A 72089-nucleotide genomic window follows, 5' to 3' on the forward strand; every position below is an offset into this window, starting at 1 on the left:
ACCTCTTATGAACAGAGATGGTCAATCCGAGTCTACTCTTTGCTCAAACGAAATTAATTTATTTATGCTCTTACCAAATAATTCAGAAACATGAAAAAACAACCATGATACAGAATTAGGCAATTGCATTGCTATTTGAAAACTGTGTACATTTCATTTTAATTTGTCTTCTTTAATCGCTACTTTCCTCATCAGTAGACATTGGAACTGGAGTAGCAGCCGTATTGTCTTCCGCCAGAAAGCTCATTTATGATATAGTTATACAAGTACTCCTTATCCTGTGAAGTAGAAATAAGAAATTTAATTAACCGATGCTTTACGTATGTTACGTATAAATTTAATAACTTCTTGCATCCAAAAATGTTTGTAATTTATGTTAAGCTGGCACCCAAGAAGTTTTCAAACTTGTGGCAAGTTCTGTAAATTCGTTTACCTCGGCATAGTACGGCTCAATATCGTTTGATCGTGTCTTTGGGTAGATCTACATGTATAATGTTGATCAGGGATGATTTGGATGTTCAACAAATATAGGCTACTATTTTTGTCTTATCTTACCTTGACCTATAAGATAGGAACATTTTTGTTGCATTAAGGGTATTTAACACAGATATGACACGGACACGGAAGTGCATTAACACAGGCTGATAAATGTTTAACCAACTACTTTGGCCTTGAAAATAAAATCATTAATATTTTGCATGACATGCAAAGAATAGCGTTGTCATTGTACTCTGGTCACCTTGGCCGTGGAAGATATGAAAACGGGTAATATGCAACGTACGCCACAATTTGCTATACTTAAACAATTGGCTATGCATCGTGCTTGTCAGTCAATACACTAATTTCTATGTATTTATTATTATTGGCTGAATATATGCCCTTGTTTAAAATAAAGATTGATTACGTGTTTCGTACTAACCTGCGTTGTATAAATGCCCGCCGCACCCCACCTCGTTGTAATTTGATTGAAGCCAAATCTAATATGGTGACCTATCAATTTTCTTTTTGTTTAAGATTAGGTTGACATAACCAAATGTATGCGCAAAGAAACTCGATAAAATAACAGAAATACCAACTTAAGTTCGACAAAAATATATAAAAAAAAAAAAGAATACCCATTGGGTCTTCTAAGTATTCTGTTTTTACAAAATCAGTTTCTTTTGATTTCACTGAGAATGTTTCCACTAGAGATATTGTTTTCCGTTATGAAAATGCTTAGATATCAAATTTATGCTGGTTATTGTACTTTACTGAAATATATTTTAGGAGTATGAAAATTTTGAAAAATGTTAAAAATAGCATCATATCTAGGAGCAAAAAAAAATTTTGATCAATTTTTATCTAGGGGCAAATAAAATTGAAACAGTGCTGCATGGTGACCTAGTATGTTTATTTCATTTTTCGATACATCATAACATGATCTTGTAATACAGAACATTTCATCAAAATCTATTATAATTAGGAAACAATTACGAAACTGCAGCGAGCGTCTTTAAATCTATATGTATAGTCTTTTCTGTTGGTCTAGATGTAGTCATATATTCAATGATAAAAGGTCATATTGACTCCAAGGCGGAGCCAAAATACGTATTGACCTTCAGCTGTTACTACGAAAAATGACCAAAGGCTGCAGATATTTGTTTTTATTTTTTATACTTGTAAGTACAGCAGTTTAATAATAAAACAATTGTTGCCTTTTAGATTCGGTCGATATGTGGATTTATTATACCTCATATTGTTATACCTGGAACACATTCTTTTCCATTGAAACTTTTGACGTCCAACTTTTTCGTATTTGTTTCTTTTTTTTTTTTTTTTTTTTTTTTGAACCGTTTCTTTCAATTTGATTGGCTGACTGAATTTTTTTGCAAGTGTGTAAAACAAATTTATTCTGATAACTTTTGTGGTGCTCCCGATGTTGGACTACTTTTTCACATTTTATTTATACTGCCAGTACTTTAAAATGATTGACTTGAAAACAATGACTATAAAAAGTATTAGTAAAAGTAATATAAAAGTAATAAACATCATTTTGATTGTTTGTTTTACACACTTGTAAAACCCGAAACCTCGCACACATATCTACGACCGTTATCGGATATGTGTACTTCGGTTTCGTGTTTTACAAGTATGTAAAACAAAAGAAAAAAAAAGAAAAATGACATTCGTTCCTTTAGAACAGCAAAAGGAAAGGCGCGAAAGTTACGTCATCGCTGCTTAGTGATAACCGACCGCTGTTTTGGCAATACGAGTATAGGGCAACCACATACACCAAAAGTCGTAGTGGTAGGTTTAATCTGTATGGAAGTCTTACAACACAGGTTTTGTTTAATACAGGGGTGGTTTCTTAAGCAGGTTTGATTGTATATGGCCGAGCCATATGTTATTGTTTGGTTCATAAACACTTAATTTTGCTGGGCGAAAATCAAATTTTATTGAATGGCTTGCTGGTCACAAGTCAAAACTATAATAATCTCCAAATATGTATAACGAGTGTATAACATTGGTGCCGCAACAACCCGCACCGACGTGCTAAATGTGTCCCTTTTCCAAAGAGTTAGGTAGAAAAAATGAAGATAGAACAATATATATCTTTATAAATTTATTGCCAACTGCATTTAATTTCATCGTGGATATTGTGATATCAATTTGCATAAACATAGAGTTTTAGTAGTCATAGTTATGAAGGAATATTGTCTTTTTATTTCATAGTATGTTTCATTCTTACATAATATGCCTCAATAATTTCAGGTTCATTCAATAATGAATTTCAATTTTATTATATGACACATTTTATTTCTTTTGTGGTGCAGCCATAGTCTCGCCTATTGCTTGGGAAAATTGCCATCTTCTTGTACAAAGTTCTTGTACCTCGATCGCAGATTTCAGGACTCCTGGACAGTACCAGGCAGCTAATTATTGCCCGATTTGTAACCTTAGCTAATATCTGTTCTCTCCGTGCAAGGAGTCCGGCGTGCTGCCCTACACCACTCGGTCCTTACATCTACGAAGACCAGAACATAGCAACCGTGCTGGTAGATTCATCAAGCACGAGTGGCTCTGCTCTCTGATTGTCTTCTGTAAAATAAGAAATAAAGAAATATATGTACCACCGAATGCGTTTATCAAATAATATTTCATGTCATTCATGTTTTTGTTGATTCAATGAATTCTACATGTTAATCAAACATATGATATCTCAACAAATATTTATTATAAAATCTATGTTTTGTTCTAGTTTTCCTTATCAGATATTTTGGCTTCTTTCTATGGGAAGTGTCGGTCTAGTAGTTAAGATATCGGCTAGGCTACTCAACCCCGAGTTTGAGGACTGCACCCAGGAGACCGCACGATTCCTAATATGACACCAACACTGTTATTCCAAGAAAAGCTAACTGCGAGATATTCAACCTTTGAATGTAAAATACAATAAAGAGCAAAAAGAAAAAAAAAAAAAAAAAAAAAAAAAAAAAAAAACATGAAATCAGAGGCTAGAGGACGGGTTGATATCTCTTTTCTCTATGACATAAAGATTCTGAAATTTTCCTTGAAAACTCGCACCCTCTAACCCAAAATCCTAATGCTTCCTAAGTAATAATAATAATAATGATAATAGTTATACTACTACTACTACTACTACTACTACTACTAATAGTAATAATAATAATAAATATTATTATTATTACAATGATAATGATAACTTTATTCAAAGAAGGTAAAACATAAAGACATATCACAGCGTTAGAACAAATACAAATCTTTCAATGCGGCCTTCTGTGAAATAAGAAATCAACAGTTCAACACAAAACCACCGGATAAAAATTGATCATCTTATTACAATGAAAAAAGATGTAATTTACATAATAGACATTTAAAAGTAACATTCTCTCTAGATTAAACAAATTGGAAACCACTACAATTTCAAAGGACTATTTTTTCAATGGCTTAATCGAAGTAAAAATGAAACAAAAATTACATTATGAATCGAAACAAATGTTTACCTTTTTCGGGTGTGCATATAGACATTTCCCCTTTTTGGGTTGTAGGAAGAGATTCATCTACAGCAAGAGAATCCGTGATATCTGTATCGTTCCTTACAATCGCTAACAATTCTTCTGTCCAGAGGTGTTGATTTACTGGCGGACGAACTTTGTATTTCTCGGCTAATTTTGCTTGCTTCCACTCTTCACATTGAACGAGACGTTCGATATACCCCATCTTCCTAGGTTTAGAACAACAAAGGCCCATTTTAGCAAAATTACATCGACTGTTGTCTTATTGAAGTGCGGTTTCTAACGTTGTGCTAAGTGATAACGTCAATGTATACAAAAATTGCCGACGTCATCATGGAAGTCTACAAAAACCCACTAGAGCCGAATACAGCATCCCAGATCGGGTTACTGTTGTATAACACCGGCCAATATACTATATATTATAGGTCTAGACAAAATGACGGACTGAAGTCTTAAACGTCCTGCAACTTATTATCATTTTCATTTTTAAATTTTCAAGTGTTACAACTGACTTCTCTATATCTCGTAGCTTACTCATCTTTTATCAACATACTTATTTGATTTTTTGAAGAGATGTTAGAATGTTTTTAACAGCCGAATGGTGTCGACGACTTTCCGCCATTTTGTCTAGAGCTATGATTAATATTAATTTTATTGTATATTGGCCGATGTTATACACACGTAGTTTAAACAAGAAGCAAGTAGACCTAGACTGGCTCTAGACTTAGTATACAGTATAACTTTTTAAAGCCAATTAAGGACGAAACGCAACAATTTTAATGTCCAGAATACAAAACTACAGAGAATACACAATAATTGATTGTCCAAGCATCTTAGTTTCATAGCATTTTTTTTCGAGTAAAATGGGTTAAGTTTTCGTACACAGTAACCATGTTTGTAAACCTAGCCAAATCGTGGATCTATTGTTTCAGTAACAGCAGTAGTTTATATCAGAGTCTAAATCTGATAATGGTGTCACCCCGGTATAGAAGTACTTCCGGGTCGTTGTATCCTAGAAAGTAGTTCTTTGAAATTTTGAAGTTCCTAATTTAACGCTACCCCTACTTTGACATGTTATATTCCAAATGTATTTATTGATAATGTGTACATTTTTTGTCATTTCTAATGTCTTTAACAGTTGTTTTATGTGTGTTTTTCAGGATTACATTTCTGTGCGGAAGGATTAAAAAACTACACCAGGCTGGTGGCCATGACAGATCGAGGGTTCAACGCAATAAGGGCGTATCTACATATAATAACTATATGTAGATACGCCCTTATTGCGTTGAACCCTCGAGATGTCAGTGGGAAATTTAAACATGGACTAGATACTTTGATGTGTAGCAAAAAAGTTCATCGCTGATGGTGGTGTTTTTCTGTGATATATTGACTGGGATAGTATTACTCTTCAGAAATACAGAGCTGTCAATGCTTCAATTTTGTTGGGAAATTCACAATCCATGTCCAAAAGTGCTTGTTTTACTATACAGCAAAGAAGGAGAAATTGTACCGGGCCGACACCTAATATATTACACGGAAAATGTTTTTCAGTCAATTACACTAACAAACGAACAGAAACATTTATAAACAGATAGACAAAAAGAATCCCTGCTAGTCCCTTTTTCTAAGAGACTATGCCGAGTGCTCAATCACACTTATGTTTCGAATAAGGGAAGCTCTAAAAGTCTCAATATAATAGGGCTTATACAACATTAACCCGATCTTGGATGCTGTATTCGGCTCAAGAGGGGTTTTGTGGACTTCCATGATGACGTCGGCAATTTTTGTGTACATTGACGTTATCACTTAGCACAACGTTAGAAACCGCACTTCAATAAGACAACAGTCGATATTATTTTGCTAAAATGGGCTTTTGTTGTAGTAAACCTAGGAGGATGGGGTATATCGAACGTCTCGTTCAATATGAAGAGTGGAAGCAAGCAAAATTAGCTGAGAAATACAAAGTTCGTCCGCCAGTAAATCAACACCTCTGGACAGAAGAATTGTTAGAGATTGTAAGGAACAATACAGATATCATCGATTCTCTTGCTGGAGATGAATCTCTTCCTACGACCCCAAAAAAGGGAAATATCTATATGCACACCCGAAAAAGGCAAACATTTGTTTCGACTTACAATTATTATTATTATCATACCAGATGCAATTTTTGTTTCATTTTTACTTCGATTATGCCATTAAGAAAATAGTTCTTTGAAATTGTAGTGGTTTGCATTTAGTTTAATCTAGAGTGAATGTTGTGTGTAAATGTCTATTATGTAAATTCCATCTTTGTTCCCTGTAATAAGATGATCAATTTTTATCTGGTTTTGTGTTGAACTGTATTCTTATTTTACAGAAGGCCACATGGAAAGAATTGTAATTTGCTTTAGCACTGTTATATGTCTTCATGCTTTATGCCATATATAAGAATTAATTTGTTCATAATACATTATTTTTATTCATGTCTTTCAATTCATTGTATATATTAGGATAATTTTTTACAATATTATGTTAGAGGACCATATGTTAGACTGGCTATAGCCAAATATGTTATCCTCTTTAAATAAAGTTATCATTATTATTATTATTATTATTATTATTATTATTATTATACAGGTTGAATATCTCGAAATAAGCTTTCCTTGAAATATCAGTGTTGGTGTCATATTAGCCGGGAATCGTGCGATCTACTGGATGCAGTCCTCAACCTCGTGTTTAAGTAGTCTAGCCAATATCTTAACTACTAGACCGACAATATCTGATAAGGAAAGCTAGAACAAAACACAGATTGTTTAATAAATATTTGTTGAGATATGATATGTTTAATTGACATGTAGAATTCATCGAATCACCAAAAACATGAATGACATGTAATATTATTTGATAAAACGCATTCGGTGGTACATATATTTTTTTATTTCTTATTTTGCAGAAGACAATCAGAGAGCAGAACCACTCGTGCTTGATGAATCTACCAGCACGGTTGCTATGTTCTGGTCTTCGTAAATGTAAGAACCGAGTGGTGTAGGGCAGCACGCCGGACTCCGGGCACGGAGGGAACAGATATTAGCTAAGGCTACAAATCAGGCAATAATTAACTGCCTGGTACTGTCCAAGAGTCCTGAAATCTGCGATCGAGGTGTAAGGACTTTGTACAAGAAGATGGCAATTTTCCCCAGCAATAGGCGAGGCGATGGCTGCACCAAAAAAGAAATAAAATGTGTCCTATGATAAAATTAAAATTCATTATTGAATGAACTTGAAATTATTGAGGCATATTAAGTAAGAATGAAAACATACTATGAAATAAAAAGACAATATTCCTTCATAACTATGATATTTGATATCAGATTTATAAAACTCTATGATTATGCAAATTGAAATCACAAAATATAACTCCACGATGAAATTAAATGCAATTGGCAATACATTTATAAAGATATACATTGTATATTGTTTTATCTTCATTTTTTCTACGTAACTCTTTAAAAAGGGACACATTCAGCACATCAGTGCGGGTTGTTGCGGCAACAATGTTATACACTTATTATACATACTTGGAGATAATTGTAGTTTTGACTTGTGACCAACAAGCCATTCTATAAAAATTTGACTTTAGCCCAGCAAAATTAAGTGTTTATGGACCGAACAGTAGCATATGGATCGGCCATATATAGTCAAACCTGCTTAGGAAACTACCCCTGTATTAAACAAAAAACCTGTGTTGTAAGACTTTCATACCTGTGGATCAAATATTAACCTGTATTAAAAGACCATCTGTCGTATGAGACCACGTTTTTGTCTCCCTTAAGTGGTCTCTTTAAACAGGTTTGACTGTATGTAATAAAATTTCCTTACACCTAATGATCAAGGCAAGATATGTTTTTACCTGACTTTGATATCTTTATATAGACAGAAGCGCATGCAAGAAACTTAGAGCTAATCTTAACCGTTGAAAGTACCAGTTTGAGTAAGATTATGAGAAATATTAACATTTACTTTAAATTGTTCGACCTCTTTGAAGGTCTCTCGACGGTGATGGGCGCGAAAACACTCGTAGCTTTCCCTGCGACAGTGGCACTTTGTAGATGTAACATATTCTCAGGTTAATAAATCCTTATTTTAAGGAGTTCCGTTTGGACAATCGTAACTTTTTATTGAATCCTAATCCGCGATGTACGATGGTACGATGACGAAAACGCGATGTTGCAATGGCCAGATGATGAAACAACGATGGTGCGATGGTGAAAACGCAATGGCACGATGATGAAATCGCGATGATGCGATGGTACGATGGTAAAATGTGGATGTAATATCGCGTTTTCATCATCGTACCATCGCGTTTTACCATCGTACCATCGCGTTTTTACCATCATATCATCGTACCATCGCGTTTTCATCATCGTACCGTCGCCTTTCTACCATCATGCCATCTCGTTTTAATCATCGTACCATCGCATTATCACCATCGTACCATTGCGTTTTCACCATCGTACCATCGCGTTTTCACCATTAAATGTGTTATCGCGTTTTCACCATCGTACCATCGCGTTATCACCATCGTATCATCGCATTTTCACCATCGTACCATCGCCTTCCGGTGGTCATGCACTATGGTACAGTATATTTGTCAGTAAAATAAAGGCTTGATACAATCTCATTTTTACATTGCACTATGTAACTTCTACATCCAAACAAGAATAAGCTTGAGTTTGAATAATATCATGTGACTATTACACCAGCTTTTTATTTACTTTCATGCATAAAATACAAAGGATGTGGTCTTGAAGATTTTACATAGTTTTAATGAACTGAGCACTGAACATTTTGTAAAACATTTGCAAAACAGCAGGATCTAAATGGTAAATTTCTTCTCATAAAATACATTGAGATACATACATCTATTGTTGACAAACATACAAGTGCACGGAACTACTTATTTCTAACCGGAAGGCGGTGGTACGATGGTGAAAACGCGATGGTATCATGGTGAAAACGCGATGGTACCATGGTGATAAAGCGATGGCGCGATGGTGAAAACGCAATGGTACGATGGTGATAAAGCGATGGCGAGATGGTAAAAACGCGATGGTACAATGGTACGATGATGAAAATGCGATGGCACGATGGTGGAAACGCGATGGTACGATGATGAAAATGCGATATTACATCGACATTTCACCATCGTACCATCGCACCATCAAAGTTTTTTGACTCGTTTCTTACAGAGTCTATATGAACTGAGGTGGGTCTATTTAAAGTCAAAAAGGACCAACCAAATATTAAAATATATTTTTCAAAAAAATATTCATAATATCCGGAATAAATTAAACTTTAATTTGTGGGGTATCGAATTTTTGATTTCCAAACAGAACATTTTCTATTCAAGTTTTAAGTAATTTTTCCGATAGATCGATGTTACTAAAAGTTGGTAATGGCGATTTCGTCATCGTGCCATCTCGTTTTCACCATCGTACCATCGTTGTTTCATCATCGTGCCATCGCGCCATCGCATTTTCGTCATCGTATCATCGTGCATCGCGATTTAGTATTAAATAAAGTCACGATTGTCCAAACGGAACACCTTATTATTTGCCCGAGGTTGATATCACATTTTCTAGGTCAATACGTTCTTCTAAAATGCACTATTTGTTTACTAATGATCGAGAAGTCATACAATAAGTGTTTTATTACATGGCATCAGAAGGAAATTTCACAGGATTTTGTTGAAGTCTTGACTTGAGCCTAGAAAATGTGTGTTAAAAAAAGACCTGCTAGGTGATTTATAAATTTATATGCAACATTAATTTATGGGTATGAGTTCATTCTCGCAAACAATATTTTGATATGCATGCATCTTTATTCATTTAATCGATCTAATATTATAGTGGTTTCCTTTGTTAACTTGAAGTTAATGATTTTTTTTTCACATTTGCACGTGAAGTTCGTGTTGCATTTCAAATAATTACCGAATTCGTAGCATGTGTTTGTAAAATCAAATTTGTAAATCACTCTGATTCATTGGAGGATAAAAATATTCATTGCCCTGAAAATTAAGCATATTGCCTTGCTCTGACGGACAGTGAGTCTTACAACAATCGTGATTAAAGCATTTAAAGTCTACTGTGCAACATCTAAAAGTAATTTACATGCTTTAACATTACCATCTAAATTTAAAAGTTCGTTCCTTTTTTTCCGTAACATTTATTCCGTAACATGGGGCTGGTACAACATTAACCCGATCTGGGATGCTGTATTCGGCTCAAGAGGGTTTTTGTGGACTTCCTTGATGACGTCGGCAATTTTTGTGTACATTGACGTTATCACTTAGCACAACGTTAGAAACCGCACTTCGATAAGACAACAGTCGATATTATTTTGCTAAAATGGGCCTTTGTTGTAGTAAACCTAGGAAGATGGGGTATATCGAACGTCTCGTTCAATATGAAGAGTGGAAGCAAGCAAAATTAGCCGAGAAATACAAAGTTCGTCCGTCAGTAAATCAACACCTCTGGACAGAAGAATTGTTAGAGATTGTAAGGAACAATACAAATATCATGGATTCTCTTGCTGTAGATGAATCTCTTCCTACGACCCAAGAAGGGGAAATGTCTATATGCACACCCGAAAAGGGTAAACATTTGTTTCGATTTATAATGTAAATTTTGTTTCATTTTTACTTCGATTAAGCCATTTAAAAAATGTCCTTTGAATTGTAGTGGTTTCCATTTAGTTTAAAGAGTGAATGTTGTGTTTAAATGTCTATTATGTAAATTCAATTTTTGTTCATTGTAATATATATATATATAAGTTGATCAATTTTTATCTGGCTTTGTGTTGAACTGTTGTATTCTTATTTTACAGAAGGCCACATGGAAAGATTTGTAATTTGTTTTAACACGTTATATGTCTTTATGTGCTACCTTCTTTGAACAAAGTTATCATTATCATTGTAATAATAATAATAATAATAATAATAATAATAATAATTATTATTATTATTATTATTATTATTATTATTATTATTATTATTACTTAGTACAGCTTTGGGATTTTGGGTTAGAGGATGCGAGTTTTCAAGGACAATTTTAGAATCATTACGTCATAGAGCAGAGAGATACAAACCTGTCCTCTAGCCCATGATTTCATGTTGTTGTTGTTCTTTTTTTGTGCTCTATATTGTATTTTTGAATATGTATGTTATTTTCTAAAAAGTTGAATATCTTGAAATAAGCTTTACTTGGAATAGCAGTGTTGGTGTCATATTAGCTGGGAATCGTGCGGTCTCCTGGATGCAATCCTCAACATCAGGGTTGAGTAGCCTAGCCGATATCTTAACTACTAGACCGACGCTTCCCATAGAAAGAAGCCAAAATATCTGATAAGGAAAACTAGAAGAAAACACAAATTTTGTAATAGATATTTGTTGAGATATTATATGTTTAACTGGTATGTAGAATTCATCGAATCACCAAAAACATGAATGACATGAAATATTATTTGATAAACGCATTCGGTGGTACATATATTTTTTTATTTCTTATTTTGCAGAAGACAATCAGAAAGCAGAACCACTCGTGCTTGATGAATCTACCAGCACGGTTGCTATGTTCTGGTCTTCGTAGATGTAAGAACCGAGTGGTGTAGGGCAGCACGCCGGACTCCTGGCACGGAGGGAACAGATATTAGCCAAGGCTACAAATTGGGCAATAATTAACTGCCTGGTACTGTCCAGGAGTCCTGAAATCTGCGATGGAGGTGCAAGAACTTTGTACAAGAAGATGGCAAGTTTCCCAAGCAATGGGCGAGGCGATGACTGCACCACAAAAGAAATAAAATGTGCCGTATAATAAAATTGAAATTCATTATTGAATGAACCTGAAACTATATAATTGAGGCATATTATTTAAGAATGAAACATACTATAAAAAAAGACAATATTCCCTCATAACTATGATATTTGATATCATACTGATAAAACTCTATGCTTATGCAAATTGAAATCGCGATTATAAATTTCACGATGAAATTAAATGCAATTGGCAATAAGTTTATATATATATATATATATATATATATATATATATATATATATATATATATATATATATATATAGTTTTATTTTTATTATTTTTCTACGTAACTGTTGAGAAAAGGGACACATTTAGCACGTCAGCGCGGGTTGTTGCGGCAACAATGTTATACACTTATTATACATATTTGGAGATGATTATAGATTTGACATGTGACCAGTAAACCATTCAATACAAATTTGACTTTCGCCCAGCAAAATTAAGTGTTTATGAACCAAACAATAACATATAGATCGGCCATATACAGTCAAACCTGCTTAAAAAACCACCCCTGTATTAAACAAAAACCTGTGTTGTAAGACTTTCATACCTGTGGATCAAATATTAACCTGTATTAAAAGACCATCTGTCGTATGAGACAACGTTTTTGTCTCCCTTAAGTGGTCTCTTTAAACAGGTTTCACTGTATGTAATAAAATTTCCTTACACCTAATCATCAAGGCAAAACATGTTTTTACCAGACTTTAAACTCTTTTAGAATAATATCAATGGTGTTGTTTTCTCATAGAAGAAAAGGTAAGAAAAAAAAACACTTTGTCTTGGAAATGGTAGATCTAGATAAAAAGCTGAATTGAATTATAGAACAGAAGATAGACAGAAGTGCAAACAAGAAACTTAGAGCTAATTTTAACCGTTGAAAGTACCAGTATGGGTAAGATTATGAGAAATATTAGCATTTACATAAAAGTTTTCGACCTCTTCAAAGGTCTATCCAGACAGTGATGAGCGCGAAAACACTCGTAGCTTTCCCTGCGACAGTGGCACTTTGTAGATGTAACATATTACCAGGTCAATCAATCCATATATGCCCGAGGTTGATATCACATTTTCTAGATAAATACGTTCTTTCTAAAATGCACTAGTTGTTTACTAATTATCGTGAAGTCATACAATAAGTGTTTTATTACATGGCATCAGAAGGAAATTTCACAGGTTTTTGTTGAAGACTTGACTTTAATCTAGAAAATGTGTGTTAAATAAAGACCTGTTAAACAATTTATACATTTATATGCATCCTTAATGTATGACTAATAGTTCTTTCTTGCAACCTAAATTTTGATATGTATTTTTATTCATTAAATCGATCTAATATTATAGTGGTTTCTTTCGTTAACTTGAAGTTAATGATTTTTCACATTTGCACGTGAAGTTCGTGTTGCATTTCAAATAATTACCGGATTCATAGCAAGTGTTTGTAAAATCAAATGTAAATCACACTGACTTATCGAAAGGTAAAAATATCGAAAGGTAAAAATATTGGCCTGGAAAATGAAGCATATGGCCTTGCTCTGACGGACAATGAGTTCTTCAGCAATCCTGATTAAAGTGAATAAAGTCTACTGTGCTGTATGTAAAAGTAATTTACATGCTTTAACATTAGATGAGTACAATGTAAATTTAAGGTTTCGATGGAGGCCTTGAGAAACAAAAATCAAACAACACCAAATCATAGAAAGAAAGAGTTATTTGACATGAAAATTGAACAGCATGTAAAACATGTATATTACTTTACGAAACAAGTGTCAGTATACTGATATAAACATTGAATTCCGGAAAAGGGCTGCCTAAAGGGGCTGCACTTCCGGACAGTTAAACGCCTTTAAAAACTCACCATTTTCAAAGAACTGTTACACATGTTTGTTTTGATGCATTTGCAATAGCGTGCGAGTGGTGAAATTTCACGTAACAAGGTGGAACATAGTTTTCAGCAATTGTTTATCTTTTTTTCTTTACAAATGGCATTCATTTTCAAAGGGAGACGACTTTTTCTCAAAGATTACTTAAAATAATCGGAAAAAGTTGTTTCCCTTTGAAAATGAATGTCATTTGTACTTAAAATAATCGGGAACTGTTGTCTCCCTTTGAAAATGAATGTCATCTGTAAATAAATAAAGATAAACAATTGCTGAAAACTGTGTTCCACCTTGTTATGCGAAATTTCATCACTCGCACGCTATTGCAAATGCATCAAAACGAACATGTGTAACTGTTCATTGAAAATGGTGAGTTTTTAAAGGCGTTTAACTGTCCGGAAGTGCAGCCCCTTTAGGCAGCCCTTTTCTGGAATTCAATGTTTATATCAGTATACTGACACTTGTTTCGTAAAGTAATATACATGTTTTACATGCTGTTCAATTTTCATGTTAAACAACTCTTTCTTTCTATGATTTGGTGTTGTTTGATTTTTGTTTCTCATGGCCTCCATCGAAACCTTAAAAGTCCGTTCCTTTTTGTTCCGTAACATTATTTCGCCAAGAATAAAAATGCCCAATAAAACTACATCAAAATGTACATGTCCTAAAGCACTAAGAAAAACATAAGTAAAACATATATATAGAAACCAGTACAGACATGGAAAACAACGCGTGAATACTCTATGAGGCCATGTTTTATATAGAAACTTCATCCGCCCACGTTTGACAGGACCAATTTATAATATCACATTGTCGACTGTCAACACTTACGGTCGGTTCACTCAGATAAACTTGACGAACAAACTATTTCACAGGTACTCAGTTTTACAACAAGGTCAAGTCTTTATTAGATCCTTATCAAAAATATTGTATCACTTATCGTTGCACAATAAATTTAGATAGCTAGCTACAATGCATTTTATATTACGAGGTTAAGGCGGGACACAATTCATTTTGTTCTTTTCAAATTAATTGTCTAAGGTCAATTTCGCCAGTAAGTTGGGCCAAAATTCAGTTATAGCATTTCTTTTTTATTTAAGTTCAGAATGATTTAAAGATTTATATAAATATAATAACTCGTGATCTTAACAAAAACTGAATCTTAAGGAAGAATGCGAGTCATTCATTATAATTGAGCCGTGCCATGGGAAAACCAACATAGTGGCTTTGCGACCAGCATGGATCCAGACCAGCCTGCGCATCCGCGCAGTCTGGTCAGGATCCATGCTGTTCGCTAACAGTTTCTCTAATAGCAATAGGCTTTGAAAGCGAACAGCACGGATCCTGACCAGACTGCGCGGATGCGCAGGCTGGTCTGGATCCATGCTGGTCGCAAACCCACTATGTTAGTTTTCTCATGGCGCGGCTCATATTATAAGGTACGCACATGTCCTCTTTTGGTAAATCAGTGAACAGATTCGCGGAGATGAGTCGGTGCCACAATGCAAAGAACATGTTCCATGAATTATGTACGTAGAACCATGAAAATTTCGCACCACCTTCCGGCGAAAGCGACAAGAACAAAGTAACTTGGGCGAGTATAAACAGTTGGTATCATTCGTTATAAATGCTAACAGATACATGTTTGTACATGTAATTTTCATCTAACTGAATGCATACATAACTTTTAGCGAAAATGAAAAAAAAATCTTGAGTTGTTGAAATATGATAACAGTCAAAACGAATTTGTATGAACTGTTAAACTATATTGCTTTCAGCTAAGGTTTAACACTGTCCTTAATCTTCTTGCTAAAACAAATAAATAAATGGGCTCGAATTTACGAATTGACAAAATAAAGTTCTTAAATTATATCGCCGAAAAAAAGATTAACTGAAAAGGTATTGTTAAACATTCTTTATGTGAAAACATTTACTTTTAAAGATACCATCTCCCAGATAACAGTAGATACATAGCGAATGTATAACGATAAATTATATCTTTCTGAATCCATTTTATTTCTTAATCCCGCAATAATTAAGTTCAGTGTATCAAAACTCAACTTAACACTCTTAATACACCTTCATGAACGTAAAGTAAAATCCATGCTCCACTGCCCTGGGGTGATATATATATTTGAGCTACTTTAAACGTTATGTATGTTCATTGTATGGTAACATTGTATACGCCTATTTTATATACACCTTGAAGGATACATTACAAGGTAGGTACGAAGTTTAAACGTATTTTAAAAATAAAAAACAGAGTTAAAATGTTTACAGATTTTGATATTTTTATGTAATTCTTATACGTTCATGTAACATAATTAATTTACATTCTCACTCATGTTTAACGAGATATTTCATCAAAGAAAATTGCATATAGCACACATTAAAGCTATTTAAGGAATTCATTTGCATGTTTTAACACGCTCATGCGCTTGTTAATGTCGTACAATTTACATGTTTTGCATCTAAAAGTCGATTTTAGGCAAATTGTAACTGTATTTCTTTGCAGTACCCCTTTTGAACTATGTCAACATAACAAGGGCGTTAGCAACACCAAGTAAGTATGAGAACACGCTTCATTTAAGAAGAAAAGAAGATGTGTAAGTTCCCAGTTATATCACTCATGCAACCTATTTGAACTTTTGTCACACACGCCTGATGTACGGGTTATGACATAATAATAATAATAATATGTATTTCAAGATTTTTCGTGACTTTTCCTTTTTTATATTTGAATGAAATATATCTTGTAATTCTAACATGGCTTGATTTGATTTCTAGTTAAACAAAGAAGGAATTCAAGCTCTGTACAACGGTTGACGCGCGGACTGGTAAGAGAGAATTATGACGTCAAATTGCCGCATGACGTCCAATACATTACTCCTCGGGTAAATGAAGTCCAGCATAATATTTATTAAAATGTGCAAATGAGCATGTCAGAATGAAAACAGTCAAGGCCTTCTTGTGATTTATCGTTTAATTTACCACGGTTCATCGTTCAGATGAAAATAAGTGAAACATAAGAATAATTTGTTTGTTTTTCATGTTAGATCAAAATGTATTTAACCTTTTGCAAAAAATGCATCTGGTGTTCACTCTGGGGAAGGTATTACAAATTTATACTTAAGCATCCTCAGATTCCATGTTTTCAGTGGTTTATTTTTCAAGTAATCAAGACTTTCGCGTTGTTTATGTCTTAATTTACCACGCGTAAGCATTGAACCATATTGGCGTAAGCAAGCATTTCAATGATGTAAACAGCAAGAAAGTCTTTTTTCCAAACTTTAAAATTTATGCTCATTGAAATATAATGATAAGAATTATGCCGAACTTATTCATCCGAGTAGTTAACATAGTGATAGATTCTTTTTCTCGCATGCCTTTCTTCTATTACTAGAAGAAATAAAGAAAAGAAAACGAATGAGTTTTAGCACTGTCTGATTATAGAAGCGTGTGAATTTATGCATTCATTCTTGAATTAGAGACATGAGGCATCTTACACAAGTAGACACGGGAAAATCTTGGCCCGCATGCAAGAAAATGATCTCTTATAACTATAGCTTTGTTATCCACAGATAAAAATGACAGTCACTGAGGCTGAAAAAGATGTGTGCGAAAAGTGCAAAGCACTTACAGCTATATTTGAAACGCCGCCATGGCTCTGGGATCCGACACTTGAAGTTACTTCCGGTCCACGAAACCATACATCATGGTGCAGACGACGAGCTCAGTACGAGGCTTATAAGCTGGTAGGCATGCTTTTTATATTTTCAGCGTATGCAAAGTAAAATATTTATTTCAAGGCATACATACAAACCACATGCATTCGGGATATTTGATTGGTCAATAATGATGTTATAAATGGTAAAAACATACATAGACATTCCAGAGCAAAGCTCATTTATCATATTCAATTCAGCAACGGTATGCACTACTTGCTCTGTCATTTTTCAAAGAAAAAAAAAAAAAGGAAAAAAATGTCCATATGCCAGCAACGCTCATTGAATATATTTTTCAATTCCTGGACGGCAAATTTCATTTCTGAGAAATAACATTTTAGCAATGACTGTTTTTTCCCCGGAAACTATCGCGGCTACGCAGATGTAACGGATAATGCCCCTGTCACAGATTGTGAACGGATAATTGTGCATAATCTGACGTCGCTTTACCGGCGCATGAGAAATCGGACGGTGCAGGATTAATTTTATCCCAGTCGGACTGCTCCCAGGGGACGTTAATAGAAAAGTCGAAATTCAGTGTCAAATGATTTTTTGGCCTTCGGAAAGCCCGTTACTGTTCGACTATTTGATGTGGCCCGTATGGCGCTTATATAAAACGGGCAGTGACAGTATGATTTCTGTCAGAATTAAACCTTCAGAATCACCCTACGATCTGTAGGAACCTTAATAGGCACCGTCCGTGTACAATAATCATCCGGATATCAGATGTTGTTCATCGGAGCCCCTTGCTGCATTATTTTTTGTCGCACGTGGAGAATTCCTCCCGTGTGGTTGCCAGACGGCACACTTTGGTGCCCCATTTACTATAAAAATTTTGCATAGGTTTCTCTTGCTTCACTCTTCGACTGATAAACAGATAAGATGGCACTTGTTCCACCGCGTCATCTGAGACTTATTCTTAATCCAGCAAAAGCGACTGCGGGCGGCTTACATAATACATAGAAAACTTGGACGCTTAGGAATTCTTAAAACAATCGTCTGGTCACCACCCTGTAACTAGCCTGGCAGCGCTAGATTTAAAAGCTATCCGCCCGGCTTCCTGTGTATTTCTGCCGGACCGGTCCCGTCACCTTTGAAAACTACCCGTGAAAGACAGCCGTCCTATGCCGACTTGATTTATTACCACGTGATTAAAATGTTTTAAAATCCTTAGGCGCCTGTTATACTAACCAAATCTTTGAATCGGACGGCAGTCGTTTTATTAATGAGCCGCGCCATGAGAAAACCAACATAGTGGGTTTGCGACCAGCATGGATCCAGACCAGCCTGCGCATCCGCGTAGTCTGGTCAGGCTCCATGCTGTTCGCTTTTAAAGCCTATTGGAACTGGAGAAACTGTTAGCGAACAGCATGGAGCCTGACCAGACTGCGCGGATGCGCAGGCTGGTCTGGATCTATGCTGGTTGCAAACCCACAATGTTGGTTTTCTCATGGCGCGGCTTACTTGTGTCTAAAGCTTCTCCAAATCGGAACGTTATGCTTTTTGTTATTCTAATGCATTTTGCGAGGCAAAAATGAACAAGCCTTGATTTGAAATGTAGAATTGGATTTGTTTAGGTCAGTGAGATGTTTTTTTTTTTAATCTTGATTATGTTCCTTTTCATATGTTAAACCACAATCACTACAGGGTAGAAAATATAACTTCCTTTACTAAATTTGAGGACTTCTAACGCAAAAAAAATATTTATATACATTTAATTAATAAGTTCAAATTGTTATATTAATGTTTAACCTTTTCCCAGTTTATTGAGCATTACATAAGGTATGGCAAATCACTTGTTTTCGATCAAATATTGACTTGAAGCACTATTTTGAACTGGTTTAGATCAGTCAAATAGCCCATTCCGTAACACGAAGAAACAAGGCGGTCGGTAACACCAATGGATGCTTTCCAAAATTACTGACGCATAAAGAGCTTTTCAGCCATTATGTTAAGGATAAGTGTGTCCAGCAAGAGTTGTAGTTCTTTAACGCTGCACTCCGGTCCTCTTATTGATCTCTATGAATATGTAGGCCTTAAGTATGATTGAAGTCAATAGCTTAGTAATACATAATACTCGAGTTATGCCCCGGACAAGGTTTTCAAAAAAGGGAGATGTTTCTAAAATGGAACCACCTAGAGTTATGGTTCCTTGTCACTGCACTCCCTCTCACTGACTCTATATCAATATGTAAAGTATGAAGTCAATAACTTACATAGTATTCAAGTCCTGGACAAGGTTTTCAAACAAGGAAGATAATTCAAAAATGGAACCACCTAGAGTCATGGTCCCTTGCCACTGCACTTCCTGTCAATGAGGTCTATCATTATATACTGTTACTACTTGGTACCTTCAATAATTTTTGAGTTATCCTCCGGACAAGAAATGTCAAAAAGGGAGATAATTAAAATAGGATCATATAGAGTTATAGTTCCTTATCACTGCACTCCCTCTCATTGACCTCTATCATTATGTAAAGTATGAACTCAATACGTTACATAGTATTCAAGTTATGTCCCGGACAAGGTTTTCAAAAAAGGGAGATAATTAAAAATGGGACCACCTAGAGTTTTGGTTCCTTGCCACTGCACTTCCTCTCAATGAGGTCTATCGTTGTATAAAGTTACAGCTTGGTAGGTTTACGTTTAATACTTTTTGAGTTATCATCCAGACAAGAAGCGTGACGGACGGACAGACGGGAACAGACCTTTATTGGGTATTTCTTTTGTACAAAAAGTACCACAATAAGCAGTACGGAATGAATAGAATTTACTGTTACCTATTGTCCTCGGTACCTAACAAATGTACTCTTCTTTCCTCGGACAGACGGACGTACAGACAAGGTGGCGACTATATGCTCCCCCTCCCCACTTCGGAAGCATAAAAAATCAGAAAAGAAATTAAAATATTGTGCAATAATATTATAGTCGGATTGTGCATATGAATAACAACAAATTATATCATTTTTCACCATTTCTGTCAGTGTTGTCTTTCCATACACTCTCTATAATAGAAGTCTCCGTTAGTACATCCGCATGGGATGTCAGACAGTTATAATTCTGCTATTCAAATGGAAACTAATAAAAATAGCGTCTATTTTTGACCGATTAGGTGCAGGATAAACCCATAGAAATGGCATGAAGTGTCTTGCGAGATGTAAAACGGATTACAAAATAAGAAATGGAAAATATATCTAGTAGAATTTACACAAATTCGCCATTTTCTCAGCATGTTAGCGGTCAATTATATAAAAGTGGTATTGCTTATAAACACTTAATGAAAACCCATGTTATGACTTTACAGATAAAGTATAAAGTACAAAGGACTTTAATCTTTTTTTTTTTACAGATTTTATTATTTAATCATTGTTATATAGTGAGGGTGGAGCCTTTAAAGGAACGTCTTCTGACCGGAAGTCATGAGTTAACCGGAAATCATGGGCTAACCGGAAGATGCGGGAGGGGTAGATATTAAACCAGGGACAGAAAAAAAGTTATAGTCTTATTTCATTGTTTATAATGTAAATTTTGTTGAGCCTGGCACAGTCTGAAATACGTGGGTGTCATTGATCGATAAGATATCCTGCAAAAGAGAGACAATTTTCAATTTCGGCGTTCATTGTTTCTATCTAAACCTCTTAAACCAAGTTAAGATCCTTATGAAACGTTTGTTTATAGTTATAAAGTTTATAGGCCCTTTTCAATTGTACCGCAAATATTTGTAAAGTAAATAAACTTGTCTTTAAAGTTTTTATCATTATCAGACAATATGGCACACGATAATTACATTTTAGGGGTGAACGACAAACAAGTTTACCTGTCAAAAGGATGACTTTTATAAAAAAAAAAAGATAAAACATTTGTAAAACTCTTAAAATTCAGGATTTCTGTCATGATAGTTGTTATATTTTAGATCCGGTTCTTTGGTTAAACTAGACGAAAATAACAAAGGTGCGCATATAATGCGAAATAGCTTTTAAAATGTTGTTAAGGAGGTAAATGCTATTTAAAATTGCATTTGGCTGAGATCCATCTGGTTTGCAATGTGGTTCATATGAAACTGCGTCAGACCAGTAGGCTGGTACTGTTTCAATAAAACAGGATATGAGCCACGCCATGAGAAAACCAACATATAGTGGGTTTGCGACCAGCATGGATCAGACCAGCATGTGCATCCACGCAGTCTGGTCAGGGTCCATGCTGTTCGCTAACACGTTCCCTAATTGAAATAGGCTTTGAAAGCGAACAGCATGGATCTTGACCAGACTGCAAACCCACTATGTTGGTTTACTCGTGGCACGGCTCATAGCCTGTTTTGTGAAACTATTATACAACGACCTCCGTAAAATGTATATATTGACAATGAGCCTTCATCAGTCTAGACAGCAGCAGTCAGAGGTGGTATTTGATTAAGTTTCTGAGAAACATTGGTCAGACTTTTCTATTGATTTTACATAATGCCATTGTGCATTACGTGCCTTTAATATCGCGAGGTGACCCATGGAAAGTGTACAATATTTTTCTATTTGATGACCTGAAAGTCACCTTAAAATAATACTTCCTTAGCTAAACCAATATAGTTTGCAGTTTTCGCTTAAATACTCCTAATGAAAGCGTTCAGTATTTGAACAGCTGGTATTATATACCAAAAAAAAAAAAGTCCGCATAATTTATGATATTGAACAATGCATAGAATGATTCTACTTCTACGAAAATGATTCTTTCCCGCAACAATTTTGAATAATACATTTTACTGTATGTGCGTGACGTATGACTGTGTCAGTATCATAATTTTGCCAGAATGTAGTGTAATCATGGGAAACCTAGTTATATATGATAAAAGAACTATAAATAATTAATATTTTTTTCACTGATGTTGTTTGAATAAATAAATAAATAAATAAAAAGGCGAAGTGTTTTTTTTATTATCCTTTAGAAAAAAATGCGTTATAAATTGGCTAGGGAATGACAATTAAGTAAATAGCAAGGCTATAGAATATCACTTTGAGTGCGGAATCTGACCTATTAGAGATCACAAGAAATAAAAAACAATTGATTTCAATTATCTAAATGACCTTTTAGAATTTTACAAATTCACTTAATACTTTACACATGAAACTTTCTTCTTTTGATGGTATACTTTCAAGCAATAAACACTTGCTTAGATGTTTGGGTCATTTGATGTTGTATCGGCCTAATAAAGTACTGGTGTTAAATTGGGATGATTCAACGGAGTCACATGACGTTGTGTATATTAACAAAGGTCTGAATCAGGAGGCCAAGTGAATAAATTAAGCAGACTTATGCCTACGTCCCACGTACATCCGTTGTGAAAATCTTGGAGATATCTACGCGATGTGCATAAAGGAAGCGTGTCCAAACCTCAGTCGTAAAATCGCTTAAAATTTCACGTCTGCTAAGCAGTAGACAGAACTGTGGCGTATCCTGTTGATCTGTTTTATTCAGTAGTGCATGTTGGTTAAATTGTAAATTTTGGCTACAAAACCAGCAAGTTCGTTCTCTAAAAACTTTTCGCGGCTTTCGATAGACATCATTCTTTTAAAAATTGTGAATATTCAGGTTTGCATGTACATGTACACTGTTTTATAATGTATATCAATTTCATACATAAAAAAAGCAACGAAAGCGTGTAAACGTATTAAGTATATATCTAAATTGTATATTTTATACCACGTTGTGCTCTTTAAATTGAATACAGTCGCTAGACTGTTGCCGACGTTTGTAAGCTACATCAACGTTTGTAAAGTAGGTTTAGGTCTGTAGGTAAGGCCGATGTTGGTAATTTAGACCTACGTCTATAGGTAAGGCCGACGTTTGTTAGATTCACCGACGTTTGTAAGGTACGTCAACGTTTTTAAGTTAGGCATACGTCTGTATGTAAGGCCGATGTTTGTACGTTAAGCCTACATTTGTAGGTAAGGCCACGTTGTAAGCCGGACCTACGACTGTAGGTAAGGCACACGTTTGTAAGCTACCCGACGTTTGTAAGCTACGTCGACGTTATTAAGTTAGGCCTACGTCTGTAGGTAAGGCCGACGTTTGCAAGCTAAGTTCCACTCTGACCAAGCACTCTTTCTTTTTTTTATTTTATCCTTTATACTAACAGCAAGAAAAAAAGTCCTTTATCAATACGCTCCAATTTTTGATGTCAAAAAGTTTATCTGTTACTTGAGATATTGGCATAATGTGGGTCATAATTTGAAACAATATTCCTGGCCATTTTTTTTACCAGAAGTTGAAGTGCAATACATTTTAACCCAGTCCATGCACTCAGTTATTAAAAATATCTACATATGCATATAACAGGACGACGAAAAACAAGGAAATACAGTGAGTTAAACTATTTACATATGCTTATAACAGGTTGAAGAAAAACAAAGAAACGGACAAGTTTGAATATTGCCCCCACAGATGTTTAGCGCAGTGTTAGCTCTCGCTCTCTAGATACGTAACGGCGTCATATGACGTATAGAATTGATGGCAAAATGATAAACTTCTGTACAACAATAGTTACTTGTTAAATGTTCCCTTTTAAATTAACAGTATCTTTAAAAACTAATGGCGGGCAGTCACCTTTGCTACGCACCTGTAACCCTATATTTTTATGATGACAACCCCGGAACAGGATCGATACTTTTGATACTCCTGGCCCACGCAAATAGGCCAAATATTTACTGAGTGGACATAAATGAATATTTATTTAGATTAGGTTATCTTTGCGATGTTATGGTGGGGACAGCAACAGGTCAATGCTAATAACACGGAACAAAGATAACGCATAGATAAAATTTTACAAAAGTGAGCTTTGAAGTTTAAACGAGCGGCTGTCAAATCATGCGCTCAAAATTTCGACCTGATATGCACTTTAAAGTAAAAACCTTTTCTTTTCCAACAACGTTGTTTTGCCGTGTCGTTCAAGTTGACAAACAGATTATCCCTTACAAGTATCTCAGAAAATCGGTGGTCAGTAACATTTCTCTGATACGTTTTTTTCCTTCCTCCAACTGAAAGACCTAGTTCATGCGTCATGATAAATCATGGAAACCAGTGTCCATTAATTAGCAAATTGTATAGTTCCATATATGTCTGAAATACTTTGTCAGAGAATGGCACGATCAGAAGTTGAGCAGGCGCGCTACTGAATACAATATAAAACACTTGTAGAAACTGGAAGGAGTTATAGTTGCAGCGTACTATATTGGCAAAATATACCAATAGGAACTATTTTTATGAATTTATTAATAGGTGTGCTGTGAAGAAAATAATAAACTGCTATGAAAAACAAAAACAAAAAAAAAAAAAAAAAAAAAAAAAAAAAAACAACTGAAATAATACGAAATTGTAACGCGTTAAGATTGTTGTATACTGAACCATTAAAAATACTTTTGACAAATTTTATCACATTGTATTGTACTAATTAATTGAACTGTCAAAACATGTTCCCAGCTTTTATTATTTTCTGTTCACACCCTATATAAGATTAACATGAAAGCCAGAAACATGTTTTAGCAGTTCAAATAAATAGTTTCTTTAACAACACCCCTTAAACTAGTAAACAATTTATACTGAGAGTCTCGTAAATAAAGGACTATTCTATTTAGTATCTAACTATGCCTTTATTTGTTTTATAGGCAATTTTTTTGACCAATAGTGTTATAGCCCAAGCTGGTTTAAAAGGATACCCTTGACAATACACACTATAAATATAAAAGCTGGATTGATCAATACCTACTAATCAATTGGGAGTTTCATTTAACAGTTACTATACGCGAAATAGTGTAGTACATCACTAGAGCGGCGGAGAGTTAAGATTAACATTAAAGGGGAAATACAATAAAATATACATTATATTAATTAGTAAAAAAATACATATCTGGAAATAAACTTACAGAAAGGTAAGATACTATTCTTTAACCTTAATTTTAAACTTTAAGAATAATTTGGGAAAACAAATAGCATTTTTATATCTAACTATATAATTAACCGAATTTGACTAGCTTAAGAGGAAAAGAGGATCAAATTTTATCAGGAGAAATATTAACCATACTGTAATGTATTGATTGAAAATATTTTCCAATTGGTATTTTAATTACAAAATGAGTGTGTTTTAGAAATTGTATTGACTAAATGTCGCCAACTTTTTTTTTGTCGTTTAACCATCTGTGTCTTAACAAATTGCATTGGTACAATTATGCGAGTCAAACACTATTACTATCACAATATCAAATATTTCAAAATTCAGGTTATAATTTCAAGATAAAGCTCAACATATTTCTATGTTTTTAAATTGTGCATGTATCGCGAAATACTTACCTCAGTGTGATGTTTAGCAAAATGAGAATAAAAAAAATGAAAATTACAATATTTCCGTTTCTTTATACATAATAATAGCAAATATATTATGCTAGATTAAATACAGAGTCAATATTGTATGTTAGAAAATATCGTTTTATGTTAATTTGGAGGACAGCTGTTGGATATATACATGCAGGAATTGAAGTTTTTTCTTTTTCTTTACAATTTAAACAAACTGTGTCTGTTAACGCTTTTCTATGTATGATCATAAATTATAAAAGTACATGTCCGTTGCTTAACATCTTATTTACAACTTTGATAGCACATTTTATTACCGCATATAGTAAGTGCATCGTTGTGATAGAATAAATACAGATCTGATCTAATACCCAGCGACTAAGTAAATGATTTCATGCTTCAATGCCAAGGTTTAACGCTTTTGGAAATTCCTATTTTGAATTTAATTTCAGTCCGTCGAAAGACATCTGCTATTTTCCACCGGACAATCTCTGTTTCACACAAACTGTACAGACGCTAGTAACTGCTTGCATGCTGCAGCTCTTTTTACCAGTAAAAGGGTTTTAATTAACACGTGCAGAAGCGTGTTTTTTGCACCCGGTTTGGTTTAATACAGAAAACTTCCTGTCCTTCAGTCCCCTGTTGCTGTTATAATATAAACACAAAAAAATATATTGCAGCACTGGAAAACACATATTTTCATAAGCAGGAATATTAACATTTGTTTATGAATCTGTAATAGTTCTTGCTTCGTAAAATACCGACTTTGAACGAGTGTTTTAGGTTGATCAGCCTTCTGCATGACCAACGTTAGCTAAAATTTCACAACCTTTTTTCCCATTTAATTTACAGTCTGTGCGATATAAATGCTCAATATTTAATTGCTCTTTAAGGGGACAAATTAAGAGCCATTGAAAATATGACTAAAACGGAAATTAGCTAATTGTAGCAATTCAATGAAAGGATTTTGTATAAATGTTCATTTCAGATAAACGTTTACTCATATTTGATACACTTAAACGTTTCAATAAATAATTAAAATTTTATTGATGATTGTATTAGCTTTCCACGTTCGCTTAAAACGTGAAATATTCAAAAGTAATTGTATTTTACCTTGGTATTCTCAAATAAATAATGCATAGTATAGACTTTATAATTTCATTTTTTATTCAATACAGAATATTTTAACCCTTATCATGCTAGACAGGATTGATTCTGCCTTTGCGACCAGTGCAGATCTTGATCAGCCTGCATATCCGTGCAGTCTGATCAAAATCTGCAGTGTTCGCCATTCAGTCAGTATCTTTTTGGCATGGACCCCTTTTAACAGTTAATGGTACCGCCCAAATTGAAAGATGGACAAGTGCATTATAGAAATTCAGCAGGGTAAGGGTTAAATACTCTTCTTTTCTTCCGTTGTATAGAGCAACGCTGTCATCATTTAAGCCCATTTGACCTCTCGACCATCTGATTATCACGCTTCCACAAATCCGAAGCAAATAGGTAGCTACGCCACTGCAATTTGTTGTCACCAAATCTTCCTTGCCAGACCGTTGACAACCTTTATCAGAGCTTTATTAAACTGATCACTTAAGAATTTTATCAGTTTAAACATGATTTTATTGCTTCTATTATAAGTTATTGTTTTGACCCACATACCAATGTCGCCCCTTGCATAAAATGTTCCATCAATATTGGAATAATAGTAAAAGTCTTATAGATAGAGCCTTCAAATGGAATGTTTTAAAGGAGCTGATACTGAGTAAAATGCGTGGTATGGAGTTTTGCTTGCGTTCATTAGTTCTCAAAATATTTGCTGTATAGCTTTGAATTACACGTGCATTAAAATACACTCGTGATATGTTCTATACACTTATATTCCTGACAATTTCGCTATATTTGTGTACGTCTGTATAGCGTCTATTATGCACCATATGCCTCAGATCTTTTGCATGGGAAATGAATAAGCTACCTCCCCCCCCCCCCCCCCCCCCCCCCCCACACACACATATAGAATTAAACTTCTCCAAAGGGATGTATAGTTAAAGCTCTACAAAGAAATGTTCTAGTTAACATTCTCCATAGCAGTACAATTAGACCTCTCCAAAACAGTCAGGACTGGGAAGAGGGAGCTGCTGTAAGCAGAGGCTGTTGATCTGCCTCATGTGCTTGGAGAGCTAATTTACTAAAATTGTCGTGGACGCAGAGACATATAGTACCGGCCATGTGGGAAAGAAAATATTTGCAGTTAGGAGGTATTTGCTCCTTAAAGGTATCATTAACAGATTTAGACTGTAACATATAATGCTTATAGATCAATACTGTTCTAGTTAATATGTATATATTATTAATTAAACAGACATTTGGTCAACTTTTATGTAGCACTATCACGCACTTGCAAGGATTAAGAAAAATGTATCACGTGACATTTTCGTGTATGTTATTTTTAATGTTTTTTTTTTCTCATGATAAAATTCCACGATTTTATTCAATGTAAACGTTCATTCTAGCTTCTTCAGTATCCCTATCCCTTTTTTCTTCACAAAATACTTTTCTTAAACAATACAATTCTGTTCGTGTCATGAATAATGTTAAGTGAACTTAACCCTGTGATTAAGTATTACACGTAAAAGTTAAAGGTTATCAGTTTTATTGCCGCAAATAAACAACTCTTTTTGCAAGCAATAACAAGTTTAATTGTATTTGTACAAAAGGCGGCACAAGGAAGTTAATTGGCGGTATGCAGTCTCCACTGACACAATGAACATGTCTGAATATCATGACAGTTTTCCTTATGTCCTAGACTACATCTGAATCAATATGAGCCGCGCCATGGGAAAACCAACATAGTGGGTTTGCGACCAGCATGGATCCAGACCAGCCTGCGCATCCGCGCAGTCTGGTCAGGATCCATGCTGTTCGCTTTTGAAGCCTACTGGAATTGGAGAACCTGTTAGCGAACAGCATGGATCCTGACCAGACTGCGCGGATGCGCAGGTTGGTCTGGATCCATGCTGGTCGCAAACCCACTATGTTGGTTTTCTCATGGCACGACTCATATAGATTTAATAGTATATACAGGAAAATGTATACGTATAGACAGAATACAGTTTATGGTTACACTTCAGACAGCTGCATCATATATGTTAACATACTGCGTCTGCTATAGCAACAAAAGTCTGTCTAATGAAGGTTTTCCCGAGACAATTGCGTGGTACGTCTGTGCCAGACTATTTATAGATTCAATCATAACCAAGTATATATTTGATCAAATAATTTTGCCAAAGTAGAAGAAATAATATAAATGCTGTGTGAAGAAAAACGACAATGGGTTTTGTCACATCAGCCTGATATATGGCACCAATGCGGCTTTAATTGTGAAAAAAATATCAAAGATGGCCACCCAGGTATTTATTCAAGCGCAAGAGGGCACCTGGAGAGGAAGTCAGCCGGATAGCTTCCACTCATGGAAGGGTTCGATCCCAAATGTAACTCGAATGTACTGAGTTATTATGTTAACTTAAGTGATTTTAAGTAAACGACCTTAACCACTTAACCACTCATCCTCCCACTCAGCCTGGGAGGCTTAACGGAAACTTTATGGTTTTTATCAGCATATTACTTAACCTTAATGTCTGTCCTTGTCCGTTTTCAACGCAAAAGCAGTTATAAAATTAATAGAATAACGTCTTGATATAAATCTTTTGTTTTTAAGGAAAAACTCGTCTATGTTGATGATATATATCATGTAACATGTTTGTTTGTCATCATATCTGCTTCACAAAAGTGCATTTAGCAAGCTCCACCAAAAACTTTGGCTAAAAAAAAGAAATAAGCCTGCAGTGTGCAGTGTTTGAATGTTATAACATACCGACCATATCCTGTTGGTGCATCCATGTCCTATGTAGAAATCATGTGCCTGTAGAAACCGTATTCTAATGTTGCAACCATGTCCATGTGGCAACCATGTCCATATAAGAACCATGTCCTAATGTAACAACAATATCCATTCAGCAATCATGTCATGATGTAGCAACCATATCCTATTATAACAATCTTGTCCGTGCAGCAACCATCTTATGATGTAGGAAACATGTCCTATTGTAGCAACCATATCATGTTGTAGCAAACATGGCATAGTGTAGCAGCCATGTCCAAATGTAACAACAATGTCCATGTGGCAATCATGTCATAATTTTGCATCCCTGTCCTAAAGTAGCTACTATTTTCATCCCGTCTTAATGTAACAATCATTACCAGATGTAACAAGCATATACATGTAGTAACCTTTTCTTAATGTAGAAGCCAACGTATCTACCATGTCCATGTAGCTACCCTGTCCTAATGTAATAATCATTTTCTAACGTACCAAATATGTCCTAAAGTTCCTAATGTAGCAACCATGTCGATGAATCAAATATATCATAATGCAGCAACTTTATCCTAATGAAACAATCATTTCCTGATGTAACAAGCAGGTATATGTTGCAACGATGCCCTAATGTAGAAGCCAAGTCCTAATGTAGCAACCATGGCCATGTAGAACCATGTCATAATGTTACATCTATGTCCAAACGTAGCATTCATTTCCAAACCGCAAGCATATCTTAATGTAAAAATCATTTGCTGATGTAGTCACCATGTTCTAATGTAGCAACCGTGTCGTAATGTAGCAACCATGTCCATGAAATAACCATTTCCTAATGTAGCAACCAAGTCCATGTTGCAGTTATGTCCTAATGCAGCAACAATGCCTTAAAGTACAATAATGTTCATGTTGCAACCATGTCCTAATGAAGCAACCATGTCTATGGAGCAACCATGTCCTAATGAAGCAATCAAGTCCTAATGTAGCAATAATGTCCAAGTTGCAACCATGTCCTAATGAAGCAGCCATGTCTATGAAGCAACCATGTCCTAATGTAGCTACAATGTCCATGTTCCAACCATGTCCTTATGTAGCAACCATGGTGATTTTGCAACCATGTCCTCATGTAGTAACCATATCCATGAAGCAACTATGACCTTATGTAGCAACCAAGTTTATGTAGCTACAATGTCCATGTTGCAACCGTGTCTATGTAGCAATCAAGTCCTAATTTAGCAACAATGTCCATGAAGCAACCGTGTCCTGATGTTGCAACCATGCCCATGAAGCAACTATGTCCGGATGTTGCAATCATGTCTATGTAGCAACCAAGTCCTAATTTAGCAACCACGTCCTTGAAGCAACCATGTCCTACTGTTACAACCATGTCCTAATGTAGCAACAAAGTCTGAATATAGCAACAATTTCCGCGTTGCAACAATGTCTCAATGAAGCAACCATATCCTAAAGTAGCAACAATGTCTATATTGCAACAATGTCCTAATGTAGCAACAATGTCTTTGAAGCAGACATGTCCTAATGTATCAATCGTATAATGATATTATTAGACGATATTTTTTCGTCATTCTTTGAAACTTAACGCAGGAAATGGAACTTGATATCCGGGTACCGATACTATATATAGCCCAGATCTCATACCAAACATTATTTTACAGGACAGCAAGATGGCGGACAAGAAATTTATCGACGAGATGCTACACGCTCATAATGAGTACAGAGCAAGGCATCAGGTGAGTTACATTGATTAATTTATGTTTAAATAGTAAATATATATATATAGGACGTTGTTTATAATTCTTTTACTTCTGTTAGTAAGTAGGAGATATTGAAGGTGTACAAAATGAAAGGGCGCACTATCAACCGAAGCAACTGGACCCTAGAATCCAGTTGACATATATTTGAATCATATTTGTAATAGCATGATAAATTGAATTTAACCGGACCAGTTACTTTATGTCTTGTGATTAAAAATTAATTCATTTTCCCCTCATTTTTTATCATTAGGCGGCACCTTTAAAGCATTCTAAAGACCTGTCAGAGTTTGCACAGAAATGGGCAAATCATCTTGTGGCCACTAACAGTTTTCAGCACAGTAACTGTGACCTGAAAGGTGAACGACTTGGGGAAAATATCGCCATGAAATGGTCTTCACGTCCGGATGCTTACAGTGGTAAATGTTCTTTCAATAATTAATTAAGCGTATATTTTGATACGTGTACGAGTAGAGTTATTATCAGGTACTTATATTGTCAAGCAATTGTCTTGCTTCATGTCATTTTTGGCAGTATCGTGCACCAGGGGGCTTTACACGTGACTGGTTACTTTTGTATTTAGTTAAAATATGTTTGGAGCTTTTCCTTTTTTTCGAACACATTTGATATTTTGTCATTGAGGAAAAAGTTTAATGAGAAATGTACGACCAGCTTGATAACATCCTCTCAAATTAAAATCGGCAGTTTAGAAACTGAAATTTATTCTGTTTCTTTTTTATGTTTTGTTTTTCTCACTTTATCTGCATGCAATTGCTATCATATCAGTGTGATACTGTTAAATATGACATACACTCAACATTACCGAATAAATCTCTTGTTTAATTATCCTTTATAATTATTCAGAAAAAAATAATAATCATTGCATTATGAAGTTTTTGCACGTGATAAACTTGAAAACTTGAAAAGTATAGGGTTCGTCATTCACGAAATATTACACGGGTAGCAGATACTTTATTATATCTCTGTATTCCACAAATGAACACAACGGACATGCAATAATAAAGTACAGATTGACACGAGATAATATTGTAAATGCAATAGCGTCAAATTGCATTCATAAATGAGGAAAAATAAAATAAAAAAGAAAAGAACTAGAATGAGGAAAAAAATCAGTTAAAATGTTAATCCCTTATCAAATCTAGAAGTTAAAGAATATGCAAAATAAAAGATTAACGGGCTTGTCTCTTTTGTCTTTACATAGATCTATATTAACAAGAATTAAAAAAAAAAGATTCCCATTGAAATTTTTCTTAATATCAAAGCTGTTCAAAGAATTAAACCTGACACTTCCGAATGTTCAATATCATTTCGTAAGAAGTTAAACCTTTTATAAATTTCAACCCGTCGAAGCAATCTTATTTACAGTCTGTTTTTTTTTTAACGTTTTATGTAATGCATATATTTTCATGATAAATATGGTTTCTTCCGAAACAGCGGTAAATTCCCATGAATATGCTTGTTCCGAAAATCAAAATCAGTTTAATAGGGCTTTAATGAGTATAAAAGGTGAGTAGTTGCTTTTGTTTAAGTACCAACAAAGGCATCAAGGAGAATCTCATCTGAAGATGAGAAGAAAAAAATAATAATAAAGAACCTACACTATAAAATTAATACGAAATAGGAAACTGTTGAAAGCAACATAAACTGTCAATACACTCGTTTAACATAAAAATAGTATACAATTTTCCGTTATTCTTCAGTGACTGATTTAATACTTACAAAACTATCGTGACAAAATATATAAACTATATTTATATATACACTGTATATACACACACGGACTGATGTTTCATAAACCATACGCAATGAGTGGATAAACACTAAAATACTAAATCATCGAGCAATTTAATATCCTTGTTTCGAGTGAATGTCATTATAACCAACAGTCTATTGTTTTTCAAGTGTAATACTTCCTGTGTAACATATAAAACATCATGTGACATTATTTGGGATATAAAACATGAAGAAAAGCAGTTATAGCTATCAGATTCGTCCTAGGAAAGGTATAGAATATTTTGATTCTCTTAATTTCTAAACTATATGTACAGTCAAACCTGTTTAAACAGAGCACCTTTCGAAAGAACATGTGTTTTTTCTCAGAGGTTGATATAGACACTATGTCCTACAAATGGAAGTAAAGTGGTCAGTCTCTGTTCAAAGGTGGCCGTTAGCAATGGTTTGACTGTATTATGCATGTATATTATCATAGACCTCGGTATCCTTGCACTTAAGTTATACCAACAACTTCTTTTTATTCAACAGTAAAAATCGTTTAGTCTATATCGACTTGTTGGAATAATAGATACTGCGAATCACTTCCGAATCATCCGTCTTAGAAAACACGTGTGTGCTGTGTCATTTAAATCATCTAGCTCAAGACCAAACTTATGCACAATACCTCCGGGTTCAAAGGCCTTTTGTTTTATTTGCAAACGCTATATACCGATACATAGATGCGTGTTTAAAAGAAGTTATTGTCTTGTTTAATGTTGCAGTGATTTGTGAACACAGTTTGAATAACAGTTCATTTATATATTTATTTCTTCTCCAGGACAGGAAGCGACTGACCAGTGGTACAGTGAAGTCAAACAGCACACGTTTGGTGGAGAACCAAGTTCACTTAGTACAGGTATGGGCTATTACAGGTATTGGCTAAGAACGAAGTGTTTAAACGTCATTTCTCTCTTGGTTCCCTCTGTAAGAGTTCCCGGTACATCAGTGGTAAACACACCAGATTTACTCACGGAAGGTCGTGGGTTCAAAACCTTACATATAGAGTAAATATACCGAGACGGTTGTCTATGCTGAACTAGAAAATTAATATGGAAAATCTATAAGAAATGGCCATAAACTTATGGTCTGACAACTTTTAAGTTTCATTTATTTTCATTGTCTTCAAAGATAGCTTATTACATACTAGACTTAAACAGCGGATACAAACCATATCCTCAGAACTTGTATAAGAAGATATTACATGTTTTGTAATCACTACCAGTTGTTACAAAGTTTAAAGAAATTGATGCAGTTAATTCGATAACAACCAGCCTTCGTCCGGCTTTGATCAGGAAATGACAGAAATGTGAATTTTATCATGCATTTAATATGAACGGCGAACAGCATGTTTCATTAAGAGTTGCACACTGTCGATTATTTCTGTACATTGTATCTGCTGGTAACATATGTCTACAAGATAAAGTTGATTTTCCATTGTGTGTCATTTCGACTTGACAGACAGCTGGCATTTTGCACTCTTATTTGAAAGCGACATCTAAAAAAATAGAAACAGTCATCAAAATCTTTTAAAAAATGATATTTTTAGATGTGAAATGAAATATAGCTATATTCTGCCTGTTTTACATAAGATCCATACTTCCTTACTAACAAAAAATGAATGTGGATAATATCTTTAAAGGTCTAGCTTTTGGCAGTGGGCCAAGGGATTTCTGTCTTCACCAGCACAGTTGGGGGCTAATGACCATCACAGTATGGTTCCAATTAACAAGGGTCAATGTTTATTGGAGAGTCAGTCTACATTACAAGTGTATCAATTAGTGAGAAGGGGGAACAGTGTAATTTATCTTAAATTGATATATAATTGATAACTTTTAAAGTTATACTACTTTTTTTGCATTTCTATGTAAAGAAAAATATTTGTTGATCAAACACAATAATAAGATAATCAGAAACTTATTTTCACAATAATGAAATAATGATAAACTTGCATAAAGAAATATGCAAGTTTTTTTTTTTCAAAGTCTGTCTGGAGATTTGTGATATTTCAGAAAATTGTGACTTCCACTCATCTAAAGCTTGCAGAATGCTGTAAATAACATTTGTCTAAAAATTGAAAAAAGTATGTGCATTTCAAAGTTACAAAGCAAAGCATGAAAAAAGTCACTTTTGGCAATATACTGAAAATGAAAATTCAGTATAGATGGAACAAATTAATTTTAAGTTCAAATAATGTTGATTACATGAATAAAAGAAACCCAGTTTCCAATTAGAAAAATATTGTTTGTCAGCACAAAAAACTCCTGAAGTTTTCACTATACTTGTGTTTTATTATCATTATTATTTTCAATATTATTACTGTATCTTTAATCATCCTTTATGCAATATAATAATAATAATAATAATAACAATAATAATTATTATTATGATTATTTTTATTACTATTTAACATTAAAGTAATACTTATTATCATCTATATAATATCAAAATAATAATTAATATCATTATCATTCCATATTGACTGAAGAAAAATTAATTTCTTTCAACTCCACTGCACACATCTTCATGGTCTAGTTGGGGTCCCTGCTGTGCTAATTGCCCTCGAATCAGTTACGGTTACATAATCGCTGATAAGCAGCAGATAAGATGGGAGTTGTATATTGGATTTGGGGGTCGTGGGGTTGGGGGGGGGGGGGGCGGGGAAGTGGCACACTTACATAGTAGTGAATCTAGGCCTTTAAATATGTTACGGTCAATAAGTCTATTTATCAGTACCTACATACTGCAGAGTTTTGGTTATTCTATTTATAAACACATAGAAATGCTTATTAGATAAAAAAATTATTGTATGTCAGCAGAGAAATATCTCACAAGTAAAGGAATACGCGTATTCTGTACCAGATAATTTCCGTAAAACAAAACTCACAAATTTGGATTCTCCGCTTTTAATATACATGTATATTTCAGGGCACTTTACTCAAGTTGTATGGAAGGGTAGCAAGGAGTTTGGAGTGGGCAAAGCGCTCGCTAAAGATGGTAAAACAATAGTTGTAGCCAGCTACAGACCAGCTGGTAACATGATGGGCAAGTTTGGGGAGAATGTTCTTCCTCCAAAAGACGGGAAAATTATACTTCCTGTACAGAAAGGTAAACGTATATACATAATTATATATTATACCGTATTCTTCAAAATAAGGATACAAATGAGATACCCATAAATTGTCTTTATTTCTCGGCATTAATACATCAAAATAAATTATACAGCTAAGAAATTATAATTAAGCAAATTTAATTGAATGTTTCACAAAGAATGTTTCACAAAGAAAAATCACAAACTCACAATATATCATAATTAAGGTTTCAGCAATTTTGTAAATACTCCCGTATTGTCTCTAAACCTTTGAAGGGTAATGCATACATCTTTAGTAGCTTTTGAATATGAATTAGATAATGAAAGTTATTGCTCCAATGTACATGTAATTAGAACATGATTATGTTGCAACCGCACTTTATCAGAAACACTGTATATTTTACTTGTATTCAGATCAAAGCGGCGGTTCGAGCCCATTTTCTAGTCGATTCGAGGAAGGTAGGCGTGGCTTTGGAGATATGGGAGGAGCTTCAGGAGGAGGAAAAGAAACAAAAACAACACGAACAATAACAAAAACAGAAGGTACGAAAACAAAAGGTTTTAAACAGTGACCAAATATAATGACGAAAGATAATTCCTCAGTTTTGACGCATTCTCATCGTGTTTTAAACAATCTATTGCAAACGTCCTGAGAACTAAAATAACTTAATGTCATCGTGTTTTAAGCAATCTATTTCAAACGTCCTGAGAACTAAAATAACTTAATGTCATCGTGTTTTAAGCAATCTATTTCAAACGTCCTGAGAACTAAAATAACTTAATGTCATCGTGTTTTAGGCAGTCTGTTGCAAACGTCCTGAGAACTAAAATAACTTAATGTCATCGTGTTTTAGGCAATCTGTTGCAAACGTCCTGAGAACTAAAATAACTTAATGTCATCGTGTTTTAGGCAATCTGTTGCAAACGTCCTGAGAACTAAAATAACTTAATGTCATCGTGTTTTAAGCAATCTGTTTCAAACGTCCTGAGAACTAAAATAACTTAATGTCATCGTGTTTTAAGCAATCTGTTCCAAACGTCCTGAGAACTAAAATAACTTAATGTCATCGTGTTTTAGCCAATCTGATGCAAACGTCCTGAGAACTAAAATAACTTAATGTCATCGTGTTTTAGGCAATCTGATGCAAACGTCCTGAGAACTAAAATAACTTAATGTCATCGTGTTTTAGGCAATCTGTTGCAAACGTCCTGAGAACTAAAATAACTTAATGTCATCGTGTTTTAGGCAATCTATTGCAAACGTCCTGAGAACTAAAATAACTTAATGTCATCGTGTTTTAGGCAATCTATTTCAAACGTCCTGAGAACTAAAATAACTTAATGTCATCGTGTTTTAGGCAATCTCTTGCAAACGTCCTGATAACTAAAATAACTTAATGCCATCGTGTTTTAAGCAATCTGTTGCAAACGTCCTGAGAACTAAAATAACTTTATATTATCGTGTTTAAAGCTATTGCAAACGTCCTGAGAACTAAAATAACTTAATGTCATCGTGTTTTAAGCAATCTGTTGCAAATTTCCTGAGAACTAAAATAACTTAATGTCATCGTGTTTTAAGCAATCTATTGCAAACGTTCTGAGAACTGAAATAACTTAATGTCATCGTGTTTTAAGCAATCTATTGCAAACGTCCTGAGAAGTGAAATAACTTAATGTCATCGTGTTTTAAGCAATCTATTGCAAACGTCCTGAGAACTAAAATAACTTAATGTCATCGTGTTTTAAGCAGTCTGTTTCAAACGTCCTGAGAACTAAAATAACTTAATGTCATCGTGTTTTAGCCAATCTGATGCAAACGTCCTGAGAACTAAAATAACTTAATGTCATCGTGTTTTAAGGAATCTGTTGCAAACGTCCTGAGAACTAAAATAACTTAATGTCATCGTGTTTTAGGCAATCTGTTGCAAACGTCCTGAGAACTAAAATAACTTAATGTCATCGTGTTTTAGGCAATCTATTTCAAACGTCCTGAGAACTAAAATAGCTTAATGTCATCGTGTTTTAGGCAATCTCTTGCAAACGTCCTGATAACTAAAATAACTTAATGCCATCGTGTTTTAAACAATCTGTTGCAAACGTCCTGAGAACTAAAATAACTTAATATCATCGTGTTTAAAGCTGTTGCAAACGTCCTGAGAACTAAAATAACTTAATGTCATCGTGTTTTAAGCAATCTATTGCAAACGTCCTGAGAACTAAAATAACTTAATGTCATCGTGTTTTAAGCAATCTATTGCAAACGTCATGAGAACTGAAATAACTTAATGTCATCGTGTTTTAGGCAATCTATTGCAAACGTCCTGAGAACTGAAATAACTTAATGTCATCGTGTTTTAAGCAATCTATTGCAAACGTCCTGAGAACTAAAATAACTTAATGTCATCGTGTTTAAAGCAATGTATAATACATTGCTTTAAACACTATGATGCTCACCTGAGTACTAAAAATAACTTGATGTTCAATTGGTCAGGTGGAGTCACGAAGACTATAGTGGAAGAGACTATTATCAAAGCGGATGGATCTAAGGTTACCACGACCAAAGAGACTGTCAGATCTGGTGGTTCAACGGATCCGTTTAGCAAGGTATGAACCCTATATTTATGTATTTTCTGTCTGTATATAGCGCTATAACCTGTGTATATGCATGTTGTTCATATATCATATGTGTAACATAGATTTAAAGTACAACAAAATGTATATGTTTTTACCAGGTGTTGTTTGATAAAATTAAATTTTATCTGAAGTTTATAGATCTTCTAATCAGTAAGTAGTTGACAGCTATGATTATTTATGATTTCATTTACGTGGTACATTCCAATAAGATAATGTTGATATGTAAGAAATAATTTTGTTCGACATTTTGAGATAAAAATGTTAATAAAATGATGACCAGTAAATATAACAAAAAAGATTAGAAAAATTAGGACGTCTCTCATGTCATTGATTGCAATTCTTCTTGGAATTTGAAAATAGTAATAATGTTTTTTTCATGTCTCTTCGACATTGTTGTATTACTTTCATCAGATGATAAAAAACGGTTATTAAAAAATTGAGCAGATGAGTTAATATTTGTGTATTTATGTTACCCGATACGAATTGTTGACTTATTTTGACCAAAACGGGTAGGTAGTAGCAGGGTCGTAAACTTTGTCCATGCACATTTGCCCGAGCTATATTACTGAATTTACATTCGTTTAACAAAGTGTTCGCTTGTATATTATGCATATACTAATATTGTAAAGGAAAGGGAAGTAGCTATGTAAAAATAATATTGACTAGACAAGAATAGTTATCTCCAGTGTAACAAAACTCAAATGGTAATGCAAGGTTCGCATAAAATCTGTACTCTGCGTTTTGCTTTACTTAAAGGAACATACATGCTTTTTCTATACTTTGTATGTAAACTGCAACATATAGTTCATATAATATCTATCAGTATAACTACCATATGAATATTCTAGTTAGTTACAAGTTATATCAGTGTATATAGCTTTAGCTTCCATATTCTATATACAGGGTACAGATGATTTTGGAAAACTTAGTCTTGATGACTCCAAGGTAATTGTTTGTTATTGCACAGCACGAGCTTTGTTATGTAACTGAAATGATAAAATGACCGTCCAATTCAGTATGTTTGTCTTTCGTGAAAACGGAATCGATATACGCAATTTAAATTATCTTTATAGTTACGCTGTTTAAAAATGTCAGTTCTAAAAAATGAACATCTCTTCCTGTACAAATGTTTCTTTTTATGACATAACGCACATATTCAAAATATTTGAGGAATGGCCATGGCTTATAATAATAATAATAATAATAATAATAATAATAACTTTATTTTCTGAAGGTTACATACTAAGTGTACAAATACAGATATTATACAACTTATTTCCAGTATAGCCTTCATCGGCTTAATATGTGGATAGCAGATTATAAAATAATAATATATTATGCTGATAATTATTGTTGTAATAATTAATTTTATTATTAGATCATCAGTGTACTAACTTACTTCCGCCATGTTTGAATACAAATGTGTAAAAGTTTTCTCTGTTCTATTCTTCTTTCGGGAACTCTATCATTTGAATGCAATCTTAGACCACAGTCAATCATGAAAACGTGTACAAATTATGCAATAAGTAAAGTAATGTATTGTTTCGCCTTTACAGGGCAGTAAAGACTCAAAAAGTAAGCATAAGAGGAAAGATTCAAGGTCATCATCATCATCGTCGTCATCAGATGACGAAAAATCAAAGAAGAAAAAGCCACAAAAGATCAAAGAATTTATAGATGATGCAGTTAAAGTTCATAATGAATTACGGTAAGATAATATGCATGTTGTAAGGTATTTCATAACGCAACTGCAACTGGCCAAGGTTGCTAATTTTGAACCTAGCCAGACAACTTGCAGAAAATTTGTTGATAGTACATGAGCATAACTGTACTTGAAGGTATCTGGGATATACGTTGGAAACCCTCTATTTTAATTTAACAACTGACGTGTACCAAAAAACAATCTGCATATGTACAAAGGTATAGCAGCCTGACAGGTTCACCTTCATATCAGGGCATAAGTCACCATTTAAGCAAGTTTAAGGTCATCTTCACTGGTAGACAAGTTAAAATATTAAGGACTACAATTTTGTGTAAATGTATGTAAACTGATACTTAGATTTAAAGAAAGCGATAGAAGCTGTGTGTTATGAGTACATTAATACAGTAGTAATCTGAACTTTGAACTTAAACGTGTATTTGCGGTATTTTAAAATACAGTGGTAAATATGAAGAAAGCGTAAATCCAATGTTTCAGTGCAAAACACGGAGCATCAAAACTGAAGCATGCCAAAGACCTATCAGAATATGCACAGAAATGGGCAGAAAACTTGGCAGCCAAGAATGCATTCCAGCATAGTGACTGTGTGCTCAAGGGTGAAAGAATTGGTGAAAATATTTGCTGCAAATGGTCATCATCAGGGGCTGATTACACAGGTGCTTGTTGCGAGTACTTAAAATATTGTAGACGTACAGAATTATCTCTTAAACACAATAGGCGTGCAGACAGTAGACACATAGAATAAAGGTTTCTTTGGTGTTCAAGTTTCTAAGAACGGCATCGCGTTTCCTACTTAAAGAACAACTGACTTTACAAGCTAATGTATGATCAAGGTATGACTATCTTAGTCAATTACTGTAACATCATTTAATTTCGTTGGTATGAAATTTCGTGGTTTTGGTCAAAACCGCAATTTCACGGGGATGTGAATTCGTGATTTTAACTTCTGAAAAAAAAATTAATGAACGGGAATTTTACTTGTTCGTTGGGATTAAATTTCGTGGATTGACTCAACAACGAAATCCACGAAAATTAGTCCACCACGAACATTAATGATTTCAAAGTAATTAAACTTCTCTGTGTCAAGGGATTCTGTATAACGTATTTCTGCATAAGGCAGCAGTTTGTGTATTTACAGATTGCGGAAGCTGCTTTCTCTGTACATATGATAAAACAAATATTATCAGAAAAAAAAACTGAATGAAAGTTACTTTGCCTATCTATGATTTAAAATATTTTATTACAGGGCGTGAAGCTTGTGAACAATGGTACAGTGAAATAAGTAAACATGACTTTTCATCAGAGCCTAGAACATTAGGATCAGGTGAGAATAATATGTTATGGTAAGCCTAGAGCATATTGGGTTCAGGTATATGCTTAATACCTGAAACGAAGGGTCAAGGTTATTATGAGAATAGCATGTTTTCGTGAGCCTAGAGCATAAAAATAAGGTAAGTATTGACAATGGTACGTTTTGTTGAGCCTGGGGCATTAAGATTAGGTCATAAAATTGAGAATACTAGGTTTTGGGGTGCCTTATAACTAAAGATTGGGTAAATATTGAAAGTAACATGTTCTGATGACCCTAAGGCATGAGAATGAGAGAGATAACTAGATATAAAGAAAACAACCTACTGCTTTTTATAGCGACAATAATTTTGGCTAATAAACAGTTTAAATTGAGCTCCAGTACACTCACTCGTTGCACCATCTTATTTATAGTCTCGATTATATCATACAGTGAATGCTTTCAGAAAAAAATGCCTTAAAATTCGAAATATTAGTAACTTAATTCATCATACAAAAACAACGGAACAATAATTTAAACACTTTTGTTTTATTTTAGGTCATTTTACACAGATGGTCTGGAAAGGCAGCAAAGAGATGGGCATTGGGAAAGCCAAAACGTCAGGAGGCAAAGTCATCGTCGTGGCTAATTATCGCCCAGCTGGCAATCTTGTCGGTTCTTTTGTAGAAAATGTTGCTCCTCCAAAGAAATAAACATCAGGAAAACCTTCAAAACAGTTAAAAATGTAACGAAACAGAGCGTTGTTCATATCCTATGTTTAATGATATTTGTTAATATGTTTGTTAAAGTGGGTGGGATGGGGCTTAGTATATGTTTCAATGTCTAGATTAGTTAGGATTCTACTTGAATATGTTAATATTCTTTATTCTTATGAATTTATTAACTATAATTTTAGATTGTATTTTATTTTAATCAATAGTCTCTTAGATTTACGTGAGTGCTATATAACACGCTATCTCATAAGGAGGTAAGGTGAAAATTCAAGAAAAACGTGTTTGAGTTTTTAGATGTCATCCAAGTTCTTATCTTAAGAAATAATAAGTTCCCAAACGTGGTTTGTCGTAGAATAAAGCGAGTTTTGAGTTCTTATGCGTAAGAATATATCACGAAGACCGTAGGCCTGAGTGATATATTGTTTCGCATAAGAACGAACTGTCGAAAGTACATACCGATAAGTATTACTGGATCCAAGAAATAGTCCAATAGAGTGTTTGGTTCGGCATTATTTGACATCAATTCAAAATTGTAAATTTTAGTGTTGCGACAATTATGAACCGGCAATTTTGGAGCCATTCACGGCTACTATTACTGACATCATTTGAATTTAAAGCATAATAATGAAGTCGGAAATGGTATACGAGATTTTATTTTCCATAGATTTTAGCGTTATAATTACTACATATAGCATGTCTTGTTCTATATGTTTTGTGTTCTAGGATTACTGGACCATGAACCTGCAACTTTTTATTCAAATCAAACTTTTTATTCACATTCACTTATACATATGATTCATTCCCTCATCTTTTACTCTATACATTCCATTTACACACTTAACCTAGTGTTTATGAAACTGCTGTTATTCTGTTTTACATGTATTCTAATAATGTTAATAAATAAATTTCATGTATGCATGTGTGTTTACTTAATTTATAATCATACTCCAACAAGAAGAGTTACGGAGGGACTATATTTGAATAATTTTATCACGTCCGCCACCACGTCCCTCCGTTTGTCTTGAAGTAAAGCAAATCTAAATTTACACAATGTTAGGCGGAAGTGAGAGAAAATGAAAAACACATGTGATTGAACCATAATGCTGCCTTGAAGAAATTACAAAATTATCCCCCTTCTTGTATTCAAATGTTGGTATACGGATCGGGGATCGCGAGTTCAATCCCCGGGCGGGACGTATGTTCTCCCTGACGATTTGATAAAAGACATTGTGTCTGAAATCATTCGTCCTCCACCTCTGACAATTCATGTGGGGAAGTTGGCAGTTACTTGCGGAGAACAGGTGGTTAGGTTAAATGCCCGGCGTTTTTTGAGACAGTAATTTTGACTTCAAGGACATGAATTATTTGCAACTTAAAATACGTCAAATCATATCATTTGGTGTTATCGTGGAAGTGTTCATGCCATTTTTTTGTCATCTCTTTGGGGTCTCGGGACAGAACCCAAGGTGTATGTAGAACACTTATAGGCGGGTATGGTGCTCTTCGTCCCATGTCGAAAGCTGTAATTTCGAAAAGTTAAATACTTTCCCTACCAAAAGCTCTTTCATTTTTGGTATTGACATCTTATTTGTTTATGGTTTGGTACCGACGCATTCTTCGTATTCCGTACCTTATGACATGTGATATGGCAAATATTTAAAGCTATTCTATCGAGTTATCGAGAACGAACCATTATAGTAGTAAACTTTCATGAAAGGCTAGAACATAATGTAATTCATGTAGTATTTGTTCAACTTTGTCATTTCTGTGCCAGTGATTAGTGAAGAAATTTAAATTAGTTACAAATCAGAATGGAAGTTAGTCGAGACTTTAACCACAGGTTTAGTAATTCATGAAATATTGTAGACAGAGTTATGAACCGTAACAATCATGATGTTGGTGAGGATTGGGAAAAAAGGCTTTTAGATGTTTGTAGGAAACCCCTTGTATAATTACAAAGATAATGTACAGCACTGTATGAATTCATCTAACGATGTCTCAAAATTGTGTTTTGGTCATGTTATATGTATATAAGTTGAGTTCTGCTTAACACGGCCATAGACAGAAGATGCATTTCAACTACCATCCATCAATAGGATAGAATTCTGGTTTCGTCAGTTGTGGCTTTTATAACAACTTTCAAGTACATTCTACAAACGATCGAAACCGTAATCGACACCTCCCAATCGGTAAACAGCATGTCCGGAGCTGTAGTCTGCTGTAATAATCCAATTTATTCAACATTTAAATGGGACGCTGGACAACATTGTACAAATTATTTTCACATCATTAAACATACAAACGTTATAAGAATTAAAGATTTATTTACCAGTTACAACCAATACAACAAATGATAACATCAAATGACTGCCTAAATAACATATGCTTTCAAAAAGATTGCGATTTACTGAACAGCACAGTGTAAGTGAATGACTTGCTATGAGCGATTGGAATGTCACATTTCAGAACATTGTAATTGTAACCAAATTTAGATGCGAACCTGTTCACAAAAAGACACTAAGGTGCACTAAGCGCAGGTGGCTTGCTGTTTTATTCCTCTGTGTCCTGTAACTGAGAGCACGAATATTGAACACAAACGCACCTGACTTTGCAAAACACGCTCAGAATCATTCATTATAAGAGATACTTATTGAGCCAAGCAAATCTTTTGTTATTTAAAACAAAATATATTTCGCAAAATCATATATCAGCGTCTTGCACTATGAATATATAATTCCTTGGTGACAAAACCTAAAAACATGGATGATGAAACTTTCACTGAAACTACTAACAAATCACAACAATATATATTACAACAGATAATAAATTAACAGAAGAATACGTCTACTGGAACACATTAAAATCTGGGTACTCGAGTGCTGCAACGTTCATTGACTGTAGAATATCTGAAGGTGACGAACGGAATGTCGCGAACTGGATGTCGCAAGACATGTCCTGTGGTGGTTTGGTTTATTCGAAACATATGCTATATATGGATTCTAGTAGTTACTATTGACTAAATAAATCTCTTAGATATCTATCCTCCCGCCTGTCTGAAATAAAAAAAAAGAATGTAAATTTCATTTTCAATGGACATCATATATACAAAATATACAATTGGCTGTTCTTTTTAAATCAGGCGATAAGCATAGAATTGGACAGTGTGTTAGCGTTTCGTTGTTGAGGGGAGTGGGTGAGTGGAGGGACGAGAAACGAACAACAGTTAGCCTCTGAGCACTTAGGAACCATTACAGTTTGACACTCGAAGATATCTTTTATCCTGGTACTGAAATAACATTTAATTTGCACTTGCTACGCATTCATTTCAAAGGAATAAATTCATATAAAATAGGCTGAAATAAATATGATTCATAAACAGTCATTTTCCTAGCTTTACACCCTTGAAATCACACTTTCTACTTTATCATCATAAATAATACGGTTCTTTATGAAACCTGGTTCAACAATGAGGTAGAAAACTAGATCACTAAATCGTCTGGTTAACACTCTAGAGGCCACATGTTCTGCCTGGCCTCAAAAAGAAGATTGTTTGTATTCATGTCATATTTAAAACTATATTATTTAGGTCAAAACATGCATTTACTACATGCATTAAATCGATACTTTAAAAGTCTTGTCAGAAAAAGATTTAAAAATCGAAATAAGGCATAGTACGGTCATGTTTAAATATATCTTAACACTCCAAATTGGTCATACGCCATGTGTAATAATTCACTTGAGCTTCGCACTCGTGAAATTTTTCCGCTGACATATAAGCTCTTCATATTGCTTCGATATGTAAAACATGGTTCTTCAATATGTCATTTTTTGTGACTAAATATGCACGCTATTAGTTTTACGTTTAATAAAGCGTTACTATCTAGATGCCTACCCATGCCTGAAGGAAAGTTCAGAGGATAACTGGGATCTTAATCCGCCATCAAAAGCTGGAAAGCGTCCGTACAGCCTAAAATTTATCAGTGTGAAGTTAAACCCACAAATTAACCAACAAATTAATGAAACACCCACTTGCTATGAACATCACATGTATTTGCAATACTGCAACACATTGCATTTATGTTTTCAAAAGAGATATCGGTCATAATCGAAGTGCTTAACACTGAAAATAAAGTATGTATTATAATGAAACTGTATGTAAAATAATATATTATGATATTCACATACCTTTAAGGCGCAATGGCAGGCAACAACTGATCTTTTGTTGACATAATTCTGGGGTATTCTTTTGTATTTCTGGCTTAACATTCTTAAACTCAGAGAAAGGTTTGGCAAATATGCTAGATGATTGGGACAGTCATCGACTCATACAATTTTGTTTCAATTTTATGTTTTTGTTTTCTTTTAAACTGTTTTTTTTTTCATTTATAATGTTCTTGTAAAATAGAAATTAATATCTGTTCTCGGCTGCAAGCGTTGGTTTACAATTAAATGTCTCCAAGTGCACTGATATCATAATTAAGATAAATGTACCGGTATCACGGGAGTAAACAGTAAACAAAATTTATATACAGCCAGAAAAGAACAGAATATTTATTTAGATTTGCAGTAAGCATTACAGCTTATCATCTGTACTCAAAAACATATTAACAACTGACATGTGAAAAGAAAATGAATGGCAATTACAACAACAAATATACATATACATGCGTGTACAAACAAATCATTACGTTATTTATGCAGGAATATTTATACTCCGATCTCTTAGTTAAAATGCCTTAATAATGTAATTTGATAGTCGATGTAACAGTACGTTATTATTACCATTTATCAAATTTATAAACTTCAACATGCTAGGAGAACTTGTAAAAACCTGATGGAAAATGTTTTTGCTCAGCTGTCTGTTAGCGTCACATACAAGCACAAAATGGTACTCGTCCTCTAAGTCATTTCTTATACACACATGACACTTCCGATCTGTTCTTGGGATGTTTCCTTGTCTCCCCAGCTTTATATTTAGTTTTTGCGAGGAAATTCTATAGTTTTTTAGTGCCTGTATATGTTTCATATTGTCTAATATAGTTAAGTAGGCAGATACTTCAAAATTAGATTTGTTTCTTTATAACTTATATTCTCCTAGTGTACGTATACATTGCCACTAACTGATATGGAAAACAATACGTTACGGAAATAATTCCTATGACGTCAATTATTTCTTATATTGAAAATATAAAAACAACATTATTTTAGTAACTGTATGTAAAGCAGACATGTGCACACATGAAAATATCAAATAAAACAATTAACCACTCGCCGTATGTAAGCTGCATTATATAATGGATTTAAGACAGGAAAAAATGCAAGATGGTTTAAATAATGCAAATGACATACCGTGCACAAAATACAACTACTTATTATTATTGAATAGACAAAACACTCTTAGAAAGGTTTTGAAACGTAGATGCAAATTCTTTTTGATGATCATACATATAAAAAAGGTACAAATGTTTACCATTTCCATCATAAAAGTCAGTATCTATAATATCAAAAGATTTACGTTTGTAAATAAATGAAAATTTGAAAACATATGGCAGTTATATTGGGGTCATCTTGAATTATTTTTGATTCCACCCTTTTTAGCAACTAAGAAAAAGATTCCCCGAAAGTATATATTTTTGCATGTAAAATGAAATAGATAGTTTGTATGTTAAAAATGCAAATAAAAGAGATATACTTCTTACACTAAATAATTATTCAAGTTATGTGAAGTATTTAATGTCTTGTTTTGCATGTTTTTAGTCTTTTTTATCTTCTAAATTTGAAGAAACTAGTACTAGTGCATATCTGTTAGAAAGGGAATGTATTTTGTATCGAATAAATAGGACCAGACGAAAAATGTAAATTCAGATCTACAATTCAATACGAAATTTGGAAAACATACTGATTATACCATAATACATGTTAAACAATATAATAGCCGACTTAATTGGTAGAAAGTGGTAGGTATGATTTATTTAAGTAAATGTCCAACCAGTTGTCAGACATTACGAAACTAATGACACCATGTTAAGTAAAACTATCGTGTCTGATAAACCTGTACATTAAGTACAAAATTTAATGGCAAACGTTATACACTAAAAACTGCATGCCTTATATGTCAGTTGTTTTATTAAATAAGACACTAGGTGTAATGGAAATTATTTAATCAACATGCCATTATTTTTTAAATTTTCAAAAATTAACAGCTTAGTCTATTTTCATACGTAAATCCGAGGTATGAATTAAATATATATTTTATAGATTATTTTTACAATATGATACGCATATTCTACAAACACATAATTAAAGAATTACAATTATTCAGAAAATAATTATTTAGTACTTACACGACTGAAGTGGTAGAATATTTCATTAAACATTTATAATGACAACATATACTACGCCCTCTAATCTTTCATACCGCAATTTATACATTTAGAAAACAATGTCGTAAATGACACGTACAAATTTCAACAAAAGCGATTTATGAAATGGTATCATTTTAGTAAGTGTAAGACGGCTACCCATTTTTAAAAAGTCACAGAAATACAATAGAATTGTTTGCTTTTTAATTAACGTGAAAACATCATTGATCATGTTTAAAAGGAAATCGAGTGGTACATATGATACTATTTCTGCTACATGATCAAATATCAAGTCACATTTAATTTTCCTAGCAGACTAAGGTATGGTAGTCGCTTGTTCTTGTCTTAGATATGACGGCAGGACTTGGCGACAGAAGTGACGACTGACTTTATCTGGTACAAAATAACTGAATCACTTCCTTTCTAAATTTCGACGCACAAAGAACGTACAGTAGAAAGTTGATTACGTTGCCCATGTGAAAAACTAGAACTGAAAGAGACCAATATAACAAAACGGCAGCATCTTGACGGGTGTTTCCATGTTCCCATTGCCTACCATTATAAATAATGTACACGATCCCTACTGGTATTATACTAACAATGAATGATATGTTTACAAACAGCAGAGTGACTGTGATTTTTAATGATCTCTTTCCTGAAACCGAGTTAATTTGGTTTATGTTCGTGACAGTTTTATCCTTTCTGGATAAACATTTTCCTTTCAATAGCCTTGCAACAATGCAGACATTTGGTACTATTACCATTATTGGGAGAACGGCAGTGTAAAGGAAAATGTGAACCGTTCTCCAGAGCTTCAGTCCCGGAGTTTTGTATATTTCTTCATTCGGAGCACATTTACCCTTTTCTCCGATATTTCTTCCAATCAGCAAATGCATGCTAACTATGGTCGTTCCTAAAGCAATGAATGCAATTGCAATGTTTGTATTCTTTAGAGAACATATTGATTTTGCTTTGAGGGGAAATATAACACAAATAAACCGTTCTACTGAAATGGCTAAAATCGTCATTGCAGAACACTGACCTAGGAAATCTATTAAAAATAAATGCAATTTACAAACTACATCTGAATACTCCCTGATATGTACATTGTACATTGAAACCAGCCAATAATTTGGCACTGACAGCCAAAGGGTCAAGGTATCACATATAGCAAGTACCGAAAGAATACGTGCATTACAAGAATTTCGATTCTTCCGTTTGATCAAAATTACAATAGTAATGACATTGCCGACTGTCCCAAGAGCTAGCAATATTGGTAGTACAAATCGATATATGTACAGATGAACTTGATACTCGGTATACTGTTCTATATCAGACATATTTGTAACTATCTATTTTGGTCCTTTCATTGAATTTCTATGCCGGTATCATTCCCATTCCAAATGCTGGTCAAACATTTTGTACTTATGCAGTGTTGATTAACACTACGTACTTGTAAAGATCTATAAATAATGATTTAAATAATGTAAAAAGAAAATTTTAATATAATGCCAGAAATACACAGGATGGTCTGCAACGCTTCCCTCAGTCTGAAACTTTAAAGGTATACTGATGTCAAATTGCATATTTAGAAATATGAAAAATTACTTAATACTGTTTATGTAAACATAAAATAAGTTTATGAGTATTAGCAATACTACGCATTAGGTTTCAGATAGCACACATGTAGTACATGTATAGATAAACACAATATATAATTCTGTAGTACTACTAAATCGCGGAAGTTGTTTTGCGATAAACGACTTTTGTTGTATGAATTTAGCTCTACATACACAACTTGTTTATATATCTAGTAAGATTAAATACGTTAATAAGGATTTTCTACACTGGAAGTAAATATCTAAAGATAAAATATGTTGATGACCTTTGAGTATAAGATATCTTTAAAACAAAACGATCACATAAAATTTAGGCTAACTAAGCTATAACATCTTTAAAACTTCTTACGTTCGGTGGAATAAAGATTGATTTATATTCAAAGAAGTTACACATATTTTACAGTTATTGTTAAATTACTAGTAGTATGAATCACCTCAGCTGTGCCTGAATGGTGATTTTCATTTCGTCGAGTAAATTCGACAATTTGTTCTGTGCAAAAAACTCATTCTTTATGTACGTTTAACAACTTATAATATAAATATATTAAAGAATATGCGTATATACCAGTTGTAGACATAGATTTATACTGAAAAATACATTGAGGCTGCCAGATAGATAGACAAACAGTTAGAACGTCAGACAAATTGACGAATAAATAGACATGTTGACAGGCAGACAGTCAAGAGACAGACAGACAGGCATACATACTGATGTACATGCAGGCAGATTTGAAATCGCGCAGGCAACGGTTAGTGAGAAAGACAGACAGGCAGTTAAACAGATAGATATCAAGATAGATTGAGAAAACAATCAGACTGCACAAGATGCACAGATACCGACTGTTGGACTCAAGTGTTGTAATATTTTCTGGTCCTTTGGGATCATGGAGCACATTCAATTTTATTACACTATTACTCCATTTAAGCCGGTGATAGTGGGCGTGTTGCACAATGCATTACTTCTCATGATCAGACTCAATCAAACCGAGTCTGCTATTATGTTGTTTGGTTGCATTATATGACAGAATTTAGTTCAAACAGATTGACAGCTATCTTGACAAAGACAGACAATCGGTCTGAAAGAAAGATAGACACACAGACAGACAAATACCGGTTAATGTAAACCACAAACTGTTAAATACATAGACCAAAGTGGAATGAAAATACCATAAAGAGGCAACTGACGTGTTCCATACTAAATATGAACCAGTGTATGCAGATGTATTGATTCGTGTTACTCGTTGTAACAGTAATAAACGGATGTATTAGCAAATTTCTGAATGTTATTTCGAAAATGGAATATGTGAATAAGACAGTTTGGAAACAGATTTTTACCACAAAGTATATACTAGCAATTGAAAAGGATCTTCATAACGAAAAGCCAAGCAGATGCCTGTTAAATGACAGGGAAACAGTCTATCTTATATATAAAGGAAAGATTTTGAGGTTGTTTACAGTGTCATTGGAAGAAAGATATCTTGACATGCCTGCATCTATGATAAACATTTATCTTTTCAAAATGTCTTACTCTGTTCTCTATTTCCATAACAAAAACAGGTAGGTAACTATTAATGTCAATGATGTCATATAATCTATTTTATGTAAATATAGCTCGCTCTTGTAAATGTACAAACCGGTATTAGCAGCTGATGTACATCCATTCGTGTTCTCTTCGCAGAAATGTGACCCTGCAATACCACCGGCTATGTTTCCAGTGTATACATTACATGTTTGTTGTTCTGTCTTGTTGTTCTATGTGTTGTATGGTATTTGTATCCACTAAATACTGGAGTAACAATAATTTCGGTGCCTGTTAAGAGGATAAAACACAAATTATTATGTACTAAAGAAGACCGTTTCACTCAATATCTGTATACAAATCAAACAGCAGTATGTTTTGCTATACATTATTTCTTCAGTGTCCGACCGTTTCTATATAAGTACTAGGCATAGGAAAAAGAGATCAATATAATTGTACCTTTACTAATCCTACCAGGTGTTCTGTATTACAAAAGTGCTTCTATTGTGACATTTTGATACAAGCAAAACTGTATTATCTGCACTATAAAATACTTACAGGTATTTCATTTTATTATCGGCTTGTTAAAAGTTAATTTTTACCATAAGTAAGTTGACAAAATCATAGGAACCAGTGATTCAAGGGTAAATGAAACACATATTAATAAATCCTAAACGATTTTGTTGTGCAAAAATGTATAATATTGTGTCTTAAACCGTTTTCGTTTTCTACTCTATTGTGTAATTGCAAGGGAAGTAAACTAATAGATATCTCTGCTTTAAAGTAATAGCCCAAGGCAAGAGTTGACATTCTTTGCGGATCACAACTTTGAATTAAATATTAAAATTTCTATTATTGATATTAGCAAAACTATCATACATTGCACATTTGTGAAATCATTTTTGTTAATTTCAAGGACTTGGAAATCAATTTCTAGACTTTTTAAAATGTATTTCTATCAATGAAAATGTTAGGGTCTATCTCTATAAGTACTTCTAATGTTGACGTTTTGGCTATCAATCCATGCTTTCTTTTATAGACAGAACAAGGGATCAAAGTATCGCCAGTAAGCTGATTTCTTATACAATCTGTGTCTGTTGCTAGGTACTGTCAAGCATTCCTACTAACAGTTGTCGGGTTAATAGTGTTTTAACTCACGCAACCTATCCACAAGCATTTTTGTACATATTCTGCGCCAACAAGTATGTTTTCAACATTTCAGAAAACCAAAGTAGTTTTTTAATTAATCATATTATAAATGTGAAATCCTCTCGGACCATTTTCAAATGGATTATATCTCTACGACAACACAAACAAACACACAGAAATAGCCAGGTGAAAGTGTACAATAAATAAATAATAAAAAAATCTAGAGAACCACTTCTTAACCAATATGTAACAAGAGCCATGTTACACATGGCTAATCCCCCCGCCGGACATATTATAATTGAAGGATGTGGTCCGCATCAGGGGTTTTAAGATGTGGAAGAAAGAATAAGTCAGTAGTGAGGTGGTTTACTGCTAAATTTTATTAATTTTCATGAACAGTATAGCTATGATGTTTTTCTATATGGCTACTGTAAAAAGAAGGAATGGAAAGCTAACAGGGAACAAGAGTGCCAGAATGTCACAATATATGCCCGTCAAAGCAAATTTCTTTACTTTAGCAGCTGTATTTGCAAATGGAATGTTAATTTTGTGGTTGTTTAGTAATCATTGTAAGTCTTTTGTTTTTTAAAGTCCACAAAAAAAACTCCTTACCAGGTAGAGATACCTTATATATAATAAAATACACCTAAAACTGGAGAGTAACATCTATGTTGTACTACAGAAAAGTGGTCTTGTTTTTTCCCTAGGGTCAATTATGAAAATGTTACAATATAAGTTATTTATAGTAACAACTAAGGGAAGTTACTCTTTAAAAAAAAAAAAAAAAAAAAAAAAAAAAAAAAAAAAAAAATTGCAAGTCCACACAAAAATCTTTATCAGGTAGAGATTGGTCAAAATACACTCAAAATTGGATTTAGCATGCTTGTTGTACTACAGAAAAGTGGTCTCGATTTTTCCCTACGACTAGTAATGAAAAAGTTACAATAAAAGCTATTTAAAGTAACAACAAAGGGAAGTAATTCTAAAGAAGGGAACTGCGCACGACACTTCGTCTCATGATGGTGTATGATTGTGCCAAGTTACATCAAAATCCCTCCATGCATGAAGAAGAAATGCTTCGGACAAAGTCATTCTTGTATCCGACCTTTGGCCTCTAAGTGTGACCTTGACCTTAGACCTAGGGACCTGGTTCTTGCGCATGACACTCCGCCTCGTGGTGGTAAACGTTTGTGCCAAGATATATCAAAATCCCTCCATGCATGTAGAAGATATGCTCCGGACAAATTTTTTAAAGAAAATATGATAAAGGGGAATAACTCAAAAAATAGGCAAGGTAGAGTTATTGTTCTTGCACACTGCACTTCCTTCCAATGTGTTCTATCAGTGTATGAAGTTTGAAGAAAATCTCTCCAGTACTTTTGGGGTTATGCTCCGGACAAAATGTTTTAAGAAAATATGATAAAGGGAAATAACTCAAAAAGTAGGCAAGGTAGAGTTATTGTTCTTGCACATTGCACTTCCTCCCAATGTGTTCTATCAGTGTATGAAGTTTGAAGAAAATGCCTCCAGTACTTTTGGAGTTATGCTCCGGACAAAAATTTTTAAGAAAATATGATAAAGGTGAATAACTCAGAAAAAAGGCAAGGTAGAGTTATTGTTCTTGCACACTGCACTTCTTCCCAATGTGTTCTATCAGTGTATGAAGTTTGAAGAAAATCCCTCCAGTACTTTTGGAGTTATGCTCCGGACAAAGATCGTTGCGGACGCACGGACGGACGGACGGACGCACGCACGGACGGAGAGCATTTCTAATATCCCCTTCGCCTTTGGCGGGGGGATAAATAATATCAAAGTAACGTTAACAGTTGATTTCTATTAATGGAATATAAGATAATGTGTTTGCTTGGAGACGTATGTCGGGTCTCGAGCAATTGGAAAAACAGAATTATGTCGACTGTTCCGAAATGTCTGAAGTTCATTCTAAACCATGTCGCCAGTCTGAATTCTGCGATAAAACTATGACGTCATCAAAATGGCGGCCATTTTATGAAATCAAATTGATCATCATCTTCAAATGATAGATCGGAGTCGTTTGTTTTTTATGCTGAAAGTGAGCCTTTATTTTGTTGCAGTTTATATGGACACATACATAATAATCTCGCATTATGTCATTTTGAATAAAAGGCACGTCATTAATACAATATTAAAGATGGATCATGCCCAAATTTCATATTTGAATATATAAACAATTCAAATTTGCTTGTCTTTGTTAAAACACCCTTACGCTAGAATGACGTCACGTTTACGTGCGGTGACGTCAAAATTTTTGTTGCGTTGAAGAAAGAGCGCTTCTATATTTTATCTGCTGTTTTAGAATCAGGGCATATTAGAATCGAAATAATTTATAGCACATTTTACGCGGATACCACGATTTTTACGCTAGTATTTACAAACGTCACGTGACTTTCATTCATAAAAAGAATTGGACGCGGGGGTTTGGCAGTAAAAGGAACAATCCTTTGCACGCGCATGGGTTATCGCAAATAATTGTTGATTGATTTTCTTTTATGTGTATGTAGATTATTTTCTGGCCGTGTAAGAATAATATGCAGTTTTTTGAAGGTTCAAATCCCAATTAAGTGATGGTGTTTTTGGATTTAAGTTTTTTATTCTAATAATGTTGTTTTCATTGATAAAATATATTTAAGAAATGGTAAGTTCCCAAGCGTGGTTTATCGTAGATCGTGTTTTGAGTTCTAATGCGTAAGAATATATTTCAATACGGCCTTCGTGATATATTGTTTGCATAAGAACCAAAAACTCGACTTATTCTACAATAAATCACACTTGGGAATTTGTTATTTCGATTTCTAATACGACATGCTACTATCAACAGTGTTAGAAAAAATGGTAATTACTTTTTTCGACACGAACTGCACTTCGTGCTTCGCTCCTGGATCATTCTATACATAGAGGATGAAGTCACTACTTTGCACGTGCTTAGATTATCGCAAAATAACCGTTGATTGATTTTTCTATGTGTATATAGGTTATTTGCTGGTCGTGTTAGAATATTAAATATCAACGGGGGTCTGTATTTGATTTACATTTACGATAAACCACACTTGGGAACTTACTATTTCTTCTCTGCAATGGACTATTTCACGATTTTTTTTTGAATGAATTACCTATTTTCTTTCAAATTTACCCCTGCCTTCCAATTTAACACAAATGGACAAAGCTATAGAATAAAACAGAATGAAAAGTATAACTATATCTAATTTAACTTTTACATTCAGCAGTTACTTTCTACATTCCTTGCTGTTGTTATGACAGTCATATATCGGAGCTATTGACCCTTTAAAACTGATGTCGCGAAACCCTTAAATCATGAAATATCGCTGCTTCGTAAAATATATATATACTTTCTACGGAAAACTGGTAATACGTTTGTGGAGCATTTACAATCGTTTTACAATCGTTTAAAAATGTATGAAACACATCAATAAATTTTCTTTTTACATTGTATTGAAAATTAGTGTGTGCAGAACTGGAATTCCGTGCGATAGGAAAAAAGATTAATGGTCACATATGGTTAGACAATGTCTGACGGTCACAAAAACACATGTAGCCAGTCCGAGTTCCGCAAAGGCACCGATCTATGACGTTACAAAAATGGCGGCCAAGTTTGAAAATATAATTTTGCATCAATTTAATCTTAAATTTACTTATTAATAAGTGACTCAGCAATATATATTTTTTATCATCTTTGATCCTGGAATATTTGTTGTCAATATAATTACAAAATTTCATAACAATTATTAAAATTTACGTTTCCAATAGGGACCTAACTCTTACACAAATTAATCTCAATATAGATGAAAACAGAAAATTGTCCTTAAATGTTCCTCAAATATGACTGACACCCATTAATTCGTTAAGCAGTATAAGGCCGGACCTGCTGCGCACTTATATTTTACCAAAAACGCACGTGCTTGGTACCAACTTGTAGTCATGGACATTATCTTTCTAATGACCATATCCATATTGACCTGGCTAAGAAGAATGACGGCCCAAGACTCAGTTACTTTGCAAAACGAGAGTAAACGACTGTACATTTCACGTTAGATCAAACAAAAGGTAACTTGTAAAGTGTAAATGTAACACAAACTAAAATCTTGTCGTTCTTTAAAACAACATACCCGAACTTATCATAGTAGATCGTAACAATATCAAACACAAGTCTGCGATACTCTGCATTAATATTATTAATAAGGACGGACCTGCTGCGCGTTTATTATTTAAGGTCTATACAAGTGCATGGTACTAAATAGTAGTCATGAATATTCTCCTTCTTGTGATATTTAACATACAAACGTCTGACCTAGCTAGAGAAAATAACATCTCAGATACTAAGTTACTAGCGAAATGAAACGAAAATTCCGCATTAAAACGGCGAAAAAACTATGAAAAGTACGATATAAGGAAACGTCTCAGTACGCGGGCATACAAGAAGGAAGTGAAACTTCGTTTCCGGTTTTTGCATTGTACATGATTTACAAATTCATTCTTCGAGAGGGATATTATGATACCTTCCAGTTTTGATAAACAGGTCATGTGGTGATACTCTGAATCTTGACAAGGCAGTTCCATACTTCCTTTCTTCAATGATTTCCAGATATTTTTCCGGTACAAAGTTATGCTTAAAATGCAGTATGATTTCAAACGACTAGAGTTATGTATATTAGAGTACAATGATTGTAAGTTTCTATCAATAATCCGCTGCTTAATTGTATTAAACTTAATTTCGATATCAAATTGTTTATTCCGAAGATATATCAGTCCGAGGTCGGACAATATTGTCTTTATTTGGAAAGACCAATTTTTTTCGTTTGTATGTTTGCGCTTGATCTGTGTCTAATTTTAGGAGTATCTTAATTTTCTTTGTAATGAATGAATCATTAAGTGTTAGAAATTTAATCCAGTATTTTATCATAGATATTTTTCTGTAGACATTGAGTGGTAAGCGTCCTAGTTAGCCAAAGAATTCCGACAGGCTTGTGGATTTTTTAACGCCGAGTATGAGTATGTATTAACTCTATGTCGGTAGCGTCGTGCATTCCCCATATCTCTGAGCTAAAATTAAGGATTGAGCCAACCAATGAATGAAATAATTTGCATTTTTTGGCAATCGGCGTACTGTGCAATATGTTTTTGACTATGATACTAGTTTCCGTTTATGAAGAGCGTAATTCCTAGGTACTTAAAAGATTCCATGATTTCTACCGCGCTACCATAAATATAAAATGCGTATTGTATATGCACAATGATGCACATGGCTTCAGTTTTTGAGACGTTGATTTTCAAACCCCATCGGTTACATTAGTTTTCAACATCACATAGCATCAATTGTAACATTACAGGCGATTTTACAAAAAGTACCCGATCATCTGTAAATAAAATGAGAAATAGTTTCGATTCATTGACGGAAAATATATCACTGAGATCGCTCTTTATATTATCCATGAGGTCCTTCACAAATAGCATAAAAAAGTAACGGTGAACTCGGATCCCCATGTTTTAAACCGATGTCCGAATTGAAAAAAAGTTTAAAAGGGTTTGTTAAATTTAACACACAATTTTACATTTTTATACATGGATTTAATTGCTTTTACAAGTTTGCAACTAACATTTTCGGATAAAAGTTTTTGCCATACATAAGACCTATCGACTTTATCAAAGCATGTTTCGTAACCGACGAAGATGCAGGAAAGTTTATCACCGGAGTTCAACACTTTCGAGACAATGCAGTATTTTTTTCGTACTTATCACACCACTTCGTTGAATGGTTAAGCACAATTTGTGAACAAATTTCTGCCAGAATATTTACGACAGTTAACCGGCGATAATATTTTTTGAGTCATTTATATCTCCCTTTTTGAAGACTGGCGTTATAATACCTTCACTCCAGCTTGTAGGGTATTCACTTAAAGTGAACAGTCCATTATATAGTTTAAGCAAAAATGGGGACATAATATCATAGGTTGATTTGAAACTTTCACTTGGCAAGTTTTCCGTACCAGACGATTTATCATTTTTTTGAGCAAAAACTGCCTTGTTGAGTTCGGTTTCTCTGATTTCCGTATCTAAAGCCTCGTCTTCTATGTTCTGACCGAAATCAAAACGATCGTTTCCATTCAGCGGGAAATACAGATACGATCAGTGGACACTTATAAACCAAAAATAAACGATTTTAGTCCAACAATTAGTAAATAATTAGCGATTTTGTTTAACACGCGTCAAAATCGGTTACGAAAATAACTTTTTATATGCGAAGATAAGGTATTTTTATTTTTCATATTTTTGAAAACTTTATTTTCTGTTTCTTTAAAAAAATGATATACGAAAAATAATTGACTTTGTACAAATTATAACGAAATTAACAGCAAATATCTATGATGTGTGGCAGATTAATAATAAAATAAAGACCAATTATCGTTTCCATCATTTACACGAAAATAACGTTTTTAAATTGCCAATATAAGCATACAGTATCTGTTTCTTATTTGTAACATCACTTTGTTACAGTTTTAAAACATGATGTCCGTGTAATAATGGGCAAGTAATGTTAATGGATGTGGTAGGTGGGTTTCAATTTGTTCGGGTTTAACGTCTTTTTCAACAATTTTTCAGTCATATAAACGACGGTGACTACTTGTAGCAGTGAGCACAATGCCCAACTTTATAGTGCTGCCTCATTGGAATATCACGCCATAGACACGTGCCATGATACTCCAACCAATCACATTATACTGACACCGGGCAGACCAGTCCTAGCACTATCCTCTTAATGCTGAGCACCAAGCGAGGAAGCTACTAGTTCAATTTTTACGTCTTTGGTATGACGCGACCGGGGATCGAACCCACGACCTCCCGCACTCGACACTCGAAGCAGACGCTCTACAGCTAGGCTACCGAGCCGCAAAACAACACATCATGGATTTCTAACTATTATTATTTTCAAAAGTAACATTTTATGATTAACGAGCATAATTAAGGTACTAGAATCGTAATAGGCTACCTCCTTTTTGAGGAGTATTCAATTCCTACCATAAACCTACTTTTACTGCAATTCTCAGTGTGTGTGCGTGGGGGTGTGGGGGGGGGGGGGGATGGGGGCGTAGGTTCAAGCCCTACTGGGACCGATTGTTTTCTTCTTATTTTCCTTTTTTCTGGTGAGTTTTTACTTCTTTCAAGAGTTATAATTGATTCATTGTACAAAAATGGAGAAAAAAAATGATAAGCGATTTCTTACTGTTCAAAGTGAAGTTACTACTTAAACAAAAGGGTTAGAGTTACAAATCTTTAAAAATATTGAGTTACATGTGGTAAAAGTTCTCTATTTTGTTTTAACTCTTTATACTACATATTTTGGAAGAACTTTAGGTAGGTTTTACGTATGCCCCAAGGTTATTTTTGAATGAAGTAAGCAACATTCAAAACAGAAACACAGGATTCGACCTTATTTTACAATGTTGAAGTTAGAGTTCTGTCTCATTAAATCCGTTTACATGAGGCACCATAGAAAAAATGATATTGACATTTTTATTTTGTGTTTTATAATTGTTTATCAATGGTTAAATGTTTCTTTTATTAAAATTAATGGTAAAATGAGTTCTCTGCAAACGTTTTGTATAATGGCCATCACTCTGAAATGTATCTCTACTTGAGCTTGAGGAGATACCATAAGTTATACAAAATTTATAAAAAAAAAACGGCACGGGAAAAGTTGTTTAAAAAATTGCGAAACACGGCCACCTTTAACAATATATCAAGCAAATGCCATTTTGTAAGCATTACTATTAAGCATCTAATACCTTAAGTATAAATATATATATTACATGTAGCAATAATACTTATTTTTCTTTGCAACAAAGATCAAATTTTAAATCCTAAATTAATAAAATTTTCAAAAAATGTAAAGAGTGCTGACGAATACATGTCGAGAAAATTGTTATTGGCACCGGCCTGGAGTCGTTTCTAATGGAGTTGGGATTTTTTTTGCAAAAGTACCGAAGTCACCACAATACCACAATTGCTCAATTGTTTGTTAATTGCAATGCGCATTGCAGATAAATGTACACGTGCTGTAAAATTTTAAAACCCTATTTTTGCCATTGTCCAACTCTGAAAAAGTTTGAAACTATCATATCTACTACCTCAGATGAAACAATATTTAATGTTGCGAAACTTATCTACTCTGCAAACCTAAAACGCAGAAGATGATAGAAGTTGTAATATTTCCACAGTGTGAAGTACTCATGATTAGAATTGCCTAAGTTCTTCTTTTAACGTATTATATCAAGTCTTAGCCAATTACTTTTATATTATGCTAAACTTCATTATTATAGATGTCAGTTACCTGGTATTATTTGAAATAATTGAATTTGTTATCAATGAATATATGCAAGTTATACCTTAATATGGAAATTCCATGTTCTCTTTGTGTTGTCTTTGACTATTTGTAGCTAGAAACATTGTAACATTGTTAAAAGCTAAATAAAATTACTGTATATCAAATAACAATTAATCAAGGTGATCAAGGTGTGATAATCCAATCAAAAATGGTAAGTTGTTCGTAGTAGCAATTAAATGGAAATACGGAGAGAAACAATATTATTTCAAAGAAATAGATATTATTTTTATATGATTTATATATTTTTTTCTATGTATTTTACTAAAAATTACACCAAAAAAAAGTTATTCTTAGTTCCACCAATTGAAATTTGTAACCTGCACCCCTCTGCATATATATCACGTTTTCCTGAATATGATTTCAATTAAAAACTAAAAGAAGAAACAACATTTTGTTCGTAAAAATTAAACAGGCATAAAAGATGTGACTTATTTTTGCTTTTATTAACTAAAGGTTATTTTCTAATTAAAATCAGCGAAATCGGCATATAGTTGACAAATCATTCATTTTTTTTTCGGTACTAAAAAAACTTTAAGATGATTAAAAAAAGACATTTAAAGAATAACCGAGTATGAAATATGTGCATTTAATAAAATTATTTTTGTGTTGAAAATCAGAACGATTGGTTCATAAATAACGTTAATTTTGATATAAGAACACAAAAAATATTTTTTCGTAAAGAGGCCTGTCCTTTTCAGTTTTTAAGACAATTAGAAAAATATTGGGGAAAAAATAATAAAGTTTTAAGAATGTGGCATACTGTCGCATCTTATTAAAGGGTATTTTCGTAATTAAAAACAACGCGGATGACATACATGCCGTTAATTTCGTTATTAAAAGATGAAAATTATTCATTTTTCACAAAGATGCATGTACTGTTATAGTATTTAAGAAAATTAAAAAAAAATATTTAAGAAATAAACAGGTATAAAAGATGTGGCTTTTTGAAATTTGAAAAGTAAATTTGAATTATTTTGTTATTATTTTCTTATTATTTTAAAGCTAATTAGTCCGCTTTAAACATTTTCTTCAAAAATTAGTAACTTACTTTGTATTAGGACGAGTCCTCAAGAAAACTCATGCCATATTGAGCGTACTCTTTTTTTCTCTTCACAAAAGCTATACTGAAGATCCTGCAAGGAAGAGCTTTAGAGTTAGCTATCCGCCACGCCTCATGTTATTCACCCAATATACAGTTAGAAAAACTTTTGAACTGTAAATAAACCTGGTTACAAATAAGTCTCTTGAGGCCCGTATAGAGAAATGTGTTTGTCACCAGGAATAGCATTAAGTCGAAAAATCAGGAAGCACTGTTGACTATACGTTTCGTTACTATTATTAGTGTAGGGATAATACACGTTTTTTTGTGTATTAACGTCTGCAGAAGCCCGAGGGATTGTTTGAGACCGAGACCGAAGGTCGAGGTCACAAACATATCCCAAGGGCTTCTGCAGGCGTTAATACACAAAACAAACGTGTATTGTCGCTATTCTTGCATAAAAAACATTACACGACGACTAAATGCATTGTTTTCATATGCGATGACTTGACGATTCCGGTACATTTTTTATTTACCATTCTTGTTGTTCTTGGAAACGGTTTTAAATATCCATAACCGGGGGCACACATAACAACAACACTACTAAAAGCGTGATTTGAAGGTTTTTGAGCATCTTATTTTTATTTCTAGTTATTACAAACGTTACATTACACATAATTTTGCATATAACTTAAAAATTTGATAAACAGGAACACAATTATTTTAAGAGTAACAACTTTACATTCGAATTATTTTGAGTACGAACAAACAGAGTACGGATGAGTACGAAGCTAGTGACTAGCTTTCGAGGTTTATTATATGAATTCTGCGAAAAATCAGGTAAAAACAAACCGACTGATACTAACAAAAATCATTAATATAATACCTAAAAACGGGCAATAGCACAAGTTACACGCGATACTTATTTATTCACAGTTATTTACAATAACTGGACAGACGCTTTGTAAAGGGAGTAAACTCTAAAAGAAGCTAGTGCGTACATTGATGGGGGCAGTAGGTTTGGGGTTGGAAACTGATACAGCTAAACATACTATGGATTACATTGTATCTATAATGCTACAAGAAGAGGTTATTATGGAAGAAACAAGATGCAGATGCCAAATATCAATCTGCGCAGAAATACATACATACATCCCTGGCAAAGCATTTCAAAAATAAAAATCATTTATTTACAGCACGTAAATTGCCTTGTTTGCACACGATTTTTCTCCCGTTAATACATGGGCGGATCCAGTGAAAAAAGTAGTTTTTATGCAAGAATAAATTTTTTTACGAAAGTGCAAATATAGCAATATATATCACAAGTTTCATGCATGGCCTCATCATTGTGCACTACGTTTACCAGAATCAGAAAATATCAGGTATAATTTGTACGGATAGAATTTCTGTGAGCTGGATAATATGTCTTAAAATCTAGTTATAATTATAGTTAGTGCTAAATCGCCGCTCCATGTACCTTAACCATGTTAATTATCATAAAATATTGTCTTGTTAATATCCTGACATTTAGTTATTTGAAATACACCAAATTAATAAGTTTTGTTACTGTTTTTCTTCGTCTCATTTATCAATCATGTAGAACAAGCTACCATAAGTTATACTAATAAAAGAGAAGATGGTCACTCTAATTGACAACTTGTCCGTCAGAGAACGGGTCAAAGACTTTTCACCTGTATTTGTTTGTGGAATACTTTCACTCCATAAATAACATGTTGGTACGATGAACTTGTTGATTTGTCTCTTTAATGATTCATATTTCAAGCACAAATGAACGGAGCCGTTGACAATAACCAGAATAAGATTTAATCATGCTCTTGATTTTTGAAGGTAAGCTAGAACAAAATTTCAAATAAAAAAATATATGAACGATATCTTTATTTACGTTATGGAAACATGACATTAATCAGTTCTTGTATCTTAATAATACTAAACATAGATTTAAAGATATTCAGTTACTATCTTTCGCTAAACTATTTTTTATCTAGAAATTTTCTTCTAATGTAGAAAATCGTCATAAAATATAATAATAATTATCAAACTTTTCTAATTAGAAGTAAATTTCTAGCGGATATATTAATTGAGTGAAAGAAATGCTTTTGGTATCTTTAAACAATATACTCGGATGTTATCAGCATCGAAGTTTTCTATCATGATTATTGAATTTTGTTTTCTAAAATCTTCAAAGGTTTATACCTTCCTTATCATATTTAGGCCGTATATATAAAATATAGATATTTGATTTCTATTTTATAATTTTATTTTATTTTTTAGATTTTAAATATAGATTTTTTAAGAGAGTAGCCTGATATGTATTTTTATCTCGCCTCCTACACGATTCTTGCATTTCTATTGGTCAACAGACGTCACATGGAGACAGGATAAATTCCATATCCTGCTAGTACATTACAGATATGAATTTGGATTAAAAACAAAATGGCTGCCGCATCGCTAGGGTAATTAAAACAAGTCAGGTTATAAGCCCAAGCTATATCATTTCAGAGATAAAATAATTTAGTGTTTTCTTTCCGCGGTCATTTTTCCTATATAATTTAGGTTCGTGAAGTTAGTGGAAATTATATAGAAGAACAGTAACTCTGTAAAGCACAACAATTGTGTCAATCAGTACAGCGAGGATGTAAAAGGTAGTCGGCAAGATAAAATCGTTACACTGCTTGTTGGTGACAGGATACGGGATATACGCTGTCACGAAAATCCATATGGATTTCCTCGACAGCGTATATCCCGTATCCTGTCACCAACAAGCAATGTAACTAATAATCTTACCTTCTGATTTAAAATCATTTTCAATTAAACTATCAACCAAGTATAGGAACATTCCTGTATTTGAAAATTTACAAATGAAAACCTGCTAACTAAAAGTATAAATATTGTCAATATCCTGTCTTAATTGGTAATTTGAATGTAAATAGTTCCTAAAAATCCAAAACAGTATAACATATTAAATGAATGAAGGTAGCGCTAACCGTATGTTCTGTACTTACTTATGTGTAATGCTAAATATAATTAAATGCTTCAAAGTGAAGTTTTATCCGAAGTAGAGTTGCCATTGGGATACCCATCCCCGCCAAGCACGTTAGGCCTTTGTTAGGTTTATAAAGAAATTACGCCGCTCTATCCAGAAAATAGATTACCGTTTCCTCGAAAATATGAATTCAATAAAAAAGATTCCAGATTACATATTCAATGACCCAAGTGCAGAAATTTAAATGGGGGCAATACAAGTTTTAAGATCTTCTCGGGCGACAAGCGCCTATTTCACTTTCAAAAACTCACACAAAAGTATCGCAAAATGGTCGCAAAATCTGACGAACAGATGCTAAATGCTAATGTTTAAATCGCTTTGGACAATTTCCTGCAAATAACATCACCAGTTTTATTACGCCAATAAGACTGTAAAATCTTGAAATAAGCACAAGATATGTGTCACATCACTCGTATCGTATTTTCTATTACTTTTCACACAGCTCAGGGGATGGTCGAATTATGTTTGTGAATTAAGAATGACTTTCTGAAATAAAAAACGAGACTACTTTACTATATATTTAATGTGGTAAAGTGACAGAAGCGACTCCATCTGTAAGTCACAACGTCATAATGTCTAATCAAAAATGAATTTCACTAAATAATTCAAACTCAACACTATCAGTTTAAGTAGTACTAAAAATGAACTTCAATCTATAAACTGCTTCTTTTCTGTAAATCTGACTCTGATAAAATCGGCGCCAACAGCTGAAAACTATCTTCTTACTCACATACTTGATAAAAAAAGGTATCTTTAAAAAGGATACACCGCCGCATTAGGCAATGTACACTTTAAGCTACGAAACGTGCATGCACTCTGCACTTTTACATACGATCGGGTATTTACCAACCGAGGGGTTCAAGTTTATGACGTAAGCTATTTCTACAGGATTCTTGCGATACAGGTCAGAGCATCTGCACACCCCTTAAGAAAATATTATCTATTCCATTAGAAACCCTGTGGAATATTTCATCCATCAATTAAAACGTACAGTTTTAATCAGCTGTTAAATGACCTTCGACCCAGATATTTACAGGAAGTAAGGGTGAATTCAATACCGGCCTGCGGTCGGAAAAAGTTAATGGATATGTCAGCAACTTCTGCTTTCTAGAGAGATTCAGTTATAATTCTTAGTTGTTGTAATCGCAGGTACAAAGTTAACGTAATAAGTGTCTCACATACCTGATAAAATCTCTTTTATTACCTCGTTGGATAAATATCTTAAGAAATAGTATCGTTCTGATTAGACAAAAGACCTACAAAATTCAATTCGTCACTGACCTAATAAAGCATTTTTTTATATTTGAAAGAGAATAGTTTTATATTAAATTTAATCACGAAATGAATTTTAAATTTATATTCTTTAGTGTATTTATATTGATTGCTTATTACTATTAAATATGCCACCATTATGAAAACTTCAAATCATCAAGCATTATAACATTTCATCTAAGAATTTTTTCCGGAAGTTAAAAGGGTATTTTGAACTATGTATCAAAATGACCATACTATACGGAAGAAAATAAACTATTAATTGCCATGGATAATAATAAAAAAGTAGCTCACCTACAGATGGAAAGTGGAATGAAAACAAAACCAATGATAAACGTAATACAAGTTGTTCAAACAATGTTTTATAGTTTGTCCAGTTACAGACTAGAAAACAATGGTCCTAGCTTCCTGATAGGTATCCAAGAACGCAAAGGACTAAATACCAGTTTGTTAGGGTTCATCCGGGAAAATACGGACATACGTTTAAATACGGACACCAACAGGTGAATCTGATATCGTCAAGTCTTCTCCTTTATAAGCTTATAAAGAAAATACGCAGAACAAAGAATGACGTCTCCTGTCCACACAATTTAAAAAACAATGACATAATAATAAATATGACAAACGACCCATGCGCTCTTTCCGTTCTTCTGTAGACATCGACACGCTAGCAATTTAAATGCATACGTGTAACAATGATATATTGTTTATGTTATTTTCTTGAGGATTTGTTTTACAACGGCGTGGGAAGTGAACCCATTGCTCGGAGGATCGAACCTCTGGTTTATAGCCTTGCTTATAGTATATATTATTTGAAATAGGCTCATAATAGTTTCGCTACATATTTTAGATTTTGGCTTGATTTAGGGTGAAAATATTTTTTATCTGTCTGGCCCCTTTTTTTTAATCCCAGATTTGACTTTCGTACATGTATGCAAATTCAGAGGGTTGTATATAATGAAGCATAACTGTGTTGTATCGTTAACAACCCCTATTCTTGCTCGTTTTCTACAGTAGCAGTGCATTATTGTATTGTGGCGAATTGGTGATTTCAGTATTTAATTCTTTGTGAAACGAAAAAAAAGGCTAGCTTATTAACCCACGATTAGTATGTACAAGAGAACGCACCAATCTTGGGTATCCCACGATGCTGTAGCTGGAATTGTCCACCATGAACAAGCACTGACAGAGTCTGATATTGAGTTAAATTGAACAGTGTTAGTTTAAAAAAAAGCGAGCCAGCGGCCCGTTTTTTATGCTTATGTTCAACATAACTGAGACTGAAAGATCTGAGAAGTATATTATACTTGTATACCATCGACCAGTTCGCAAAAAGGTTACAATTGTCAATTAAAAAAGTCTCTTTGGGTCTTTATATAGTATCAGCTGACAATGCATTTGCTCGCACAAATAATAATGTAAAAAAGCCTCCATAACATTCAAAGGCTTGTTCTAAACAAAACTCCTATCGTAATACCGACCCGTTGTGGCGGTACGGTTGGGAACAGGCCACCGAACTATTCACATTTTCTCTTTCAAAATATCTGTAAAATAGCCATTTGGAGAACATCACAGAGAGCTCTGTTACAGAAATGTCGTTTGGCAATATTGGATTAATGTTAGTTAGCGGTTCTTATTAGGTTTGTGATCATATTTCTTGAACTTTCTAAGTCTCCTTTTCAATTATTTTTCGTAACCTTTCTCTATTTGTTGTTCTTCACTAAAACAGAGGTAAATTAATACGCTTTCAAAGTTTTTTTTTATTTATTCTTCCTTTTTAGTTATTTCGATATTCTTTAGCTATCTTATATGCTATGTTCTTTTGTCTATATAATTGGTCAACTTTTGAACGCGTACAATGTGTTTATTTATGCAATGAAATAGAAGTTTACAAGTAATTTCATACTACTTAAGAAACTTTTGAATTTTTCATCCGTCCATATATCCGCAAACATAATAACTAAGTAATGGTTAGTCACACTGAGATGAAACTGGTGTGAGTTTTTTGTTTAGCTGTAACGTCTATTTTTTTCTGCACATTTTATTCAAATCTGTATAGTGTAACGACTTAAATAACCCCTTATAAATTTCATTGTACATTAACTTTGTGCTATAGGTAAATATTTGTATTAACTGGAGGAAACTTTCAAGTACATGCTGTCTGCTTTTCTATATAAACCAGATTTATTTTCCTTTCCTTTAAATAGTTAAACACTTATTTGTTTAGTCCATCTGGTGCAGATTCGTTTGTGTGTAATAGTTACTTACATTCAGTTAATATACTGCACGAATGTCTAATTTATAAGAAGCCGCCTCTTCTAATTTGTTGTCATACTGGATTCAGCATCACTAGCTCCTGATTTCAAAATTGATAAAATGCGGTTTTGCCGACAATTCTTTTATAGTATGAATAATCTGACGCCCGCTTAGCACAATAGGGAGAGCGCAGATCTGCAATTCGCGGGGTCGTGAGTTCGATCTCCGGGCGAGGCGTATGTTGGCGTTTACATGCGGAGAGCAGGATAGAACTGGTACAGAATTCAGGAACACTGGTTAGGTTAACTGCCCACCGTTACATTACTAAATATTGCTAAAAAGGGGCGCTTGACTCATAACAATCAAACAAACAAACAAACAAACACAATTTAAAGTTTTATTTAAAATTGTTGACTTAGAAAATGATGTAGAGCATACTCAATCAGAATCGATATATAGTTATACCCAAGTTATTGCACCAGTGTCATATCTATGTAATGGTTAGTCTCATCCGGTCAAAAGAGTTATTGGCTCTGATGTTGTGAAAGATTATCATTTTGCTAGTTTGTTTATAATAATATATAAACCTTATAGTATAGTATCTTTTTACGTTCGTATCAACTAGAAGGAGCTTTTTATTTTTCAAAATGACACCTGAATTCTTAAATTATTTATCGCGTCATTTTTATCTATCAAGGGACACAGTCAGCTAGTTAAATGTGAACAATTCTGCATATCAACAGAGGTCGTCCCATTTATCCTATTTATATGAGAGTTGAAGCTCCTGAAATGATTTTACGTTCTTTACGTGAGATATACATTGTACCAATGTATTAAATCTCTCTATTTCAAATAGTTCTTTACATTAATAGAAACATGTTAATGTACAATATATTTGCGTAGTGCTGCTAAAGAATATACTGCTTCTTTATTCAACGGTAGAACTTTGGTTAACATTCAATTGATGACGCAATCATGGACGGATAAAGTTAAACATCAGAAAATGATTTATGAATCCGTTTTCAATACCATTTAAACTGGCAGTGCGTAAAATCACAATGTGACATAAAAAGCAATATACATTTACTTCAATATCGATGTCTTTTTCGCCATTCTGTAACTTTGTACTGGAGAAAATAAATAGAATAAATAGAAGTTCTTGTCTTGTTGTTTTGTGAATACAATTCAAATAAAACTACACTTATATATCTATATCCTCTGTAGGACGGAAAGCGACAGACTAGTGGTACAGTGACGTCAAACAACACAAGTTTGGTGGAGAACCGAGTTCACTTAATACATGTATCGGCTATTACAAGTATACAAGTATGGTTGTGTTTAAAGTGTTTAAACGCCATTCCTCCCTTGTTTCCCTATGTAAGAGTTTTGTGCACTGGCTTCTCTCACAGAATGTCTTATGTTCAAACACTTAAATAGATAGTAGATATACTAAGATGATTTTCTAGGCTGAACTAGGAATATGTATAATCTAGTAGCAGTTATCATTAACATATGGCCTGACCACATTTAATTTTCATTTTCATTTTATTTATTTATTTATTCTATTTTATTTTATTATATTGGATTTAAAGTCGCACCGACACATGATAGATCACATGGCGACTTTCCAGCTTTAATGGTGGAGGAAGACCCCAGGTGCCCCTCCGTGCATCATTTCATTACGTTCATTTTATTGTCTTAAAACATACCGTACAGTTTAGACCAAAAAAGGACAAAAAGGGGATATCAAAACATAATTACCATAACTTTTAAATAAAATATTACATGTTTTATAATCACTACCAGTTGTTGCAAAGTTAAAGCAATTGATACAGTTAATTCCATATAATAACTTCGTCCGGCTTTGATCAGGAAATTAAAGAAATGTGAATTTTATTATGCATTTAATATGAACGACAAACAATATGTTTCATTCAGACTTAGACGATTATTTCTATGGATTGTATATGTTGTTTACATATGCCTGAAAGATTAACTGCAGGATAAAGTTGATTTTTCATTTTTTGTCAGTTCAATTTGACAGACAGCTGGTTCTTTACACACTTACTTCAACGCTTAGCCTTTCATTCTGAGTAAAAAAAAATTCAAACAACATAGAATGAAAGGGTTGTTTCACATGAAAAGCGTATAAAACATGTATATTACTTTACAAAACGATTGTCATTTTCCTGATATATACATTGAATTCCGGAAAAGTAAAGCATAAAGGGGCAACACTTTCGGACAATTCAACACCTGTAAGATCTCAGCATTTTCAAAGAACTGTCTCATTTCTTGGTTTTGATACATTTGCAATAATGTCACAGTGCTGAAATTTCACATAACTAGGTGGAACATAGTTTTCAGCAATTGGTTATTTTTCTCTCTTTACAAATGACATTCATTATAAAGGGACTTTTTCAGAATATATTAAGTATCCATTGTACGGGAGAGCACGGTAGGACATGTAATCTTTAGGTAGATTGTTGGTAAAGATGTTGTTCGTTTATCAAATATTTCTGTGTTTTGATGAAATTCTCTAAACCTGATTGGGACAAATCAAAGGGTTTACACAGCCTTGTCAAAATCTTTCAAAACATATTTTATTAATATAAATAGAAATGTTTGACAGATAGGTTTTAAGTGTAAGACGAAATATAGCTCAGTTCTGCCA

The 72089-nt window shown here is 33.7% G+C and overlaps 4 protein-coding genes across 7 annotated transcripts in view; 3 read left to right on the top strand and 1 right to left on the bottom strand.

Annotated features, from left to right (window-relative positions):
* Positions 1-2595: 2595 nt before the first annotated feature.
* Positions 2596-4289, bottom strand: LOC128548843 (uncharacterized). Of its 2 annotated transcripts, none has more exons than XM_053524358.1 (2): positions 4002-4289; positions 2596-3075 (listed from the first exon to the last, which is right to left on the bottom strand). In XM_053524358.1, exons 1-2 carry the CDS (start codon positions 4246-4248, stop codon positions 3005-3007), a joined length of 318 nt encoding a protein of 105 aa, XP_053380333.1. In that variant the 5' UTR covers positions 4249-4289; the 3' UTR covers positions 2596-3004. The 2 variants fall into 2 exon arrangements, with proteins under 2 accessions (XP_053380333.1, XP_053380332.1); XM_053524357.1 differs by having other exon boundaries at positions 2596-3078.
* Positions 4290-10333: 6044 nt separating this feature from the next.
* Positions 10334-12051, top strand: LOC123561920 (uncharacterized). Its single transcript, XM_045354584.2, has 2 exons — positions 10334-10646; positions 11565-12051. The coding sequence occupies exons 1-2, from the start codon at positions 10400-10402 to the stop codon at positions 11636-11638; spliced, it is 321 nt and encodes a 106-aa protein (XP_045210519.2). The 5' UTR covers positions 10334-10399; the 3' UTR covers positions 11639-12051.
* Positions 12052-17322: 5271 nt separating this feature from the next.
* Positions 17323-43614, top strand: LOC123555358 (uncharacterized). 3 transcript variants are annotated; one of them, XM_045346008.2, is made up of 12 exons: positions 17323-17496; positions 31345-31419; positions 31694-31859; positions 34013-34090; positions 36160-36339; positions 36737-36865; positions 38814-38926; positions 39860-39901; positions 40513-40664; positions 41154-41332; positions 41923-42000; positions 42523-43614. In XM_045346008.2, the coding sequence occupies exons 1-12, from the start codon at positions 17329-17331 to the stop codon at positions 42675-42677; spliced, it is 1515 nt and encodes a 504-aa protein (XP_045201943.2). In that variant the 5' UTR covers positions 17323-17328; the 3' UTR covers positions 42678-43614. The 3 variants fall into 3 exon arrangements, with proteins under 3 accessions (XP_045201943.2, XP_053381289.1, XP_053381290.1); XM_053525315.1 differs by lacking the exon at positions 17323-17496 and adding an exon at positions 25223-25382; XM_053525314.1 differs by lacking the exon at positions 39860-39901.
* A 27129-nt stretch (positions 43615-70743) lies between these two features.
* LOC123565543 (Golgi-associated plant pathogenesis-related protein 1-like) overlaps positions 70744-72089 on the top strand; it is a 9827-nt gene continuing 8481 nt past the window's right edge. Inside the window, exon 1 of the mRNA XM_053524249.1 lies at positions 70744-70792. Within this exon, the coding sequence (XP_053380224.1) occupies positions 70744-70792 (49 nt within the window). The remainder of the gene's footprint in view (positions 70793-72089) is intronic.

The sequence above is a fragment of the Mercenaria mercenaria genome, chromosome 15 (genome assembly GCF_021730395.1).
Source record: "Mercenaria mercenaria strain notata chromosome 15, MADL_Memer_1, whole genome shotgun sequence".
Classification (NCBI taxonomy): domain Eukaryota; kingdom Metazoa; phylum Mollusca; class Bivalvia; order Venerida; family Veneridae; genus Mercenaria; species Mercenaria mercenaria.

What these genes read in the sequence shown, in the direction of transcription:
- LOC128548843 (XM_053524357.1), bottom strand. Translation starts at nt 4,248, where the DNA reads ATGGGCCTTTGTTGTTCTAAACCTAGGAAGATGGGGTATATCGAACGT. An exon ending in TATATGCACACCCGAAAAAG is followed by an intron (nt 3,079 to 4,001) that starts GTAAACATTTGT and finishes CTTATTTTACAG; the next exon opens with AAGACAATCAGAGAGCAGAG.
- LOC123561920 (XM_045354584.2), top strand. Translation starts at nt 10,400, where the DNA reads ATGGGCCTTTGTTGTAGTAAACCTAGGAAGATGGGGTATATCGAACGT. An exon ending in TATATGCACACCCGAAAAGG is followed by an intron (nt 10,647 to 11,564) that starts GTAAACATTTGT and finishes CTTATTTTGCAG; the next exon opens with AAGACAATCAGAAAGCAGAA.
- LOC123555358 (XM_045346008.2), top strand. Translation starts at nt 17,329, where the DNA reads ATGACAGTCACTGAGGCTGAAAAAGATGTGTGCGAAAAGTGCAAAGCA. An exon ending in AGTACAGAGCAAGGCATCAG is followed by an intron (nt 31,420 to 31,693) that starts GTGAGTTACATT and finishes TTTTATCATTAG; the next exon opens with GCGGCACCTTTAAAGCATTC. An exon ending in AACAATAACAAAAACAGAAG is followed by an intron (nt 36,866 to 38,813) that starts GTACGAAAACAA and finishes TCAATTGGTCAG; the next exon opens with GTGGAGTCACGAAGACTATA.